This window comes from Cyprinodon tularosa, unplaced genomic scaffold (genome assembly GCF_016077235.1).
Source record: "Cyprinodon tularosa strain WSP-4 unplaced genomic scaffold, ASM1607723v1 ctg30, whole genome shotgun sequence".
Lineage (NCBI taxonomy): Eukaryota > Metazoa > Chordata > Actinopteri > Cyprinodontiformes > Cyprinodontidae > Cyprinodon > Cyprinodon tularosa.
In genome coordinates, this window is record NW_024039008.1 from 2,337,972 (window position 1) to 2,410,060 (window position 72,089).

The window sequence follows — 72,089 nt, forward strand, 5'->3', positions numbered from 1 at the left end:
GCTGCAACCTTCTTGGAGCCAGTACACAAGCCACTGCCCCTGTAGTAACCATGACAACGACTTTACAAGTGGGGAGGCGGATGGGTACGCCTTAACAAACATGTGATTGGTCAAATGAACAGCCTTCCCTTTTTCTAATTTGCCAGATTTCTTGTCATTTAAAAAAGTCGCTTTCTGATTGGCTGGATTCTTTATCCTTGCCCCGCCCTCCCCGAGTAATCTCTTTCAGCACTGAAAACAACGAGAAGGCTTTATGCAGAGAAGAAGTGTTCAGGCTGGCTTGTTTTTTAGGGGAAAAAGCTTCGCCAGGCTTTGATTTATTCTTTGATACTTTTGTTGAACTGCTGCTTGTACGCTAACTATGCAGCTTTAAGGGATGTAGGGGCCGTTTTCAGCCGCCGGGTTACGATGGAGGAACCTGCCACAAGGCAAGTGTTACCGTTACTTATTAGAAGTTGTGACTTATGCGCATAAACCGTGTTTTTTTCCACTACCAGAATAAATGGAATATAAAGCATGCGCTGCTGCTCGATGAGTAGTTGACAATAATATATTTAACGAATCAAACGTCCCTCTTTACAGAGAGTTGGAGCTGACTCTGTCAGACGGTGCGTCAGACGACGACATGCCCGCGACGCTGCCGACAGACTGCGGCCACAGCGGGAGCATCCGCAAGGTGAGACCTGGTGCCAGCCACCTGTCCAGGTTTATCACAACAAACTATACATGAATCTAAACTTATTATAGTAAATAGGTATATAGCAAGGGTGTAACTTTGTGATGAAAGTTGGTAGGGGGGCTGATGGACCTACAGTTACTCCACCTGAACACTTTCAGTTTCAGTCATTTCCAAAAATGAGCTCAAACATATATTTATTTAATGCTTTCCTATTGTTGAGAACATAAGAGAACTATACAGGTGCTGGTCATAAAATTAGAATATCATGAAAAAGTAGATTGATTTCAGTAATTCCATTTAAAAAGTGAAACTTGTATATTATATTCATACATTACATACAAACTCATATATTTCAGATGTTTATTTGGTTTAATTTTGATGATTACAAATGACAACAAATGAAAATCTCAAATTCATCATGTCAGAAAATTAGAATATTACTGAAGACCAATAAAAACAAAGGATTTATAGAAATGTTGGCCAACTGAAAAGTATGAACATGAAAAGTATGAGCATGTACAGCACTCAGTATTTAGTTGGGCCTCCTTTGGCCTGTATTACTGCAGCAATGCGGCGTGGCATGGAGTCGATCAGTCTGTGGCACTGCTCAGGTGTTATGATAGCCCAGGTTGCTCTAATAGTGGCTTTTAGCTCTTCTGAATTGTTGGGTCTGGTGTATTGCATCTTCTTCTTCACAATACCCCATAGATTTTCTATGGGGTTAAGGTCAGGAGAGTTTGCTGGCCAATTAAGAACAGGGATACCATGGTCCTTCAACCAGGTACTGGTAGCTTTGGCACTGTGTGCAGGTGCCAAGTCCTGTTGGAAAATGAAATCTGCATCTCCAAAAAGTTGGTCAGCTGCAGGAAGCATGAAGTGCTCTAAAACTTCCTGGTATGTGGCTGCGTTGACCCTGGACCTCAGAAAACACAATGGACCAACACCAGCAGATGACATGGCACCCCAAACCATCACTGACTGTGGAAACTTTACACTGGACTTCAAGCAACGTGGATGAAGTGCCTCTCTTCTTTTCCTCCAGACTCTGGGACCTTGATTTCCAAAGGAAATGCAAAATTTACTTTCATCAGAGAACATGACTTTGGACCACTCACCAGCAGTCCAGTCCTGTTTCTCTTTAGCCCAGGCAAGACGCTTCTGACGCTGTCTGTGGTTCAAGAGTGGCTTGACACAAGGAATGCGACAGCAGAAACCCATGTCTTTCATACGTCTGTGTGTGGTGGTTCTTGAAGCACTCACTCCAGCTGCAGTCCACTCTTTGTGAATCTCCCCCACATTTTTGAATGGGTTTTGTTTCACAATCCTCTCCAGGGTGCGGTTATCTCTCTTGCTTGTACACTTTTTTCGACCACATCTTTTCCTTCCCTTCGCCTCTCTATTAATGTGCTTGGACACTGAGCTCTGTGAACAGCCAGCCTCTTTAGCGATGACCTTTTGTGTCTTGCCCTCCTTGTGCAAGGTGTCGATGGTCGTCTTTTGGACAACTGTCAAGTCAGCAGTCTTCCCCATGATTGTGTAGCCTATAGAACTAGACTGAAAGACCATTTAAAGGCTTTTGCAGGTGGTTTGAGTTAATTAGCTGATTAGAGTGTGGCACCAGGGGCCATCAATTTTGAACCTTTTCACAATATTCTAATTTTCTGATATGATGAATTTGAGATTTTCATTTGTTGTCATTTGTAATCATCAAAATTAAACCAAATAAACATCTGAAATATATGAGTTTGTATGTAATGTATGAATATAATATACAAGTTTCACTTTTTAAATGGAATTACTGAAATCAATCTACTTTTTCATGATATTCTAATTTTATGACCAGCACCTGTAATACACTAATATTTATATTTATAGATGGAGAGATATCTTTTATTGCATTATAGGGCCCAAAAACATTAATGTATAAACAAATAATGAATAACAGCCGATTCGGATGCCAAAATCGATATATCGTGCATCCCTAGAAGTACAATTCCATCCATCAAGAAAAATATGGATATGCTTCATTTTAAATATATAATAGCATTTTTTTTCTTGTAAACTTGGAGATATATTATATTGCATGTTTCATATTCCAGTAAATCTGTTTCACCTTTAAATCTTCAGCTGTCTCTACTTCTCTCTGTGCTCTGTTTAAAAAGATTTATTAACCTATTTACAAATATAATGATGCCAAAAACAAAAATTGATATGTAGAAGCTGTGCAGTCTGATTCTATCTGTACAATAAGAAAACGTGTTAATTTTATACTGTAACTGGGAGTCATGGTCCTCTGAGAAGCCCAGCTTTACAAACTATGTTTTCTCAAGCTTCTTGCATTATAATGCTAACTTGTATAAGCTTACAATATGTCGCCATTTTTAGCTGAAAAAGCTCTGTATGTCTAATGAACAGATTTTTCAGTAGTATGATCTCTAATTTTTTTAACCAGCCCGTCTCCTAACTTTTACCTTAACATCGAAGTAGCTGCTGGTTAATATTCACTGAGTGCTGCTGTGTGTCTCTCCTCCCACCACGTAGCTACTTTGTACGCAGTGAAATGCGACTGTAAATCAAATGACTTAAAGCGACAGATCCGATGATGTTACACAGAGATGCAAAACATGGGAGCAGTGGGAGGGAGGAAAAAAAAAAACACAGACTCAAAATGCTCTGAACACAGACAGCTGCACCAACCTCTGTTACCTTTGGCTAAAGTAAATGAGCGGAAAGGGGGAAAAAAGTGGAAATTATTGGTGGGGACAGTCCACACCAGTCCTTCAGAAAGTTACACATGTGGTCTAGATTCATTGAACAACTTGGTGTAATTTAAGTCCATCTCTGCTAGTTTCAATTAATCTGGCTTACAACTAATTATAACACATACTTCTCTAGATGAAGTTCTTAAAATATGAACCAAATAGGATCTTTATTGCAGATATATTATGTTTAACCTGATCATATGTAAAATAGCTGACTTGACAGTTGTTTAGCATACAGTCACTTTCCTCCTCTCCATGCAGAGTAGGACATAGAAAGTCACTGGTTGTGTGCTGTAAGGAAGCATGCTAAGGGAAAGTTGAGTGGAGGAAAAAACAGTTATCCAAGATGCAAAAACAGCAGCTAACATATCCAGGACATGGGCTGCAACTGCTATTTTATACGTGTTAAGATGCTTTAGGATCAGAGACATGGAGAGAAAGAAGTGGACTGCTGCTCAGTGGTCCAATGTCCTCTTTGAAATAAAGGTACATTTTAAGTTTCCTCTGGAGCCCCGAGAAGCTAGAAGAAGAGAGGAAAGACAGAATCAATGCAACTCAAAGACCAGTGTGAAGTTTCTGCTATTTGGGGAAGGAACCATTACAGCTGCTGCTGTTTGTTTGATATGTTTTTTTAAGCCCCACATCAGCACAGTCCTCTACTGCTGCAGATTTTTTGAGAACATCTAATAATCTGTGATGATTTAAAAAAGAGAAGTTCAGGGATTATTCAACAAGTCTACTCTCCACTCAATCTGTCCTAATACCGACCCTACAAGCCTTTACCTTAAGAAATACATTTGAGATGATAGGCTGTGGAAACTACCAACAGGATGAGGATTTAGGAAAACATCTCATCAGTTTGCTGATGCTGGGTTCTGACCTGAGCAGGTCGTTTTTGGTGAGGTGCTTCTCTATAAACACGACAGGTCTTCTGGTTTAAATTGATTCTGGACAGCCAGAACCAAACATGGAGAAGATGCTTTTAGTTCTTATGCTGCACTAGTTTGGAAGAAACGCCTAGAAAATAGTGAAAATGCTAAATTGCTTAAATACTTTTTTATTTAGATTGGCTTTCATCCGTGTTATATTAAGATCATTAGTTATCAGTCCAACTTTCATTTTTTTTTTTATCATTCTGTTTATGTAATCATCTCGTTTTAATTATTCATCCTATTTTCTGTAATTATCAGTGTTACCTTTATTCCAATTCAATGTACATTTTCTGTTTTCACAGTTCCAGCACTTTGAATTATCTTGCTACTAAAAAAAAGTGTTATGTGAATAAACTTGTGAAGATATGCTATTTTGCTGTCCCTGATCTAAGGTGATTTTAGTTGCTATTACTAAACCTCCTTCTTGACATGTAGAAATACTGAGGAAATTCTACTTTAAAATTGTTTGCAGATCATCATAACTCTGAAATCAAAGCTGTAAAACCACATTCTGTGATTCTCTGCTGAATGTAAAAATAAAAGATTTAGCCTCCTCTGGTTTAATGTTTTCTCTGTAGGGATGCGATCCATTCGCTCAGACTCAGCGCAGTAAACTGCAACATCGAAGAGCTCGAATCAACCAGCAGATTAACAAGGAGATGCGGATGAGAGCAGGAGCGGAGAATCTTTTTAGGTAAGAAGCAGGAACTTATTTCACCAACGCCTTCCTGTTTGTCTATGCTCTTCACAGGGGTGGAAATTAAACATTTTCTTCAGCCAAAAATTACTACCAATAGTGCTTCGATGATTAAAAATGCCCTTTTTTAACTCATAATGTATTAAGTGAGCAACACCAATCACATATATAAACGTATGTTTTTAGATGCTTCTGAAAATGTTCTTAAATGTGTTGAGGCCAGAACACACCAAATCCGATTTTGCATCGAATCGTGTCATAGAGGTCGTGGCATTTAGCGCTCATTGAAAATCAATGGGGATGAGCACACCTAACAAGATTTTCTGCAAGAGGGCTTGAGTATCTCCAACTGAGATAGACCACATGTCTATTTTAGTCAGATTACGCAGAAATTCAGCAGCAGTTTCATTGGTCTGACAGGAAGAAAGACATGGTTACAAAGGCTACGCATCGCAGCCTGAAGTGACCCAAATCAGATTTTTTGGCCCGTGTCTAACCTGTATCTGATCTTCTCACGGCTTTCTGAACAACACAGATCCAATTTCTTTTCTTTCAATGCAATCCAGGCCACTTGCCTATGTGGTCCTGGATCCGATACAAATCTGATCTTTTTAAGTCCAAACTGTGTCTGAACGGCCAGGTCGCATTCATCTGACCTGAACGCCATTAATACCCGACAAAGGCCAATATTCTGGGTCTTGCTATGAAGAAGCGGTAAGAAAAACAACAACCATGGCAGACGACGATGCAGAGAGCAGTATTTAATCTTGAAATCTGAAAAGATTGTGTTTTTATGGTTGGGATAAATCGCAAGATGCACTCCAGCACTACAATCCATGTTTATTTCCGTAAACACAAAGCATGCTGGAATGTGACGTCATTGCGTCCTCTACTGCGCATGAGGGACACTTGTGTTGTATGACTGCAGCTCACATAGGAGATCACATACAAGTCGCATATATTTGGAAATGTTAACGGCAACGCAAAAAAATCGCCAAACATACTGTACGGAATCATCTCTGAGCACACCATTTCACTTTTTTGTCACCAGTTCACTGCAGTTCTTCCATCAGTTTACACTTTCTTTCACGTTTACCCATCATTGTTACCCAACGCCCAGCTTTCCACATGTTTGCCTGCTGTGTGTAAAAGTAGCTAGCGGCAACAGCCATGATTGACATAGCTCATTGTCTAATATGCATCACTAGGGCTGGATAAAAAAATCCACATAATCGATTTTGAATCGATTCCTTCACATTTTCGCAAAATCAATGTCTAGTGAATAAGATTGATTAGTTTTATAGTGACGTGCGTGACGTTCACATTCAAATGAGCACTCAAAATACTTTAAGCCAGACAGCTGCAAATGTAGCTAATAGGTTGATTGAAGACATTAACAAATGGAGGCTGACCAGCAAACACTGTGTAGTTGTTACAGACAACGCTGCAAATATGCTTTGTGCAGTGAAGATAATGCAGCTCATGCATGTCTGCTGTGTCCCCGCTGTGTAAAGTCTGTTTGCTCGAGTGAGGCTTTTTCGCTTTTCACAAACAAGTTTGCACTTTTGAGACAGTTTTGTTCACATCTCAAATTTAAACTGTCCGATTTACAAGTTTGCACTTTGTGTTTAATATGACACGATACATGAGCATTTTGAAACACAGTTGAACCACTTTCATTATGGTAAAAACAGATCGAATCGAAATTAATCGATTTAGAACGGTATGAATCAAAATCGAATCGATTCAGACTTTGGTGAAAATACCCAGCCCTATGCATCACGTGTAGCCTTATCCCGGAGGGCTTACCGTACAAACAGGAGAAGCAGTGCAAGTGAAATTAGACACTGCCGTCGGACAACATGCGGTGAATTATAAATGTTTTAAATCAGGTTGGGTCCGGATTAGCCAGAAGGTTGGTCCGGATCCAGACCGCGGTCGGCTAATCCGTGAATTCTGATCTAGCGGATCATCTGATCATTTAGCGAGACCATCAAACTTTAGTGTAGCTAAACTCACATGGAGCGTTTATATTTCACTGACGAATACAATTTCAGTGCACTTGATTGACTAATGATTGTAGCTGATAGAGGATGTCAAGTTTCACAGAATCTCCATATTTTAAAATAAATAAACTAATGATGAGCGCAGGCCCACATTTTATTAGTGTTTCGCTTTTCTGCCAAACTGACAACTATTTTGCTAGAATTCCCTTACTAACACTTTCTAATAGGGATTTCGGACAGTTTTTTATAAAAAAACTGTCCGAACCGTTCGGTTCGATTCGCGTTTGTCGCGTTCGGTTCATGCGCTGCTTCTTTTTCTAATAGGCGAAGCGTGTACACTCCAGAGCAGAAGGTGGCGGTACTGCGACCAAAGCCAACCAGCAGTAGTAAACAAGAAGAAGAAGCTAAGCAGCGTAGCCGGGTGTCGCAGAAAAAAATCAGTTGTTGTGGAGAATTGTGTGGGTATGGCGAGTGGGAAAGAACAGGAGTTGGAAGACGCACCAGCAGCACTTTATAGGTCTGCTGTATGGGACCACTTTGCATTTAGAGTGACCTGCGATGACGGCGGAAAGAAAGTTGTGGATAAAAGAGCAACAGTGTGCAAGCATTGTGCAACATGTTTTGTTTATGCTAACAGCAACACGACCAACATGTCAGGCTAACAATCAACATATACCAAACCGAACCAAAAACCGTGACCACGAAACCGTTAACCGAACCAAACCATGGATTTGGTGAACCGTTCAACCCCTACTTTCTAAGAACCAGATTAATTCTGTGAAAAGGAGCCTAGATTTGAACAACCTACCCAAAGATGATTTTAACAGATCAACTTGTTCAACAGAAGCCCAGTTGAATGGAACTCAGGCAAATATGGCTACCCTGGCTCAGCTGTAGTATGTATGCCAGGCCCTTTGGGGGTGCTGTTACACTGCTACCAAATTGCACAAAAAATGTAAAAAAAAAACAAAAAAAAAACAGAGACATTGCCACGATATCACCCTTTAAGAAGGAAGGAACTCACGTCTACAGATGAAAACACAGAAGCAATTATTTGATTTTTTGTTTTCCAGTTTAAGAAATTATTGTTTATAATCTACCAAAATGATAATTTCTGGCGGTTGGATGCACCACCTGAAGCTTGAAATACCTTTGTGGATAGATTCAAGCTGTTTTTTGTGTGGACTGGGAAAAAATAGGAAAATCCAAACAGTTGTTCAAAGCTCCCAGTGACGTTTCGACCGCAAGATCTTCCTAAGGCAACTATATCTGTGTGGACTGGGCCTGAGAATCATTATTATTGCATAGCTTAAAGATTTTACACTAAATGAGAATTTTTTTTAGGTAACATGAAACATTTACACCTGTGATCTCACCCTGTCAGTTTTACCAAGCCAAAACAAACTCCTAGTCTTCTTCTTTAACATTTTACAAGGTTGAAGCGTACAAAGTTTGAAACTCTGTCCATTCCTTTTTACACCATTAATCTAGATTGTCCATAGTCCTGGGTTCTCTCTTATACTCTCCTCTCTTTAGCTCATTCTACAGACATTGTTTTTTTTGTTTTTTAGATTTAGATCTGAGTAAGCAGCATGAATGAAATAGGGCAGACTTTGGGCGAAATGTTTTGTACAATTTCCTGTTTAAAGACTTGCAAAATTTCAATTTGCAGCAAATGCCACCTTTTTTTATCCAACATTTCTTATTTGAGTTTATGATGCACGAAACTCTAATCAGATGTATAAAAAGATGCATTAATGGCAGTCATTTAAAAACAACAATTAGTGTCATTTTACTATATTATTATGAACTATTTCAGCTATCTCGTGGATCTGTCTGTTTGCTAAAGAAGCTGTTAGGATTATTTTTCTGATTGTAGAAGGTGCTTTGTTAATCTGTTGATCTTTTACATTTAGGTCACCAGTCGCTCTTGCTACCACACACTATCTCTACCTGCTATTGTGCTTCTCTTTATGTTCACTGTGCATCAATTTGCATGTTAATTTCTCTATAGGACCTTGGTTGTCTCCCTTTTGTATCCTTCTCTTCTGCTGAGTTTGTTATATTTATTCTATTTAAAATGCATTGCTTGGCAGAGACAACATAAAAAAACTAGTACAAAAAACTGCTAAGGTTTGTACCACTCAAACAACAGTTTATATTGTAGATGTGTTGCTAAATAAAAAGGAGGCTTTTTAAGAGTCTTTGTAACTGTTCATAAAATGTCTCTGAATATCTTTACTTGAACGTTTTTTTAACCAAAAGAATATTCTTCTTGAAAGTAATCATTTCGGCAGACCTTTTTTATAGTCTTTTTGAGAAAAGCTTTAGTGTAGAATAGTCTCTGTGCAATGGTTGCTTAATATACACACGTAGGAGGCTGAGCTTGCTCCCTTTTCTCATGAGGATGGAAATTCAGAAGCAATGCTCAACTCTCTGCTCCCTGATTCATTTTGTGTCTTAATCTGATAGGATCTAGAAGAAAGTGTCCCCAATTTAAAACTAATTTGCTTTTCTTTGAACTTTTCCTCTGGACTGAATAGTTTTTAGATATATGGGCTGCTCTTCACATGATAAAATGTTATTTTTTGAAAACATTTTTATATTGGTCGTGGTTGTATTTAGAATGTACTTTTCATAATGATAACATGTTTTTGGTAAGTTTGATCTTAAACAGCCCACAGTTAAAGAGATGGGGAGCATTGTCTTTCTCTACATCACTGAAAATTGAACAATAAAGCTTTAGCTACTAATGAACAAACATTTGTAGCATTTTTAGATGAAGCCAACGTCTTTCTGGTGAAAAGACAATATATTGGTAGCAGAGGTGATGTCACACTATTTGCAAGAGAGTGATGTCATTTCCAGTAAAAACTGGTATTTCAACACACAGACAGCCTTATTTTAGAGGTATTTAAAACTACTTTTCCTACTTTGCCTATCTTATTTTGTCAATAAGCAAGTTAAAAAGTTACATGACTGACTGTGAACATAATAACTTTGTAAAGCGAAAAGATCCTGTTATAGCTCAGAGAATTTCAGCTAATATTTCCAAAATTGGAAAGAATAAAACCAAGTGCTGTGCTACACTTAGCCTTCTGAATTTTAAACTATTTTGCAGATTAAACTTTGCATTTCATTGATACCATCAATCGTTTTCAACTTTGGATGAATTTTACATGATGGAAATTCCACAGCAGCTAAAGCTTACATATGTGTTGTTTCCATTTATGTAAACAACTAAGCCCCAGCCAGGGTCAGCAGTTGTTTCCAGAGGATTCTGGCTGTTTTGCAAAACTGTGATGACTCAGTCCGGTGCAGATAATTAAAAGAAAAGCACTCCCGCGCCTTCTTTTTGGACGCTTGGTCACAGAGACAAAGAGGACCCCCACACAGCCCGTCAGCCTGTAATCAGCCGGCTTTGTGTCCGCCTCCCGTCCTGTTCCCATGCAAAGATTCCCAGCAAGTTTCACTGAGCTCATCCCCCCACTCATTTGTCTGTCAGCCTCCCCCTTCTTAGTTTGTTAGTGTAGTCCACATACGCACACACACAGGGAACTAGCAGCTTTTAGTTTTACTTTGCTCACTTGCTTGCTCATCGGGGCGCTGGTCTGTGGGGGGTGTTCGGATGTTCAGTGTTCATGACGTTCCACACACAGAGACGGGGGTTAACCATTTAGGTCGGTTTCAGGTTTCTTCTGAAAACTTTAGGATCTTTGTCTCTTAGGTTAGTCAGTGTTCTTTTTTGTCTTTGCCTGATGTGCGTGCAAATGGGTGTGAAGGAAGGGGATATTTAGGAGCTCATTTAAAGCTGACTAATCAGATTGCCTCTGGCCTAAGAGTAGATATAGTTGTATCCTTGTTCGCATGTTTAGACTTGGGAAGGGAGTGACTAATAAAGACACTGGCAAAGGATAAGAGCTCTAACTGCTTGATTTAACCCTATTTTCCTGTTCAAATCTAAGCTACAAATATGTTCATAAAAAATGTTTAAAATTCAGTTTTGGTCGGAATTTTGTTAATTAGTATGCATTGACCCTATTACAAACCATTACTGTAAAGCTGCACATTTGCATTTATAGGATGGGGGAGATTTTACCTTTATTTTAAGAACAAACCATACAAATTGATTAGAGTCAATTATACTGGACAGTGTTTATAATAGAATGAAAAATATATATTTATGGGCCGAAAAATGCAATGAAATAATTGGAAAATCCATCCAAATTTAGAGAAGCAATTAACCTAACAGAAATGTTTTTGGACTTGGGGGGGGGGGGGGGGGGGGGGGCGTAGTACCTGGAGAGAACCCACTCATGCTTAGGGAGAACATGCAGAATGACCACAAGCTGGGATTTGAACCCGTAACCTTCTTGCTCCAAAGCAGCAGTGCTACCCACTGTGCAGCCCAATTGGAAGATCATTGTATAAAAAAATATGCATAAAATGAAAAAAAATATAAAGAGCTGCAAATACTATTCATTTATACTCTCTGTTCTTGCAGAATAATTGGAGTTGGTTGTCTTTTAAACCAGAACTAAAATATGTAGAGAGAAGGGAGGAGCTATTTTGGTCGATGCATTATAAAACTAAAACTTAACAGGAAAAAAAAAGGTTTTTAAGATGTAAATAACACATTGTTTTATTGTTTTTGTGTTTTTTCTCAATATTTATAAACACTGAGATCAGCCTTAGACCAAAAGCAGAAAGAAAATAAGACTTCTATTCATTTATCCCAAATTATATGATTATCACAACAGGTAGATCATATCACAACACCTGTTTTCTTAATATCATGCAGAATCATATTTTGTTTTGTTTCTATATAACAAAAAAGGGTGTAAATATTTTCATCAGAAATTACTCAATTTATTGCAACATCCATGAAGGGAAAATGGATGAGAAAAGGTTAATTGATTAAAACCAAATAATAAATGTCTTAAATTAGTTTCATCCATCCATCTTGTCAGGAGACATTTACTGTCTACACATAAAATGAGAAAGAAATAACCTCTGTTGCGCACTTAGTATTTCCCTTATATTTACAGAAGTTAGAAAATGTCTTTCTTTCTTTTTTTTTCTCCTGACGGATTACACAGAGAAGCTAATGAAGTCAGGCACCGCTGACAATAAAAGTCCCTGAGATCAAAAAGTTGGGAAATTTTAAATCTTTAGCTTCTTACACATGGATTCATTATCCATAAACTGCATATTTCTAATATTATAAACTCCTAATGTATCAACCAAAACAATTCTGTGTTTTTTTTTGTTATGGTTAATTATTAGCAGCAGCTTTAAGTTTATTCTAATTCCAGTTTATCCTACCATTAAACCAATGAGATTTGGAGGGGATATACAGGTGCTGGTCATAAAATTAGAATATCATGAAAAAGTAGATTGATTTCAGTAATTCCATTTAAAAAGTGAAACTTGTATATTATATTCATACATTACATACAAACTCATATATTTCAGATGTTTATTTGGTTTAATTTTGATGATTACAAATGACAACAAATGAAAATCTCAAATTCATCATATCAGAAAATTAGAATATTGTGAAAAGGTTCAAAATTGATGGCCCCTGGTGCCACACTCTAATCAGCTAATTAACTCAAACCACCTGCAAAAGCCTTTAAATGGTCTTTCAGTCTAGTTCTATAGGCTACACAATCATGGGGAAGACTGCTGACTTGACAGTTGTCCAAAAGACGACCATCGACACCTTGCACAAGGAGGGCAAGACACAAAAGGTCATCGCTAAAGAGGCTGGCTGTTCACAGAGCTCAGTGTCCAAGCACATTAATAGAGAGGCGAAGGGAAGGAAAAGATGTGGTCGAAAAAAGTGTACAAGCAAGAGAGATAACCGCACCCTGGAGAGGATTGTGAAACAAAACCCCTTCAAAAATGTGGGGGAGATTCACAAAGAGTGGACTGCAGCTGGAGTGAGTGCTTCAAGAACCACCACACACAGACGTATGAAAGACATGGGTTTCTGCTGTCGCATTCCTTGTGTCAAGCCACTCTTGAACCACAGACAGCGTCAGAAGCGTCTTGCCTGGGCTAAAGAGAAACAGGACTGGACTGCTGGTGAGTGGTCCAAAGTCATGTTCTCTGATGAAAGTAAATTTTGCATTTCCTTTGGAAATCAAGGTCCCAGAGTCTGGAGGAAAAGAAGAGAGGCACTTCATCCACGTTGCTTGAAGTCCAGTGTAAAGTTTCCACAGTCAGTGATGGTTTGGGGTGCCATGTCATCTGCTGGTGTTGGTCCATTGTGTTTTCTGAGGTCCAGGGTCAACGCAGCCACATACCAGGAAGTTTTAGAGCACTTCATGCTTCCTGCAGCTGACCAACTTTTTGGAGATGCAGATTTCATTTTCCAACAGGACTTGGCACCTGCACACAGTGCCAAAGCTACCAGTACCTGGTTGAAGGACCATGGTATCCCTGTTCTTAATTGGCCAGCAAACTCTCCTGACCTTAACCCCATAGAAAATCTATGGGGTATTGTGAAGAAGAAGATGCAATACACCAGACCCAACAATTCAGAAGAGCTAAAAGCCACTATTAGAGCAACCTGGGCTATCATAACACCTGAGCAGTGCCACAGACTGATCGACTCCATGCCACGCCGCATTGCTGCAGTAATACAGGCCAAAGGAGGCCCAACTAAATACTGAGTGCTGTACATGCTCATACTTTTCATGTTCATACTTTTCAGTTGGCCAACATTTCTATAAATCCTTTGTTTTTATTGGTCTTCAGTAATATTCTAATTTTCTGATATGATGAATTTGAGATTTTCATTTGTTGTCATTTGTAATCATCAAAATTAAACCAAATAAACATCTGAAATATATGAGTTTGTATGTAATGTATGAATATAATATACAAGTTTCACTTTTTAAATGGAATTACTGAAATCAATCTACTTTTTCATGATATTCTAATTTTATGACCAGCACCTGTAATTGGAAGGGTTTTTTCAAACCATTTCTCTGCCAAACCAAATGATTTCCCAGAAGTTGTGGAGCAGCAGCATGAGTTGGCTTTGCTCTGGGTCAAGTATGTGTTTAGAGAACGGGTGAGGCTTGAATAGACTAAAAGGACAGAGTAGAAAGTGGAGCTCAGAGCTGAATTCTGTGTTAAAGCCTGCGGTGAATAAGAACATTTTTACCATTTAAAAATAATTTCTTTAGGCCTCCAAGCTTTGTTGTAATTGTTGGGTGGAGCAAAAATTAATAGATAATTTCCCTGTAGTCTGAAATGTAACTACATTTATAACATATTGTTTGTTTTTTTTACCCTTTGCTCATCTGAATAAATAGATCAAGTGCAAAATATAGGTTCACCCAAGTCTGAGCTTCAGAAAGTTGATAAAATCTTCTCAGCATTTTAATATGGTGAATCAATATATGGCGCAAGAGTGGCTACGGAGGCAAGGGTTGTCCTGTAAGCATTGGGTTGTGGGTTCAAGCTCCAGCTCCTTGCTGCTGGTGGTAAGAGGGCCTGATAGCGTCAGTAAGGGCCCCAAAGCACAGCCTTAAAGGGGAACACCAGTTTTTTTACATTATTAGATCATACGTTATTACATCATGTTCTACTCACCCATGTAAGTTTTGTTTCATTTGGAGCTGTTCCGAAGATATTCGGTTTTGTAATACATGTAACGTCTTCCTATGGGCAACGACTTGAAGGCACAAACTAAACTGTTCATAATTGATCATTTATGATACGCCAGCATTCATAACATGTAGGCGAATCACTGTCCCCCGGTTATATTTTTTATATTTATATTTTTTAAAACCAAAGCGGAGTGTGTATGACGTCATCCGCGCGCCGGACTGGAGTTATGACAGGCAGCCCGGGCCACAGGCGGCTACGCGCTACCCCTTATATTCATTCGGCTAGCTAATCTGAATCCTTCAATTCCATTGCGATAGCAAGATCATCTGTGGTTGTAGCACTAGACATCTTCCAAGCATGTGAGCAAAACTAGCAGTAGTTCAGCGGACAGGATGAATGATGGTAGCCGGCGCGCGGGTGACGTCATACACACTCTGCTTTGTTTAAAAAAATATATGAATATAAAAAATATAACCGAGGATGTCTGGGGGACAGTGATTTGCCTACATGTTATGAATGCTGGCGTACCATAAATAATAAATTATGAACAGTTTAGTTTGTGCCTTCAAGTCATTGCCCATAGGGAGACATTACTTTGATATAACCTAACCGAATATCTTCAGAACAGCTCCAAATGACACAAAACCCATATGGAGGAATAGAACATGATGTAGCTACAGCTGCCACGGCAGCTGACATTCACATCAGTATCAGTATCAGTAAGCGGATGATTAAATATATTCTAAGGCGCTTTAGAGTCTTTGGACTTAATAAAGCACACAAATACAGACCATCTAGCATTTTACCATTAAGTAGATTTCTAGATTTAGTTTTATCAATCTTTAAAAGAAACATAAATTAAACATAGACTAAGAAAAAAAGTCAAAACAATGATGCCATATTTACCTGGAGTCTAAAACAACACCAAGGTGTGCATAATTATTATGCAGCTTCTATTTTCATAAGAAGGAAAAATGTTGACAATTCAGCCTTTTTAAGATTTGACTTGTATATTTATTATTTATTTATTTTATTTTTTTGTAGGGCAACAACTAACAACAAGGTAAAGGAGACTGTGGCTCTGGAGCTCAGCTTTGTCAATTCCAACCTGCAACTGCTCAAAGAAGAGCTGGAAGAGCTTAACAGCAACATGGAGATCTACCAGACAGACAGGTATTCACACAGACACGATCGAGTTTATTCAGAGTTTCTCACATGCATTCTAGGCCAGACTCATTAAACTAATTATAATTGGCGAAAATAAGTGGCTGTTATATTTCTGTGGTCATGCTCTAATTAGATTGTTTATCCTCTGTCCAGCTATGGTTGAGATTTATTTTTTTTTTGCTTTAACACTAGACTAACACTAACAATAAGTCTAACACAGGTGTATTTTAAGTGTAATTTATGGATTACATTCAGCTGGTTGTAATTGTGGCAGTTTCCCCCCCTCCACTGTCCTAGGTAGGAGGAACGATAAATGTCCCCCCCCCCCGTTTGTGTCTTTAATGAGCCAGTCACATGCGTGCATGCTATGTTTTAGTGTCATAGTTAATGGAAGGGGCTGCCTGGGTTGTTGAGCGGGCTGCAAAGCTTAATAATTGTTTTTAAGTTTGTTAGCAGGATCAATCGGACACACACACACCCCCTACTGGGAATTAGGATGAGCAGATGGCATGCGGACTTGTCCTGTGTTTGAAACCTGCTTAGTGAACATTAGTGCTTACGTATGACTAAGACCAACAACGTGTATTTATGTCCGCCTCCAGTGATGCCATCAGTGTTCCCATGATCCCCCTTGGACTGAAAGAAACCAAGGAAGTGGATTTTACTGTTCCTATCCAGGTGAGGGCATTATTATTATTATTATATTAGTAACTGTTTTGCGTAGAATAAACCTAACTTGATACCAGATAAATTAAAATTTTTCTTTAAAAAATACTTAAAAGCACTCCTCTGATCTTTTACATATACAGTCCCTTTGAAACCAATCAGACTAATTTGTCTTTCTCAATTTCTACTATGACAAATTGAGAGTAGAGCATGACAGATTTAAATAGAATATGATTATTTTCCCTGAAAATGAATAAAGAAACATAAACTTATGCAGCATTGTTTTTATTTAGCTTTCAAATTTAGTACAATTGATTTTATCACGAATTAAAGCTGGAAGAGTAGCTATCTTCTGATCAATTGACAAAGCAGTTTACATTTGTATTCAAAGTAAATACCATTCAAGAATACATTTATTCAAGTAATTCAGTTAAAATATTAAAATAACCCTGTATAATACTATAAAAAAGGCTGTCATATGTGGACACACTGTATATATCCCATGCACCCATTTCTTCCTTTGCACATTCTTCTCCTTTGACTATTTGTGCTGATGTAACAAGTACATTCCTCCAATGTGAGATCAATAAAGTCAATCAATCAATCAAAATCTAATTCATAAGATTGATTACCCATGGAATAATGTTTTTTTTAGTTATTATATCTTACAGCCAATTAGAAAAGAAGATTTAGTTTCTCAGAAAACTGAGAAACTTGCATGAAGATCATAAAAGAAATGTGCGGCACAGAATCAACTCCTGCTTGTGAGAATATATGAAACTATTTGCACCAGAAACAATAGATTTTTCTTGTATTTCTCCCCTTTTGTAGGATTTCATCTGTGAGCACTATGGAGAAGACAGCAGTCAGTACGACAAGGAGATCAAAGAGCTTATTGATCTCAGACAGGTTCATTAAAATACAAGCAAACTTTATTATTGAATATGCTTTTATGAAAATGATAAAACAGAATATCTCCTTCAATAAAGGAAACCTTTACAGAATATTTCTCAAAGTTTGAGCTTTCTGTTTTTGTCTTTCTGTTTGTCAGGCGATGCGTACACCCAGTCGTAACCAGGCTGGACTAGAGCTACTAATGGAGTACTACAATCAGCTGTACTATTTGGACCAGCGCTTCTTCTCTGCACACAAGAACCTGGGTGTTTACTTTCACTGGTACAATATTTGCACTTTGTTTAAAATAATTGCTTTTTTTAATTTTTTTAACCTACTTTTAGAAAAGATAATGTACCGTTTATATGGTGCTTTACAAAGTAGCAACAATATTCACACATTTCACATTTTTTTTAAGTTACAAACAAACTAAAACAAACAAAAGACTTTTTAGACCAAAAAAGTATAGCATAATGAGAAAGTGAAAGTGTGAAGAGATGTTGTTTTTCTTGTTTTTTTCCTAAACAAGGGAATTTCAAGTATGCCTCCAACAGAGCTGGCCTACAGCATTATATTTCTTTGTATTGAACTCTTCTATTATAACTCCAGTCTCTGCGCCAATAAAAGAAAAGGTTATTTGTTAACATCAGCTCCTTACTGGGCCAGAGCAAACTACATATTTTGTGGAGACCTCGGGGCACAGCTCAAAATACTGAGTTATATTCCTTTTTTTTGTATTGAACCTTGAGAAAAGGTCAGATTAGCATCAGAACTCACTTTCTGTGTTCTGAGTTTAAGCAAGTTGCTGCTCTGCTCACAACTAAATTCACAAACAATATTTTTCTCTGAATACATAATCTAGTTCCTGTCTTTTTAAACCAAAAAAATTATTTAAAAAAAATCACAAGAGATAGTTTATACGAGCAAAGAGGGAGATTGTGAGATTATGAAGACCTTGAATAATCTGCCCTGTTTTACTATATTACTAATTATTTGTATAAATAGTTTATTTGTTTGTTTATTTTTGTTTATTTATTATTGGGATCCCCATTAGCTGTGCTTTACACCCAGCTACTCTTCCTGGGGTCCACATCATTAAAATATAGTATACAATGTAAATTCATGAACATGTTTGACAGATGACAAATATCATATACATATCAATAAGACTGAACATTCATAGAAAAGGGGAAAGTTACAATTTAATTTTTTTTTACATTTTATGAATAAGTTACAATAAATTAGAATATGAAACTATTTCATTTATAGATAAGTTGCTCCTAAAAGCTTCTTAAGTTGCATTTTAAAAGCAAATTTATGTAAAATTTTTATGAGAATTAATGGCAGTGAGTTCCATTCTTTCATTGCTCTATAAGTAAAGGTGTATTTGAGAAAATTAGTTTTCGCCCTAGAAATTACAAATCGTCCTTCAGCTGCATGTCTCGTGGCATAACCATGAGAGTCCAAATTCTTCTTAAACTGAACAAACAGAAACAAAGGACTCTGGAGTTTTAAGATTTTCCACGTAATACAGTAATACAGTAGTAGTAATAGTAATTAAAACAGTAATACAGTTCCAGTCATGATCCTATCTTGGGCGCTTATTTTAGACTCTTGATCATTTATATTTTAATCCATGTAAGTTGCTGGTTACCATAAAAAGGTAAAATTGCTTCCTTCTTACTCAACCCTCAGGTACGACTCTTTGACGGGGGTCCCATCGTCTCAGCGCGCGCTGGCTTTTGAGAAGGGAAGCGTGCTGTTCAACATCGGAGCTCTTTACACACAGATCGGCGCGCGGCAGGACCGGTCTGCTGCAGACGGCATCAACAAGGCCATAGATGCCTTTCAGCGAGCTGCAGGTGCTAAAAAACATTCATTTACCAGATTTTACTGAATTCTTAAACATTAATTTACCAGATTTTACTGAATTCTTTTGTGGACTCAAAAAAAAAAATACAAATCTAACTAAAAGCCCGGTTTCCACTGTTATTTCCAATCTTTAAAAACTGTGTCAGGTGTCTGCCATCCAAACAACAGGCATCTATGTTGTTCAATATTCCCTCAAACCATACATCTTCGTATTAAAGTGTATTTAAATTATAAACAAACAGTGATTGTACTTAATAAATCTATAACTATTATTATAAATTATTCATTTTCCTAATTTCTAAACCACACAGGTAATTTTGTTTACATTTTATAAATTTGTTTTATGTAGGACTGTCCAACATTAGTTATTGTGTCATTAATGCATAATTTATAATCTTATAGTCATGGTCATTTAAGAGGAGGTTTTGCTGTGTTTTCTTTTGTTTTTTTAGTTGTGTAGCTGAAACAAACGTTTCAGTATGAATAATGTTTGCCTTATCATAGTAGAACCAAATTATGAATAAGATTGTAATCTGATTATTGTTTTTCCACTGCTCTAAAGGTTTACTTCAGTGATTCACAGCCTATGACACTGCTTCTGTTATCTTTTTAGGTGCATTTAATTACCTAAAAGAGAACTTCTCGAATGCTCCAAGTCTGGACATGAGCGCTCCGTCTCTCAGCATGCTGGTCCGTCTGATGGTTGCTCAGGTGCAGGAGTGTGTGTTTGAACGCACAACAATCACCACACAGGACACTAAGTTTACCTCCCAACTCCAGCTGGCACAAGAGGCTGCACAGGTGACTTAACTGTTTGTTTTTTTGTATCCTGGATAAAGCTGGAGATTTACCAAACGGCCTTTTGATGTTTTTATAAGTTTGTTCTGCTTTTTTTTTCTTTTTCGAAGGGTTTAAAGACACTTAAACTCGTTTGCATACATTTAGATACAAAATTTAATTTTAAATACAACAGATCTACAATAAAAGATCATAGTTCTGAATTTCACATAAAAGGATGCATCAAGCTTAAAAGCTCTATGTATATCATAGTGAACACACTGTTGGTAGATGAAAGGTTGGATTTCCCAGTCCTTGACCTGCTAATCACCTGTCCGAGTTGGTCAAGAGAAATTTGGCTAATTTCAGTTATTGGGATATTGACACTAATAAAAACACCTCACCTTATAGTGTCCTTTAGCATTATTAAGCTAGCATTTTAATTGGTGCTATAAAAGCCCCGTGTTCTAACAAGGTCAGTGAAGCAGTTTTAGTGCTAATATTAAATATTATTCATTTATTGACAAGCATTCTCCCCAACCTTCTGGATGATTCTGGTTTGATTTATTTATTTATTTTTTCTGTTGGGTTTTATTGTTAGGAGTGGAAAGATACTCAATGATTCCTCTCTATTTCAACGGTCCTTAAAGATTTTTTTTTTTTGCTCACAATACCTTTTAGAATTTGTTACATTTGACTTTTACACCTCTAATCTGTATGTAAATATCTTACTTTGTTTTTAACTTTCCATAAGTTTATGTCTCTAAAGTTTGTTTTTTAACTTGTATTCCTACAATACATTAATCTTGTAAAAGTATAAAATAGATAAAGATCTTCCAGTAGAAACAGGGAGATTAATTAGTTATTAAATAATAGACTAAAGTTATTTAATTTGGATAAATTAAATGAGGTAATTTGTTTGTCTCCTTTGTGAGTGTTATTGTTTTATAACCAACACGAGTCTTTGTCCACGAATTGTGCAGGTGTCGGATGTTTACTCACTAGTGCATCAGACGATGACGCAGCCTGTGATGAAGGACTATGTGCCGTTTTCATGGGCCGCCATGGTTCAGGTCAAATCTGAACATTTCCGTGCTCTCTCGCACTATTATGCTGCTGCTGCACTCTGCGACCACACATGTAAGGGAAATATTTCTTCTAAGATTTTAGGTGTAGTTTTTTAATTTGTTGACTTATTGTGTATCTGACCAGCTGTCTGTCCGTCAGTCTGTCTGTAAAACTACCTATCAATGTCTTTTTTGTGTCTTTTCTCAATAAATCCAAGCATTTATTTTATTGTATTGTTAAATCGTTGCTTTCAAGTTTTTATTTTTAATAAAACTCTTGACCTAGATGTTTGTTGGGGAATAAAAAGAATCAGATAAACAAGTCATCAATATAGAGAAATACTTAAAAGCCTTTGATTTAGTTTAGATCAGTCCATCCTTAGTTTTTATATTTTAACAGCAGCTTAGAAATCTTGAAATGTTTTACTTTTTTCTTTTTCTTAAACCACTTAAGTAAGATTTCTAACTTAGCTTGATATTTCCTGTAGCATCTTCTGATGGGGATGAGTGTGAAAAGGAGGTTGATAAAGCTTTCCTCAAGTTGTATGTCAACATTTCTTCGGGGCAAACTCTCAGCCAGATTCTGGAGGATCCTGAAAAAAGGAGAAAGCTTGGTGAGTTCACCTGTTTCAGTGGTAACTACATCACTGTCAATGTGGACATAGTGCAGACTTTTAATGTGCTTCCTTAAAACCTTTAAGGCAAAGCCCACCTTCGGAGTGCCGTTATGAGGCATGAGGAGGCCATGCGTGTCCACAGTCTGTGTAAGGTCCTGAGGAAGATGGACATCCTACAAGATGTGCTGTGTCAAATGCACAAGCTGTCCTTGGAGAAATATTTAGAGCTGGATCGAGAAGATGACTTTGATGAAACAGCAGAGGCCCCAGAGATACAAGGTGAGATCCCACTAACAACTTAAGCATAGTGGATTCTGATCCATTCATGATTAACTGACTGTAGCTTCCTGTGTTGGCAGCTCATACTCAGCAGAAACCAGACATCACTCCACCAGGCTTCTTTACCGTCCAAGTTACTGACATCTTTCAAAGACTGGTGAGGAAAACCCAGAAAAGCCTTTCAAGGGAAGAGACAAATAAAAGGGACTGCTTTTCGAGTCTTTTCAACGTTATCTCATGGAGGAGTATAACTGGTCTCCATGCTTTCTTTGATTTATTACCAATGAAAAGTAACAATATCAGTGTTTAGTAACACGTTGGTTTCAGTTTAATAGTTATTTAAGTGTTAAATGGTTTTTAATTATCCATACTTGCAAGTAATGTCTTCTTGTTGAGCGTTGCCATGGAGAGCTTTGATACACAGCTGTTATTGACTTTCCAGCCTATAGACATACTGGGTAGAATATCTCTGTGTAAGAATCTGGTTAATCCTTTTCAATATTTTTATTAAAGGTATAGTGGAGGATTTTCGCAAATTCTTGAAAAGATCTGCCCTCTCCAATAAAAAAAAAAAATGCATATGCACAACCCTGTACCTGCTTCTGAGAGAGAACACCTATTAAACGTGTGCGATAGCGTGCACCAACCCTTTTCTCCTCATGCACGCTCTGTTTAAAACTTGCTGTTTGCATCACTCATACAAGATTACTTTCCAAAAGAAGATTTGCAATTTTTCCACTATGTCAGACTCTACACCCCTGAAAAAACGGGACGAGCACTTAGGATGGCGTTTCGTAAACATATCACGAGAATGACTGACAATTAAAATGACCACTTATTTTGTTGATCCACCTGCAAAAAGAACATCCTTCACTATTCCTTTAAATAAGCATTACGGAGGTTTCTAATTATACTGCCTCCTGTGGCCAAAACACAGAACGGCAAATGACTATTGTAAAGATATTTATTCATTTAAAAACATACAAAATGTCTCTTTAATGAGTACAAAGATATCAATCAAGACAAGTGTACAAAATGTTACATAGACATACTGTACCCTGGTATAGTAAAAGCTGTCATCAATAACATGAGAAACATCAAACGTTAAACTCCTTATGAAAACTCAGCAATGCTTCAAAACTAATGGAGGAGAAAACACAGAACCCGTTCATGGAGGATCAAAAAACGCCAGCAACTACTCTGATAGTGTTCAATCCGAGCTGCTGCTGGTTGCATTCTACTCCTGACACAACTGTCTGCTTTCTTTGTACGGTGTGCCTGAAATTACGAGGGAATAAATAGAGAAGCATTTTTCTTTTAAAGCAAAACATCTCAAATAGAATGTGTTTGATCCAAACGAACCAAGTTAGAAGTTATTGAACATGTTTTAATGGTTTTTTTTTTAGCCTGAAAACAACAAAGGTGGTGGAAGCATCATGCTCTGGGCTTTCTTTTCAGATTGAACTGGGTTTTTTTCCATGCAGGATGAAATTATGAATAGAAAAAAATATCAGTCAATCTAGACCCCAGAACTGGTGAAAAATGAAAGTTTAGGAATGGCCCAGTTGGAGTTCTGGCCTAAATTTGACCAATAGAGTGATTGGGCTGCAAGAATAGGAGCATGGACTCCATATATACTCAGTCTACGTTCGAGGCAGAGTGGATACATTTTTGTAAGTCAAGATGCGACATGATGCGGCAAAGTATTCTTTTAGGGATATGTACTCTTTAAACCAGTTTTATTTTTACTGATTATTTTATTTTAAATCATTTCTTAGTTTTGCAACCAACCCTCTACATGATAAATGTCACATTAACATAAACATTTTGAGTTGACATTGCATATTAAAAACCTGATCTTTTCAATGACATTTACATCTCTATATAATAATAGCAGAACCATTTGCTGTGTTGCAGGGCCCCTTGTCAGTGTTCTGTGCAAGAGCCCGCTGGGGCCCCACACGTGTGATCTGCCTGCAGAGGAGAGAAGGTGGGATGGGTCTCACACTCAGAGGGGACTCCCCTGTCCTGGTTGCTGGAGTGGTTCCTGGAGGCTGTGCAGAGGTGAGGCTGACTGGAGGAGGGATCTAAGCATCAGGGAAGAACTAAACAAACAATTAATCCTCTGAAAACGATTCAGATGTAAGAAAAGTTTGTGTCTGTTTTTCTGTTTATGCCAGATGTTCAAATAATGTAGCACTCCAGATGATTTGATTGGATGGTACCTTGATTGAGATTAAAGGACAAGAAACAAAAAAAATCTTACTGAACGCAACAACAAACAGCGAGTTTGACTTTATGAAAAGAGTAGACCTTGTTATGAAAAGTAAAGTCTACTAAGTAAGAAGTTAGGTTGAGAAATACTGGAAAAATAAACCTGCAGATATCAGTTTAAGAGAGTTATGTTTTATTTTTAACATTAAAAAATCCCAAAATCTTTTTCAAGACATTCTTTTTTTCTATATCATTTTTTCTATAGTTTATCATCCCACATGTGCAGTCATTATAAGACAGTTATTAATGCATTAGCATTACTTAAACATTCATTTGTATCTTCTAGAAACTACTAATTTTTATCATTGTAAAATTTGCATTAATTTCATTCCTAAAAACTGCTTGTTTGCAGCATTTGTCTCACAAGTACTTTTCAGAAATATTCAGGCTATTAGGAGGATATTGATCCTCTTTTGCTTTCACAGAGGATGAAGATCTTAGCCACCAAGACCAGAGAGCCCAAACCTGGCATAAGCCAGACTGATACATGTCGTTCAATTTTAACTCACAATGTCCATGTGGAAATGCTCAGGAGGAAAGTGTTTGCAAAAGGGAGGGGCATTCACAACAGTTCTTTGTGTTGATTGGATAAATCACAGAGTGACACTTGCCTCCCATGTCAAGCTTTTAGCCAATCAGAGAAGCAGTAACAGCTGAGATTGTATCACATCCTTTAATCCTATCACATCTTTCCAAATCCGGTTGGCCCAACCTCAAAGACACAAATCGCATCTTTTTAATTGTTTTTCAAAAATAGAGCTTATTCCAGCTAAAACCAGAGCAGCCATCTTTGTTTTACTTCAGCCTGTACTTCAGATTTGTGAATTCACAAATCTCGCCAGAATTCATGTTGCTTGCAAAGTAAAGAGAACCCAAGATCAGTGCTAAAGCCATTATTACAGTAAAAAAAATTGTGAGGGAAAATGTGGGTTAATAATAATTCAGAGTTATCACAATATCTTAAAACAATAGCGCTCTCATTGTTTCCTAATGTTGGTAAGCACTGATACCTTAAAGACTAACAACCTCTTCAAATTCAGTGTGTTCCATAAAAAAGTAAACTCTGCTGTCATCTGCTGATGTCGGTGCCCCTCTGCCAGAATACAGACGTGTCTCAACATGTCGCAGAATATCCAGTTTTCTTTATAATCACTTCTTGTTGTGCTTCCTCTGACTCATTTGTAAATATCTTAATAATACTATTACTTAAGTTGAATTCTCTTCCGACAATAAACTTCCACACCAAAGAGTGTTCTTTTTATAAAGTGATAAGTCCTAAGGGGTGATTGGAAAATCTTCTAATTATTGAGTCTTCATACTGGTTGTTCATTGATCAAAGCAAATAAAGCTGAAAAACCAGACAGTTTTTTTGTGCGTCTTCATTAAAACAAAGTACCTCTTTTTGAAGGAACAAATGTTCTCATTTTTACCCATTTTTCGTTTGCTGTTCAGGAGGCAGGACTACGAGAGGGAGACTATATTGTAGCAGTGGATGGACAAGACTGTAAGTGGGCCAAACATGGCGAGGTAGTCCACATGCTGAAGAGCTGCAACGACAGAGAAGTACAAATCAGTGTGGTGACGCTACACTCGCATGACATCCAGGTAAATGGGATGTTTTTATTTGTTTGGATAGGCAGCAAATGCAGAGCTGAGAGAAGTGCAAGAAATTGTTTTTTGTCCTCGCAGGTAGAGAGAAAAGCCGTCATGCTGTCCCACTGCAGCGACAAAGAAAACTCTCGCCAACGGCTGCTAGGCGGGGCCAAGGGACAGAGCTCCGCCTCTTTGTTGAACTGGAACAGGAAAAAAAAGAGGGAGGGCAGCGGTGTCACCAAGAAACTAGGAAGCACTTTTAGTTTGTCATTTGGAAACATCCGTGACGCCGAGGCCATGTACTGAGACGGGACTGTGGAGGAATAACTCAGGGACCCACAGCAGCAGAGAAGGTACAGTGAGGAGCAACATTTGGAGCTGAGCTAGGAAACCTCAGCTGGAAAGGCACATTTCTACGGCGAAATGGACTACTGGATTATTTAAAAGTCAAAATGTGAGTTTGTTTGGCTAATATTGCCTGTGGAAACACAAAAATCTAGTTAAAAACAAACTGTGATGTAAGCATGTATGACAGTCTGCTTTAAAGATGGTGTGGCTTTGTATAAGAAATATATTTACAAAAAAATGTTTTGTATCAACACACAAAATACTATTATTTTTCTATACAGTAAATTAACTGTAACTTAAAAATACAAATTAAAAATAATAATAGGACCAGAGGACAAAAATAGCACTATAAAAAAGTTGCTAGTCTGAGGATTTTTTTAACAGCAGCGGTTATTGTTCAAACCTCCTTCTTGAGGTTATGTTGTTTGATTTCTACAATATGCTGAAACAGCTGAACACATCACAGATATAGTTTCTGAGCTCTATGAATATTTTCCCAAACTCTGAAGGCAGCTTTTTAAACATGGTGGTGGTTCAACATAGGGTTCTTCCAAACATTATAAGAATCTGTAGTTTTCCTCAAGCAAGAAGCAGAAATAGTTATTTTCCAGGTTTCCACTATATTCAGAAATAAACAAGATAAGCGGCTCAGCTGGGAAGTTTTTAGTGGAACACAAATGGATCACATTTCTACCTTTTTTAAGCTTATTTTTGTTTTCTTTTTATTTCCTTTGTCTCCTCGGCATCAGTTTCTTGGATGCAGGACTTGGAATGGGACATTTATTAAATGAGGGAAAACAGTCCTGTTTATAGGTACCTGTCTTTTTTTTGGTACTAAGTTTGAGATTCAGAAAAAGCAGCAATCTTTAATGTCTTATTACAAGCAAAGAGTGCTGTGAGTAAAAAAGTGTAAATATTGGGAAGGAAACAATCTGTCACATTTTGACAGGAATAAAATCAACATAAGCTTACCGTAATCTGTTTAACTAGACAGCTCTCTATGACATGGGAATTATGAATCATAGCCTTACTTTGTTAGGTCATAGGTGTAGGGGTGGCGCTTTAACACATACTGTCCATTAATGCTGGACAGCTAATCAGTGAAGCACTAAAAAAACAAAAAAAAACAATCTACCAGTTTTTTGGTGATTTCACCCTGAGGAGGCATTTCCATTTGCCTCCCGACACACCTAACCCCCCTGATGAGGCCCATTCTGCAGAAAGACATTGTCTATTATATAAACTATGTGAAATATTTAATTGGACCAGCCTGTTTTAAAACAGTTTGGAACAAGAGCGAGTGAGATACTCACTGGCCTGGAGTTTAAATGAAAGATTTTTAATAGAATTTGTAGGAAATCTACAGACTGATTAGAATTCAGAGGAAATGACATGAATCCTTAGAGATCTACCAAACTAGCATTCTGGTGCAGAAACATAAAAGTACCGTTTGGTACTATTCTGAATGACCTCTTGATTTGAGACAATAATTCTGTTATCATTCAGCTAAACCTTGCAATTTCTGCTCCTCTTGACCAACGGCAAAATGGCATTATCCCTGCCATTGCTCCCAGCAATATAGCTTACATTACATGAGCGAGGTTTTATTCTTTGAGATTTAAATGCATCAAATTGATACAGCTGTCAGTCAGACAGTAGCTGCAGGTGTGGAAAAGATATTGTTGTAGCTAAAGGCAGAGGTGGGTACTAATTAGCAACACCTAGTTGCATTTACTCAAGTAACTTTTCGACAGAAATATAGTTTCACTGCAGCATACTTTTTACTTATGAGTAATATCTTGATCAAAACACTACTCTTACTTTGGTAAAATATTTGGCTATTCCATCCATCATTAGTAACCTAACCAACAAGCTTGTTTTAAGTGCTCTAGACTCGACTGCTTTTTAAAATTTTTTAAACAAGCTTACTTGAACCCATCATGACATTAGGAGGTCAAGCTAATAGACAGCAACTAGTGAATATTATCAATGGAGGTTCTGGTTTCATTGGATTTATGTTAAAAAGAAACAGACTGGGCACTGATCATGTTTCATGGTAATGGCCTTAGTGTAATGGGAAAAAACCCATTTTCATGTAAAAAAAAAAATCATAGAAAATTATTTGTTCCAAAGCATTGAATGTGCTCTGTTCTATTTTCCGTATATAAGCAAATGAGTTTCAGCTGAGGCTTCTTCCTGTCATATGTCAATGTGGCCCTGGAGGATTTGGTGAAAGTGGCTTTAGTGTAAAGTGCTTTCAATGGCCAGAATTAAGACTGAAAGCACAAAGTGGTCTGTTCACTAGTTTTTAGATTCATTTGCCACAATCAAGCTTTAATTTGACCAATTTAACCAACAGTATACAGACATGTTCACACAGCTTAATGGATGAAATGGATGGTTGTGCTTAAGGATTGATGTCTAATTGCTTAAACGTTTAGACTGAAATTGGGTTGTTCTTTTATAAACAGATGGATAAAACATGGTAAACGACTCTGTGAAATATACAAAGTGTAAATCAGCAAATTATTTTTAGTACGTATGCTTCAGCCACCAGTTGGTCCTGCTCTACAGTATAATACACCTTTAGCATTTGGCTTAATGAAAATGAACAGTGGCCATCCCATGGATGGAATATTTGAATGAAATGTTAAAAACCATACAGCCTTGCAGTTCACTGTGAAGGAAGGTGAAAATGTACCCTAAAATATATACATAACAGTAATAATATGAATAAACTCTTGGTTATTACTGCCTCACGTCCAATCTATTGGGTTTCCATGACAATGTTCTAGAACCAGAGATGTCTTTTAGTGCTTATGACTTTAGGCCTGAATCTCATCTCTGTTCCTGTAATAATGCGGTTTAGTTTATGTTTCTAGAAAATAAGCACTTGAACTTTTTGTATTTTGTTTTTTTTTATTGTTGTAGTTTAGACCTCTTTAATGCACTGTGAGAAATATTATGTTGGATGTAGCTTTATTATGACCTGGCGCAGAGGCGGTGTTAAAAAAGGGAGGGGTGATGATGTTACTCTGTCTAAAATATTTTGTATGTTTGTCTGAGTTGTGCCACGGTTTTTATATATTGCACCTGTTTTAGTTTCTTTAGTTGGAGATGTTAATAGGAAAAAGTCAAATGTGGCTTTAATAAAAGAAAACCTAAAAACAGGTTCACATTATAACCTCTTTCCAGAAAAATCTTCTGTCATGTGTTTAACTTTAGTGTTTGTCACATACTGAGGGACTAATTAGATAAACCTTATGGACATGGTTTTAAGTTAGAATTTTTTTAAAACAGAAATTTACCCAGGAAGTTTTTTTAACAGCCTCTTGTTTGAAAAACATTTTTTTTTAAACATTTTTGTGTGAAACGTTGAGATCATTTCAAAGATGGTTTTCTTTTTGGTTTTAGACATCTGTTTTTTCATTAGTTTGTAATTTTGATAACTGAAGCCATTTGAATTCATCTTTGTTTTCCTGGTTGCCCCTATAATTAGGGGTTTGCACTGTTTATGTACAAATGCAATAAAATCGTTAAAAAATAGACCGGTTATTGTGCAGTTTTCTATTTTTGAGAGGTTTGATTTGGAAGCAAAAGGTTAACCGTGTCCATGTAGTTATTTAGTGTGTCCTGAGGACAAAGTAGGGACAATCTACTTCTACTTTTAAGTTGGGTGTTCCCCCCTTTTGGCTCAGATGTTTGTTGCATGAACCAGAGTAAAGTTAATCCAACTCTTTACTTTCAGCAGATATTTGTGTTTCTGTCATGGAGAATCCTTGCATGTCACCCTACATCATCTCCATATAATCAGAATTCAAGCAACCCTTCTAGAACTTTCCATGTCTTAGATTTTTTAATTAACATTTTCATTCAGCAATCATGTATTCCACCGGGGGTGGGTGAATAAAGCACACCCACATGCCTTACAGTTGGTGTTAAATGCTTTTCATTGAATGATCTACGGTAGTTAATGCCAAAGGTTTCTCTGACCCGTTGCAGTTTTAACATTGCAATCAGAAAGACTCGCACGAAGAGAAAAGACAATTAGGAGAAATTTATTGATACAATTACTTTGTCTTTGGCGCTCAGACCTAGGCAGGAAGCATAGTGCTTAGTTTTGTTAGATGGGCATGAACAGAAGCAAAGAATAGGGCTGTTTCCTCCCCAGGCCTGAAACTGATCAGTCTGTAGACTGCTGGTTAGCGAGACGGTATGCCGAGTTTTTTGGGAGATCCAGTGGACTGCGTGAGCTGATACTAGAGCTTCACTCAGGGACCTGGAACATAGAAGTCCAGTTTGGATAACACAGGTTGAGAGAACCTGTCCATAATGAGCAAGCAGAAGTGACAGTGGAGAGGAAAAACTCCCCGTTGGGAAGAAACCTCTGGTAGGACGAAGCTCAACATGGCGGTCTTCTACCATACCGGTTAAGACAGGGAACGCAGTAAGAGTCCGGAAGTAATGACACTGAAGTTTTAGCTACAATGATTGAGGTGGCTTGAAACAGGGTCATCTGAATGAAGTCAGCGCATCCGCCACCTGTGCACAGAGCACACAAGTGCGGATCGGAGGCCTTTTAAGATGAACTATGGATGCCGATTGGCTTTCGTGGAGGTGTGGCTCAATGCTGATTGGCTGTGTCACAGGTGGATGTAGGAGAGAAATCAGTTTCCACCTAGGCTCCATTTATCCAAAGAACCAGATTCCAGAAGTGCTGCTCATCGTCAATGCTCTCTATGGCAAAATTCAGGCTAGTAAAGGTTTCCTTCTAGAATATCTGTTTGAGAGTTAAACTTCGTTTTGTTTTTTTCCAACACTGGAGGTAATCACTTTCATCTAGACTTGTATAGCTTCCATTTCTTCTTTTGTTTTTTAGGCTTCGTTTAGCATCTTGCTGCCTGCTCCAGGTATAACCGTAGACCATCAGACTCTTTTAGATTAGATTGTTGTCATCCTCTTAGAGACCCTTTTTTGTTTTTGAGATCTGGGGTCTGTGCGTAATTTATAGATTCTACAGAGAGCAATAAGCTGTGACCCCACCCACCCACCCACCATAGATATATCCCTTCAAGGAACCAAATTTCTAAAAAACATTAAGCTTCCATTAATTATTCTTCTAATATAATAAAAATAACATGTTCTCAATGGTTTGAAGAATGAAAGTTCAGATTTTATTTACAATGATCTTAATCCAATAAAACTTCTTTAAAGGTTTGTTGAAGACAAAAATGTCTCAATCTAATAAGAATAGACTGTTAGGAGCTTACCTTTTCTCATTAAACATCAAATGAAGAATTTCTTTACTGGCTTTGGTATCAAAGTCTCTAGGGCCCAGTCAGAAACACAGAGGGAAATGTGCCTGGATTGCTTCCTCCACATTATTCCCTACATCTTTTAATGACTGCTTCTTTTATTTAACCTCAGAAGTACTCAGGAAAAAGGAAAGCTCAGTCTGAGAAAGTTTAGTCATTTTCAGTTCATCCTTAAGAGCTCCCAGGGACTCCTGTAGACCCCAGCCCACTCTGCTCCAGCACTGCTATCACATGTGTGTGTTTAAAGTCCTTAGGGTTGTGGTTCAAGGTCTCCACCAATTGGTACGTGTCCTGCCTCTGAGGTCCGTAGAACAGCTGAAGCTGATTGGCTAAACACTGAGCCTGGTGGACAGTCTGGAAAGAAAAAAGAGATTCTTTAAATATCTGATGTCAATTGGAGTTTAGAGTAAATCAGACAAAAACCACAGGCTTACGATGAACTTGGGATCCATCTCTGCCGTCATGAGAACGATGCCTTTCTCCTGCTTTAGGTCAGGGTAGTGGTAGAGGATCAGCTGACTGGGGGAGTTCTCGCCGAGCGTCTGGGTGCAGACAGAGGAGAACATCATCAGCTGCTGTGAATGCTGCTTTCATATAGTTAGCAGGTAGAGTTTAGATCAGGGGTAAACAATTAAAAATCAGCAGGGTCATAATACAGAAAATCAATAACCAGTAAAGGACCGGAGATATTTTAAATTATAATCTGTTACTTTAAACTGAATTGAACACTAAAATAAAATGCAGGTTTTTATGCATGCAAGTTTTTCTAAAAATAGAAAATTTTTCCATTTTAAAATCTAAATTCTTTTTGAAGTAGAGAACATCAATATTTCAGTTTGGTATATAAACAATTTCCTGACTTGCTTTTTTTTTTATTACACACCTGAACTGACTGTTTCTTTTTTCTTTTTTATGGCTTAATGAAAGAAGTGGATTTTCAGCTGCCCTGCAAGGCTTTAAACCTGGGTTTGAATGGCTACAAAGCCATTCTCAAGCACATATCAAGGTGTTCATTTTGAGCCTGGATCGATATATATTTTTGATTATGTTCTCTGCTCTTTTTGTCATCTTCTTCTCCTTCTTTCCCATCGCCCGGCTTGCCACAGGTTTGCCTGCTGTGTCTAAAAGTAGCAGCAGCAGCAACCCAGACTGACAGCTCATTGGCTAATTTGTGTCACGTGCAGCCTGGTGCCAGACTCTCCAGAGGTCTTTACCATCCAAGAAGTGGCGAAAGTAAAGTTTGACACTGTCGTCAGAGAACAGGCAGTAATTTATAAATGTTTTAAATCAGGTTGGGTCCGGATCTGGACCACGGTCCGCTAATCCATGACCTGTGGTTTAGATGTTTAAGTAGAAAATATTTACATATTAAATAAGTCATCTCTGCTTAACCGAGTCATGGGAACCATCAACTTTGAAAGGCTGGAAAATAAATAAAGCTACGACATAAAATCCCTAAGACAGAAAATTACGTCTATGATATAAGATCAACTCCACCCTCTTGGATGATTCCAACAATTTAATCTTCAGATTATCCGCATACTAACCTGACTCCGCCAGATGGATTTGCTGGATTTGCTCCGCATATCCATCTGGAAACCTTCCGTTGAAGTAATTTTGGGAAGGGGCGAAAATACTGGTTAGCTGATTGGCCTACGTTGGTGATAGACGGGCCAAATAAACCAATCAGATCAACGAAGCATATGACGTAACAGAGCGACGAGGAAAACACAACCACAAGCCAGGCTATTCTTAACCTGACTCTACCAGATGGATTTGCTGAGCCTCCAGAGCAGTGTTTTGCTCTTCTTTCAGTGAAGAAATACTCTGTAATTCCGATAAAACTTGCTCGATAGCCACGCTAACGCTACTTTCATCGGATGAAGCCGCCATGTTCTTTAGACTGAACTGTCGAGCTTCTCGTTGCGTCACATCTCAACCCGCCTCAAAGCCAACGCTGATTGGACGTTCGTTTGGTGAACTGCTCCAAATTTTCTTTAACGGAAAGTAGCCAGACTGATCTGCGAGTGAAACCTTGAAAGCTTGCGAGATCAGGATGGTCTCACCAGGCTATCCGCATACATGCATTAAACAATATCTCTCAATTATTTTTAATTTGTTTCACTGTATTCTTTATGTGCGATCCTGCTTGTTATGATGAAATAATCCAGATAAAAACCTCAATTTGGATTTTAAGGGTTTAAAATCATCAGGCTGGGGATCCAGCAAGTAATAAAGCTCATTTTAGCAACTATTTAAATAAAAAAAGTGACAATATTACACTAAAATGACACGTGCTGTCACATGCTGGGGGGCTCAGTCTGTTCCTTTTATTCGTGGCAAATAAATCAAATCATGGATTGGGTTAAATAAAGAGTTTCACCTTCTATACCTTAATAGAACAACATTGTTTAAATAATTTTTAATAATAATTTACAATACTAAACAAAAAATATCAGAAGCATTTTTCTGATGGCTTCTTTATCAATCCATGCCAAAATACTTAATTAGAAGCAGATGTGTCAGCTATGCAGAACTCATGCACTACTTTCCAACTTAATTTCCTGTCCAGTTTAAATATCCAGGCTGTTTTTTAGGGTCATTTTGTTGCCTTTACCATTGAAAGACCTGTTCCAGGTGTGCAGGTGGGACAGTGGTTAGCATGCACAACCCATGTACTGAGACCTTAGTCTTCAAAGCGGCTGACCCAGGTCAGAATCCGACCTGTGGTCTTTTCCCGCATGTCTCTACCCCTCGCTCATACCCCCTACTGTCGAAAAAACGAGGCACTAGTGCTGTAAAAACTCAAAAAAGACATATTCCTTCTGAGATAAATGCACCTCCCCAGAATATCACCATCAGTAAACCTTCTACTTTTCAGCCATCTTTAGGTGTTTAATTAGCACATTAAATAAAACATCCCCACCTACGCCAAGGATTCATTAAAACGAGATAAGGTGTTCTCCAGGATTTAGCTGGTTTAGAGAGGCAAGGTGTATGGAGTGTCTCCCCGTTAAAAGACACAGAAACAGATGTCTGGTTTTGTGGTGGATTTACTTTGGTTCTTCTGACATGTTCAACCAGCCAGTCCAGTAGCTATACAGATATAAAGGATAAATGTTAGAAGAAAACGGGAGATAACGAGCTGCATGATGCAGTATCAGAAGGAAAAAAAAATCCTTTCACGCATGGTTATAAATAAAAGTGCTCCATTAGCTCCATTAGTAAAAAAATAAAATAGGACCTCTCAATTTCAGAATTATAAAGTATTTAATAAAGAATCATATTTTCCATACAGTACATTAAAGTGCATAAAAAACAAGGCAAAATACAGCAAGTATGTAAGCAAATGTTTCTCAACTTTTTTGCTGAAAGCGGAGCTGTGGAGAGCCGCTTTGCTATTTTATTTAATGTTTTGATGGGGGAGGGTGAGAGGAAATGACGGAGCAGGAGGGGTTGTGTCGCCCAGATTTGCGTCCCCCGGTGTGCATTTCCCCCCCAAGCCCGACGTACGTTCTTCTCCCACACAAAAACAGAATTTCATGTCAAATGTAGAAACTCCGCGTTTACACTAGATTCTGCGTTAATTTGCCAATTCCGCGATTCCGTCCGCGATTCTAGGGCCCTATCTAAAAGTAAAACAAGAACTACAACAGATCAATAACTAAACATGTGTAGCTATGTTTATCATTTCGCAGGCCGTTTAAAGAAAAGAAATGCTGACCAAATACAACAAAAGCTTTTCTAATTAAGTATTTTTTTTTTAAATCACAGAACCTCATCTGTCAGGAGTTTGTTCATCATATAAGTCGATTAGGACAGAAAGTACAAAGATGGAGGGGTTTACCTGGATGTTTATAAGTGAGGTGAAGTGCAGCTCGTGTCCAGACCACTGACCCACAAAGAACTCGTATCCCTCCTTCTGAGGCAGAGCGTAAACGAACTGAGGAGAACCCACAGACAGAGGTCAGTATGGAAAACCATGAAAAACATTTACTAAAAAAAGATCTGGGATTCTTTTTTTTTTCCTGTAGTTTACACACGCAAGTGTTTCTGCATGGTTAAACCGAACCGATGTTTAGTTTCAGCTGGGACCTTACCATGGGGCAGGACTTGGATCTGCTGAAAATCACCTCATAGATCTGAGACTGCAAACAGAACACAAGACTGACATTTAGATCAGCTCTTCATCTACAGACACCCATTAAAAGGACAACATTTGGATACATGCTGTTATAGGAATAGAATTAGCAGTAATGAGCTCACCGGGATGGCAGCGCTGATCGTGTCTTTGGTTGAATAGTACTGCATCCATAGCTGGAAAAAATACATGAAGAGGTTCAGTTTATACCAACTGTGCTGTTTAAAAAACAAAAGAGGCGCTAAAGAGGATGGATACCGTCTAAACTGACATTAAAATGATCCTTTCAGCTACTTAACAAAATTTGACAGTGAATTTCAGAAATACTGAGATTCCCTGAGAGCTAAGGGAAGACTACACAGAAGTTGACTTGGATTATTACACTTTACTGAAATGTGCTGACCTTATAAATAGGTAAAACACTACACAGGCTACACAGGTAGACTATTGGTTTTGATTCCCTCCTCATAATCTGAGTTGGAAGTTGTTTTTTTACCAGATAGCTTACAGACCAGACTCACCTGTGCAATCTCCTCGCCTGTCTTGTCCTTGATCATCTCCAGATCCAGGATGGAACCTAAAGTCTAAAGAAGCATCCCATTATTTTCATGAATGCAAACATAATCCTCATGCTGAAAGATTTTGATTGCTTTCTTTGATAAAAAAAAAAATGATTTCAGATTATGAATTATTTGGAATCTTAAAAAATCTCAATTCAATTCAATATTTTTCAGCCTTTCAATCAGCGAATCCACTGAGCAAAAACAAATAAATAAAATTCCTACATTTTCATCCTCTGCTCAGCCTCCTAACAAGGCTCACCTTGTTCTTTGTAAAAGCTCCAGATGCTCCATCACCTGCAGCCTTCTTATCACTGCTCTCAAACTAAAATAGAAAAAAAGAGGGTCACTCCCGTCTGTCATTTAAACACCCAATACCTGAAGATGCAGCTGAGCTGAAACCCCACCTCCTGCTCCATGACCCGGATAAACTCCGCTTGCTTCGAGTGTCCGACGGCATCCTTCTTCGTTTCATGCCGCTTCTCCAGCCGCTGCTTGTACTCCTGTGGTTTCTCGCTAAAAAGAAACAGAATTCTTATAACCACTCATTCTTCAACCCCTCCTTTGCGTAATACTTCTCATATGTTGCTGCAAACAATAAATATTTATTTTCCAATGGTTTCCACCCCAACAGGAATGTCTAAAGTCAGTGCTGAAGGGCAGCTATCCTGCAGGGTTATGTTAGCCTGCTTTAACACACCTTTTTTATGTTTGCAGATCAGAAAAATAAGATCTGCCTTGAACATTTCCAACAGGCCATTAAAGTAGTCCCCCCCCCCCCCCCCCCCCCCCCCCCCATACATAGCAGATTATGTAGCGCAGTTGTGGGCGCTGCTAGCTGACCTGCGGAGCTTCTTGATCTTGTCCTGGTACTTGTTGTAAAACGGATTCTCTTCCAGGTCCGGTTCCTTGTGGACGGAGAAGGCCCGAAACTGTTGTTGGACCAAGCCGGGGATCAGCGTCCTGGTTCCCACAGCTCTGACCGCTAGCATGCCCCGATAAAGACAGGACATCTGGAACAACGCCGCTGACATTTTTCCATCGCCGGCGAGCAACATCTATAATGTTCCGACCAGGTATGTGGTGCATTGTGTATTGGTTCCTACTAATGCGTTTTATTTTCTTCTTGTTTGGCAAACATTTCCAAAAAAAGTTAATAAACTATATACTGGACTTTGTTTCCAAGTTTGAAGATGTTTCGCTTCCCATCCAGGAAGCTTTTTAAACTTAAAATGTCAGAAATAGCGTTGAGTTTAAAGCTTGGACCAAAAACAAAACGTTGTTTTAGCTTAGAAAACATGCAAATTGAACCGTATATATATATATATATATATATATATATATATATATATATATATATATATATATATATATATATATATATATATATATATATATATATATATATATATATATATGTGTATATATATATATATATATAAATGTATATATGTTTTTGTATATAGTAATAACAAAATTATAAAAATGCATGAGTGGCTGTGCTTTGCAACATGCATACATCCTTTCAGAACACTCTATTACTCTAAATCCCACTAAGAATATTTAAATACACTGAAACATTTGTTTGTTTTTAGCAAAAAAGAACAAAACTGTCAAAATGTGTTTAATTTATTGAACTAATTTTGACAGTTACATTGATTATGTGCCTACTCAACACGTCACTGAGCGAAGCTGTCCACCGCCCCAAGATGGCGCCACGAAATCACGTCAGCGCCCATAGGCGAAAGCGGTCGATGCGGGGTCTACTCTTATATTATGTATATATGGCTGTAACCTATATGTAACCTTTGAAGACGATGAAGTGTTATGATCCAACATTGATTTTGAGTCAATTGATCAAATTACCTATAAGCTATTGAGCAAACATGCAAATATTTCTATATAAAATTAATTTTAAAAATATTAAAAATTTTAAGAAATAAAAATAAAAAGCGTAACTTTTGAAGATAACGCAGTGCTATGATCCAACTTGATTTTTTGAAATTTTGGGGCAATAAAGGGATTTTCTATTCTATTCTATTCTATTCTATTCTAATATAATTACTATCTATTATTAACAATATCTTAATCTTTTACATTCCAAGGGCTGCTGTTCTTCCCTCCATCTCCAACCCTGTAACAATGTTTTCCCAGCTGACTTCTTTGAGTCCCAAAAACTTTTCGGCTCTTTTTGCAGTGATTCTGATTTTCCCAGTATTAAGCTTGGCTTGGTCTGTGCAGTTGCTGACATAGTCTATGAATAGAATAAGTGAAATTATCTTCTCTTCTCTTTCTTCTTTATTTTGCATTTGTACCTGATTCTGTGCTTAATTAGATTCTCCAGTCCTTTGTCCTTTAACTCTCTTCACTGCTTCTGCATAGCTTATTTATTTTTTTTTTTTTTTAACATGTTGTATTTCCACTGCTTTGATTCTCACCTCACACCCTCCATAGTTGACTCTGTTGGCCTCCACAGCTGCAGCATCTTTCTTCAGCTTCTTCCCTACATTCCTCGATTTTGTGTTCTTCTCCCCATTTTGAACATCTTTGCCTCCCCCTACAAACTGCTGCCATGTGTCCGTAGCACTGACACCTGTAGCACTTGAGTGGAGGTGGAATGAACGGCCGGACTGAAAAACTCATGAAACCTATTTTGACTGTTACTAGTAGAACTGACTCTGAGAACTCTACCAGCACGGACCTGCTTGCCACCCTTTCCCCTTTATGTGTTTATACAGTCTCTGTATCTTGGTAACCTGACCTCCAAAAATGGGATTTTCTAATAGATTCAAATTCTTGTTAATTGATATTCCTGTTTTACTCCTTTCACTGTTTTATTCTCTCCTACGACTTGTATCTCTATGACCTCTCTTCTCCCTAAGTGTTCTACATCCAAAGCTTTGATTTTTTTTTTTTTTGCTCTTCATTACTGTAAATGACCAGCATGTTTCCATCCCTCCATTCCTTCAGTAATTTGACATTTCCAATTTTCTTATTTATTTCCCTGGGAATCCAAATCGGGCTCAAATGACTGTTAATCTTCAGCACTGAATCTAAATATTATTTTCGCACAACTCTTTCTTCATCTGAACTGCTTTCTTCTAATTCCTGTTTATTTCCCTGATTCTCAAACCCGTATTTCTTCACTTTTACTTCCTCTCTCTCTCTTTACCATTTGTAACTGTTGTCCATCCTTCCTCATCATCATCATCTACCTGACCTGCCATTTTGTTTAAGCCACCAACCCTGAAAGGCAAAAAACAATTTTTTACAAATGCCTCGTCAAACGCCAACTTTCCGACAATTCTCCTCCAAGTGTTCTTCTTCTTTATGTTTAACAGCAGCTTGCATCTATTATTGTTCATTTTTTCTTATGTTTTTAGTCTATGCAATTAAACAGTTTGAAAATGACTATTATAAAAATAGATACACAAATGATACATATATTTATTTGTCTTTCTGTCTATCTGTTGATCTATGCTTATGAATACACATACTGAAAACAATGATTGAGGTTGCCAAACTTTACTTTTACAACAAATAGATCATTGAAATTGTGTGATATAAAAATCACTGGTGGTTTTTATATGGATGTAGAAATAACAGAATGACTAATTTTTGGTGTCTCATGCTTCAGGCTTTGTGTCCTCTAGTCTCTAATGGTTAGCAGTATAGGAAGTCAATTGAATCAGCTTTTATTCAGGTATAGCATTATAGAAAACAAAGTATCTTTAACTTGGAAGCTTTAAAATAATGTTTACATTTTTTATTGTCAAAACAAGAGTTATATCTGTAACCCAATACTTTGTTAGTCCCTCAGAACAAAATCTAACAAAATCTATATTGAAAATCATATTTCTGAATTTTTTCCACTACATTTTTTAAAATAAAAACAATTGAAAATGTAAAAGAAGGCTCTCTGTTTACATCTTCAAGCTTTCTCTCCCAGAATTCTTTCCTGAGAAGAGATCACTCTGAAAAAAAACCCTTAAATAACACTTAATGGTGTATATGTACTAAATGTTTATGAGACAACAAATTTCACAAAAAGTCTTATCTTACCAGAGAAATGGCTCAAGTTACAAACTAGCACTTACCAACAGGCTTGCTTCTTCAGAAAATCAAACCAGGAAAACAGTTAAGGAAGCATTTTATGTCCAGGGTCACATCCTGCCCCATAATCACATCATTACTTCATACACATTTTATTTGTAAAATAGGAGACATAACTGGCTCCAGCCACATTGAGGTAACAATGTTTTGAATCAAGGACAATTCAAATGCACACTGACAGAGTTCCCTGTTAAGAATAATCCACTCTGTCTGTATGCTTCCAAATATTGTCCTAATTAGAAAAAAATACTTGTGAAAACAGAAGCCTTAACAGGTAAAAGAGAGGTATTATTAGGGTTTAATAAATAACAAAACATTTTTTCCAGCATTTTATGTTCATTACACTGTCAGAAGTACAGAGCAACGAAATGAACGTTCTGCATTTAACCAATCCACTTGGGGGGCAGTTGGCTGCCATTGTGCAGCACCCCGGGAGCTGTGTGGGGTTAAGGGTCTTGCTCAGGGACCCAGAGTGGCAGTCTGTGGGAGCTGGGCTTGAACTCAGAACCGCTGGATTCTAAGCTCAATGCCTTAACCAGTAGGTCGCCTCTCTCCTTAGGAAAGAACCCCAAAGATAAGCACTTATGACTTCAGCAAACATCAGCGATTCCTTTTGAGGTTTTTGTTCCTTTTTATGCTACTGATGCCAAAGGATGCAACACTCAGTACAGATTATAACCTTTTTTTCTAGTATTAAACAGTTTAAATAAACGTGCAATAAATCAGAGAAAGTATTAAATGAAAAGTATGTAAAAAGTTGGAGACTGACTTTAGAGCCTGTGTGGATTCTGCTGTGACACACTTTAACCTGTAGAGGTCATCAGGGACTTTGTTTTCCTCAAACCTTGAACATCTGTTAGTTAAAACTATCTCTACTCATCATTGCAGTTAAAAAATAACCTGCTGCAGCTCTCCTGTTTTCCTTTCAGCGTATAAAACAGACACTCATCTCTCTTTGTGTGCTTGTTCACATGTGCAATAAATTTGATGTATGTTTTCCTGATGATGGTCTGAGTGCTTCAATGTTTACTCTCCACATTAATTTCTTCCGTTCTTTCTGATCGATAAACAAAGCAGCATATTATTGGGTGTATCTGTAGCACTGAAGATGACAACAGTGTTTTTGTGTCAGAATCTCAGTGCTGCAGTACTTATTTATTTAATCTTCACCTTGTTTAGGCTAAACACTCATTAGTTTGACCATGAACAGCTGTTGTGTCTGATGGGATTTCCTAAAAATATATTTTTTGTAGAAAAGGAAAACGTCCTTTGCAGTTACAAAGGTTCTTGGGGATAAGGAAAGAGAAGAAGTTAAAAAAATATGTTTTTAAGATGTTCTCTCCAGTTTCAGTTATGTATACTGCGGTAATTAGATTACTTCTTTGAAAATCAATTTTAAGTAAGAAGATCAATTCCCACAGTCCTCAAGCTTTTACAGGCGGAAATACTGCACCTGTCTTCATTGAGCAGCTCAGTGTGTTTGAAGTATAAAATTAAATCTCCATCTTTCAAAGATGCCTTTACATAAGGATGACAATGGTAGATACCAATGACTGTGAATTGCAGCATCAGCACCAACAAACTAACAGTAGGATAAAATAAAAATAGTTTCTCAAAAGAGAAGCTCAGACTTAAAGCTTCAAGATTTGTCTTTGGTCTTATTTAGTTTGAACATTTGCATATTTACACAAACCCTTCATTTTTGACTCTCAGATCTGTCAGATTGACTTTTGGTTCTGAACCTCTTACAATGTGCTGGTGAAGATTCTCAGTCATTTTAGTCATTCCAAAAAAGTAAAAAAAAAAACAATAGGACCAGAATGTTCACATTATGAACAAAGAAGACAGGTTGTTTGAAAGCGGTGTGAAGAAAGCCATTTATGTTATGAAAGAAAAACCAACCTTAAAGGTGGATGCCGGTTTTGTCTGGGGGACTGACGTACCATAAAGAATAAGTTATGAACAGTTTAGTTTGTGCCTTCAACTCGTTGTCCATAGGAAGACGTTACTTGGATATAACCTAACAGAATATCTTCAGAACAGCTCCAAATGACACAAAACTCATATGGGTGAGTAGAACATGATGTAATAACGTAAAATCAAGGGCCCTTTAAACAGAGGGGGTGGACTTGGCTTTCAGTCCTCAAAGACCTACAACACAGCTATAGAGTTGATTCCTTCCTGCTATCATTTCAACCCCCCACCCCCATACAGGGGACAAAACATCTTGCCTGGTCGCCTAAGCCAACAATTACCCCCTAACGACCCCCTTTCAGAGGCATACACCAGTATCGGTTAACCCATTCCAAAGGGGCGGACCCGTTCTTCTGGTTCAATTTGCATGTTTTGTAAGCCACAAAAAGTTTTTGGGCTACTATATAAAGCTTGGAACTAAACACTAATTCTGACATTTTGAATTGAAAAAGCTTCCTGGACATGGAAACCGAGTCCAGTTGATTATTTTTTTACTTTTTTGGAACCTTTTACAATCTATGGCTTTTTCATCTATGTGTGTGTTTAAGCAGAAAACGTCTTATAGTACTCCTCGTGTTATACACTCTTACAAGGTTACTAGGGCGTTTGAAACAGAGGCAGTCCCGCACCATCACAAGTCCTTCTCCAAACATAACTATGGATTCCTTTTTTCTATAAATATCGTGTTTGAAAGCACATCCTCTTTAAGTTTAATAGCTGAACACCTAGTTATTAAAAGCACAAATTTCCAGTTTGAGTCCCAGTCCAGTTGATCAAATGCCCCATATATGATAGTAAGGCACCTTTTAGTCTGACATACCAATCAAACAAGTCATGACAATGTAGTAAGAATCTAGTGGTTGTTTTCATGGATGAAATTTTGATTTCAGAAGTGGGGGGGGGGGGGGGGGGGGGGGTGCAAGTATTTTTTTTAATATAACTAACTTCACTGTGTTCGACTATCGAATCACAGACCCAATTCAGTGGCGCATCAGAGTGACAGCGATTAAAGCCAATCAAACAAGAAAAGATGGTGGGTCAGTCAGGAGGTTGTGGGCGGTCTAAACTCAGGAAAGCGGGCTTCAGTTTGTGCTGTGGTTTTCCGCTTGGTCCTAGTGCTCAACGGATGTCTCTGTGTAGTGTAACATGGTTTTTGGACTGCAAAAAAGTGCAGGGGACCAAAACAGACCTTTGAAAAAAGTGCAGGGGACAATACTGGAGTCCTTGCCCAGTCATGTTTGTCATATTTTAAGTTGTCATTGCCGTCCTGAGTGTTAATATGAGCTTGTTTAGCCAATTGAATATTTTCTGATAAACATTCCCTTATTTGTAATAATCAAGGTATAGCTGCTCTGCCTGACAGGCATGTTCTCTTTGCATTTTGAAAAGGGGCTAAAAGAGACGAGCAAACTCCTTTTTATATTTATTTATCACTCCATTTAAAGGCTGTGCTGCTAGACTTTAAGCCCTTTCTGAAATCTCTGCTGTCATTCCTCTGTTTTCACTGATCCAGTGTCCCTCCTCCCTTACCTCTTTGTTATGGTGGTGAGGGTGGGGGAGACGTGGGGGGGCTCTGTGGAGGATGTATATTTCATGCACAGCTCTGGAGGCTTTTACCATTAATTATAGAGAAACACTAAGCTCTCCATTTGCAGGACAGATGTTATTTTTTACTTAAGGAGAGAAAGGGGACTGTTCCATAATTTAGAGGTAAATCCCGCTCTGCAGAGAACAAATAAATAAATGAATAAATAAATAAAGCAAAAGCAAAAACCACAAACATTTGGTACAGTGCAGCTGTGTGCTCAGATGTGTAACATAGCAGCCGAAATACAGATTTTTCCTCCACCGCCTTCAGCCTCTAAGTGCCTTTTGTGCAAAAAATATGGAACAGCTGCTTCATGCTTTCATTTTTTATTCAGTTCGCTAAAGTATTTCCCTAAATCACACACTATGTAGCTTTAGAACAATAGGCATGTAAAACTGGCACAGAAAAAGCAACATGCACAGATCAGACTTACAGCAACATAAAGAGTAACTGACAACATTTTTTTTTTGTTTCAAATAAAAAAACAAAAAAACATCAAACAACCCTCTCACCTATTACATGCATTTAATCCACATACTCTTATAGTACCTTAATCTCCCTAATCATCAAACATAAACTCTGGTTGAGCAAAAGTGAAATCTATATTTTACATATTTTGTGACATTTGGCATAAAGTGATGTGTATATGTTGCTTGATGGAAATGTACAAATGTTAGAAGTTTTATAGACAAGCACTCACTAAATCTGAAAATAAAATGAACTCTATTTTATTTTTTCAAAATGTATTTGACCAACAATAAGATATAAAATAGTTTTACATTGCATAATCACACACAGAAGAAAATAAAAGCTATATTAGATATAAAATAAAGACGATAATTAAAAATATTAAAATATACTACATAAAATGTTACAGAATAGGATAGACAACCATTTAGTTACATTTGAAGGATTTATTTATATTTATTTAGACTTCCCTAATAAATAAACAAGGATATTTGGAAAATATCAGATTTTAAAAGTGATAGGACCTAAACATTTCTTAAAACAAACCACTGACTGTAAGTTTATTAAACTAAAGTGTATAACTCATCTAAAATCAAAAGTATATTTTATAATTCTCTGCTTTGATCCATTTCTATTCATTGCCTGTGTTCGCTCTGATCTTTTATTATTAAAAAAATAAATAATAATAAATAATTATTTATTTTTATTATGTTATTATTCTTGCAAAGTTAGTTTCTATTTTAAACTGATTTATTGTTATATTTGCCTTTATGTATCTACTACTTTTAATTCAGTTTAAATTCTGTCTGCTTCAAAATATATGTGCTTGTTGTTAAAACAGAACCAACTAAATGTTAAAGAAAACCACCAACTAGAAAACCGGACCTTTCTGTATGCATCATAGAGTTTATTGGGATTAGCTCAGCTGAAGTTGTGCAATTGTTCGTTACTCCTCAAACAAGTCATGATTTTAAACAGATGTGAATAATTTATGTCAGTGTCTTTAAAACTTGAAAAACCTAATGGGAAATTATTTGATTGGACAACTTTTGAATAAAGTATGTTTCTGAAGGTAAGTGGATTAGCAGAAACAGGAATCCAGCGTGCAAAGCCAAGCAGTGAACTCTGCTGAATCCATCTTATTTGTTTCAGAAGATTATCTATAGTTACTTGTCTTTCTGCCAAGGCTAAAAAACGGCAGAGAGGCTTCGGTGTGCCTTATTATTTATACAGTAAACTCAATCAAAAGCACATCAATTTACATAAAACTCTTGATCATTTGGTGCAGCATTCAGAGCCATTTAAAGGAAAATGATCTGATATCTGGCAGACTGATTGTTGCTACTCATTTTAAAGCTAAATATATCATTGATCCCATTTATAATCCCTTTTCTTTACCATTGAAAGTCTTTGAAACCTGATAGAATTTAGTCAAAAACTGATAAATTGTTACTTGGTACAACCGTCGGTGCTTCCATTTTCTGCTTCTCCTTTTTTGACAGCATCTCTGGAATTTCCCATCTGAGGGATAAACACTTTGATTTATTTAAGAAGCAAAAAGTAAACCCTGGAGCCCTGAATGGGACTTCTTTGCTTCTGGATGGGGGAAAAAAAATCATCCTCATGTCAGTTGGGGATCTGGGATCTTTTGGGCTGAGAGTATAATGTGGTGTGGGGTTAATTTCAAGCCTTGGGGTTTTCTAGGGTCTTGGGACCACTCAGTCTCCATCCCTCTAGCAAACTAAAATCGCACCCCTGGGCCACTGGATGACCCCCATCCACACCTCCGATAAACAGACGCACACATATACATCCACTCCCCCCCAAAACACTCAAGGAAAGGGTCACACTTGGCAAAGGAATCCCATGGTTTTAGAGAGGGATCCCATTAAAAGTGCATGAGTGTGTCTGTCTAGGAATCAAGACAGCCGCTCTGGCGTGGAGCTGATATCTGTGTGTGTTTGGGTGTGTGTGTTTTATTTATTCATGTATACATTTATTAAAGCTTCTCGTGGCAGGCATCACTCACTTTTAGTGTTACGAGCCAATGAAAGAAACCCTGTGCTTGTTCCATATACACTCCAGCTCATGAGTCTTTATCCGGTCAATAACAGGGACCTTCAACCTCTGAAACATCCTGAAAAGGAAACACTCTGCACCTAAAGCTGGAAAGAAACTGAGCAAAAGCAGGAGAAACCTGAGATTGTTCAATGGAATCTTAAGCACCTTATTTTATGTTATGTTTATTTTCAGAATAGATTCTCCAGATGTGTTTAGATTCAAGTTTATTTATGGGTCAGATTTGAGACTTAAGACTAGGTATAAAAATTGATGTGGAAAAATGAAGGAAACTTAAAAAAAAATCTGAAAAAGAGAGGAAAACAAAAAATTTGGTGCCCTTTTAAATAAACGTCTGACATTTTATAGGGTTAGAATTGAAATCCTTGGAGATGAAAATACTAAAAATTGAGAATTGTTTCATATTATTAGATTAAACAATATATATTTAATTAAAAATAAACAAGATGTGATTATTATGCACTTATATTACTACTGGCATTCTCATTTTCCAAAAATATTTTAGTGACAGACAAAAAAAGAAAGTTATCATCAGACAAGTTAAACTTAAAATCTTTTTTATTTACCTCACAGAAAAAAAATTAAAATAAAAAACAAACAAAAACATCAAAATAACTCAAAAGAAGGATATGCATACTTACATCAAGTAAGTGTAGAAGTGTTGTGCTTGCCGGAAGAATCGTGTCGTGTCCATGGCTCCACAGCTGCTAAGTGCAGAGTGGGGGTCTCAGACCAGCAGGCGGCGCTGCGCGCTTACAGAGCCAGCGCGGCTCCGGGGCCACAGGGAGGCCACAGACAGACAGCTGGTCCTGGTGGGGATGAAAGGTTTGAAAAAGGTTTAATTTACGTTTTCAAACAGTTTAACTGCTGGAAATTAGCATTTCTAATAGAAATGTTTTATCCCTATTCAATCCAACTCAGATTGTCTGCTATATTTCTTATATAGGGCATAACTATTTATTACACATGAAAGAAGTAATGTCCAAAAATTGTAATGGTTGCATGTTGCCTTGAAAGTACTGTCCTCTTTTCCCCTAAGTGACCTTTCGTCCAATGCTGGCACGTTTCAATCAGGATGACGCTCTTATACCAGATTCAGAGTCACTGTTTCTCCTCCTCTTTCTTCTCCATCTTACAATTCTGAAGTTGTGGATTGGATTCTGTTTTGTTCTAATAGTAGCTACATGTGATTTAATATGCTCAACCCTAAATTACCACAAACCTGTGCCTTGGAGTATTGGTGTGTGTGTTTTCATGACTGCAGTTGGGGGAATGTGGCTCATGTGTAAACAAGGTTGGGTGCTCAATGTGATATGAAAAGCAGGAAAGGTTCAGTCCGATTTAGGATTTACAGTCCCACAGTGTTTATACTTGCATGTAATTATCTGAGCAGACCAGTGATGACGTTGCACTTTTAAGCATTTGGAAATTACAAAGGAGGATAAACCAGACTCCCTTGTTGGTGCCTTGGCTGAGTTAATTTGAATTGTTCCCATGATGTTATGAGAGGAAGCAGAATGTGTATAGTTTTGTTCTGAAATGCATTTGCATATATATTGTTAATTGAAATGCTGTGAATGAGCTCAGATACACTATTTAGGTATATTTTCGAACTTCAACATAAAAAAAAAAAGAGAAATATATATATATATATATATATATATATATATATATATATATATATATATATATATATATATATATATATATATAGGGTCTGACAGTATATTCACGGAGCCAAATCAGGTTGCAACATAAAACACACATCCTAAAGCTGAAAGGTTTCCTTTTACTCAGCAGCCTTCCAGCTACCAAAGAGGCGAATTATTTCATATAAAATCTTTAAGATTTTAAACAAAATAGAGAGAATTTGAAATTTGATTTAATTTAAAATCTGAAAAGACTTAAAGGTTGGGACAAAAATCTGATAGAAATGGTTGGTAAGTCAGTTCAGGATCATGTCACAAAATCTTGGAACAACTAAATGTTCCCTAGAAACAAATCTTTTAAAAACATAACACTGCACATTTCTACTCTTATATATTATTTTAAACATTATTTTTTTTTTTCATTGTGTTTGCTTTGCTGTCAATTCATTGAATATCCCTTTTGATTGACATATTTTGTTTGTCATAATTTTCCATCTTGTTCTTCTCTAGTCTACCATGCCTTTATCTACTGCGCCTTGTCTTATTTTGCTTTGAACTCTTTTCACTGTTTTTAAAATAATTCCAAACTGTTGTTTTTTTTGTGCTTATTTTATCACTTTCTTTCATCTTTTCTGTTATCACTTCTCTCCATTTTGAAAACAGCTTTCCGCTTCCCTCCTTGCTTAACATGCCTCGGTCCCCTTCTTCTTAAACCTGGCCACGCTCCAAGGATGGAGGGGTAGGTGGGAGGTGGGGGGAAGCATCCGGAGCGAGCTCGGTGACGCTGACAGCTGTCACTTCGTTTGGTGCTAATGCACACAGGCTAACCTGAAATGAGCAGCGACAGACCCGAAGGTTGGACCCACATCCTCCTCCTCCTGCTCTTTTTTTGGGGAGTGGTACCAGCAGGGTGTGAGGCAAGGCGAGGTGCAAGCTGCTGACTTGGGATAGATAAGACAGAGGATATAAGACAGGTCATCAGGGTCATGGTGCTGTTAGAAGTGACAGCGGGACTCTGAAAGTGATCCGACGCTAACAAAGAGGCCAGCGACTGTGGAGGAAAAAGGAGCAGAGCCATCGCTTGCAGAACTAAACTAGAATTATCAGGAGAAAATATTTTTAGCAAATTCTGAATAAACTTTTTTTTTTTTTAAACATTTCGAAAACAGCTCTTTCATATGAACCTTGTGTGATAAGATTGAACTTTTCTGATTTGACGTTTACTGAAGTTTTTTTCGAAATATTAAAATAAATAAGGGGATTAAGTTTGATTTAAAAAATAGATTTTAATCGTACCAGAGACAAAGAAAGGCATCACACATGTTTTTTTTTTTTTTGTACACAAACAAAACAGTGGAAACATTGAGTTGTGTCCTATTTGTTGTTCATTACATAATACAAACATAATAAAAAAAACCTGACATGACAGTGTTTTAAACAGCAGGTTGGGCCTGCCTATCATTTGGGATGTTGCCATGGAAATGCTTCCTGATGAACAAAACATGTGAGTTAATTTGGTAATGTTTCCAAGTATGAAGAAATTTAACCTCCGGCCACATCCACTGTTTCATGTTGGTGTTACATGTTTAATGTAAATTGCTTTTCCTCCTCTTTCTTAAACCATTCTATTCTCATTTTTTCTTAAGGTCTCCACATTTGAGACTGGCACTTTAGTGGGCCATTCATTTGTGTGGCCGTTTAGTTTCTTCAATACAGGGCTCTAGACATTCCTTGCAACACCGGACTCTATTGAACCCCACCAACCTTATGTTGGCATGATTTATTGGATATCTTATAATTATTTATTTTTTTAGCCATAATATGCCACAAAATACAAAGCTTGAAAAAAAAAATCCATCTAAGTTTCTCTGATATGACTGAGACATGTAAAGATGGTCTGGATCTGAATATCATAAAACCAGTAAGGACACTTGAAGGCATTATGGAGGATTTTCGTGTATTTTTGAAAAGACTTTTCCACTCCACAAAAAATGCACATGCACAACCCTGTACCCACTCCCGAGAGGGAACATCTATTAAACGTGTGCGAGAGCATGCACAAGCCGATTTCTCCCCGTGCACGTTCTGTATAGATAGCTCATACAAGCGTACTGTGTATGAACGTTTGCCCTAACCCTTAAATCCCTCAGTCACCATATAGAGTGGGAGCTATATAGTGCACTTGAGAGGTTTAGATCTTAACATGTGCCGTTTTAAGGCTGCCTGCGCTCCCTATAATCAGAGTTGCTAACTATGCTTTAACCTGTTGTTAGAGAATAAAAGAGACATGACACTCTGATGTAGCCTTTAATCTAGGGGGGTACTTTAACAACAGTCCAGTAAGGAGTATAGATAGGTATGAAGTGTTGTTTTCTGTGTTTAACCTGTAAGTTTTTGTTGACGAATATGTTATGTTCCATTTGCTGAGATGTACATTGTAGGCCTCCAATACATTTCAGCCTTTAGGCTTCTAACTCTTTCATTATGTAGCAGATTGTCCAGAAAATGTAGCTACAGTAGGTGGATCAAGTATTTGGTATAGTACCAATTTTGCAGGTTGTTCCACTTGCAAAGCATCTAGAAATCTTTCATTTTCATTTCAATTAATCTTCAACTGCAAATGACAAACACTAAAATAGAAATTCCAGAGAATCATGTTGGATTTGTAAGTAATTCATTTGTCTTCCACATCAATGTCTGTTGGCCTTTAGCGCTGATATTCAAAGAGACATTATCTGACCAGTGAATAAACACTTTGGCAAAAGAAATTTACATTTTAGGTTGCATTCATTTTGAGGTACCCGTAACTTAATTTGGTGCTTTGGAGCATGCATCTAATGACACATAAAATCATGACAGAGGAATCCGGGGTACTTGCCAAGGTGCCATTTTCTACTTTTGCAGAAAAATTCCTGAGGTCTACCGCTGGATGTTGAAAGACTTCTTCAAATAGTAATTTTATTTAAAACTGGTGCTTGGATTGTATGCTGCAGTGCAAAACTGGTGCAAGTGAAAGTCCAAACCAGTTTCTCAGTGTCCCTATACCACTTTGATTTTAATGTTGGTCAGTTAGTTTTCTGAGAAAGTAAACCTTTCAAATGAGTGGATTTAGATCCTACTGAGATCTCCAGATTTGGGAAAACAAGAATGGATATAAAATCCACTTTGGCTGATTTTCTTACCTTTTGACTCTTTCAGGGTTTTAAGCTTCATGTTATGAACTTCTGCATTTGACAAAGGAAAATGTAACAGAAGGATTTCTAGGAAAAAAGTTAGGTGAGGAAAGAAAAGATAGACAGATAATAAAGTGACATTTGTGTCTAAAAGGGACTTGGCTCATTATATCAGCTTGTATCTTTTCTCCTGTTTCTCTCTGGATGTCAGACGCATGCTTGCTTTAATGCTCTGTGTGTGTGTGTGTGTGGGAGTGTGTGTTCTCGTGGTGCATGCTGATTCAGCTCGTTATGTGAAGCAGCCGTAGACAGAATGAGTTTAAATCTCAGCATCGCTTCCAGCGTTCACAGTGCTTAATCTAGTGTTTGCTCTCTGGATCACTCTGGTTGTGTTATAATGCTCAGGTACACACACTCACCATAAAGGAGGGCAACCAAGATAACCCAGTAGGAACAGGGGAATGTCATTCATGTCAAAACTTTCAGACATTTTGGAAAACCTTTTAAAGCTTCTGTTCAGTTTAATTTCACATGGTCAATGATGAGGTAGCAGTTGAAGTAGGTCCATTTTGTGCTTAAAATGTGTGCAGAGAATTAGGAGTTTTGGAAAAGGGGGGAAAAAAGCGGCTTTTGAAAAGTTAATTATTTACTGGTCAGTTTTTTATTTAGAGTCTTCAAAACAAGCCTCCATAATTATCTAATATATGTTTGGCAGAGGTTATTATAATGTCAGCTATAAAATAATAGAAATAAGCTAAGCTGATTTGTTTAACCAAAAGTTTTTATAGTTATATATTCAGTTTACCAATCTGATAATGAGGCAAATAATAGGTCAGTGCTTTTACAACTTGGTGTCCGAGATCCCCAATCCTGCATGTTTCATGTATCTTTCCTTTCACAGACCTGCATTAAAAGATTGGAGAGAATTGGCAGAGCACCAATTAACTGCCCTGGTGCTTTGAGCAGAGTACAGAGCCCCGAACCTTAGTGCAGCTCAATGCAAAGAGTTTGGAACAAAACACAAATACCCACACAGCCTGTAGAAACAGGTTTATCAGGGCATCAGAAAGACCAGCGAACAAAATTTAGAAAAAAATTACTACTGTATATCTGGATTCCCTAAACAAGAAACAGAGACCATAGTTTGGGATTGCAGTCTTGATTGAAGGAGCTCTTCCACTTGCTGGAACTTCTAAAACTGTTCTCTAGAACAGAGGATTTTGAGCCAACAAAGCATTTTGCAGCTGACAAAAAACAACAAGCTACAAAACTTCCCCACTATCTCAATGCCAATGAAATGAACCCAGTTCAAAGCGTGGCACAAATCATGCCTTGAAAGGGCTGTTTCACATTAGACAGGTTAACCTTGTTTCCTCTTCCTCTGGAGTGCTTGATTATTTGGACTTTTGTGCCCTCACCCATTCAGATTTTGCATTGCATGCTTGCATATTGTCGTCACAGGGCATAAGTGTTGTTACTAATGATGTAATGTCTGGAATTGATTAATAAATGAGGACTGAATAGTCAAAGTTAAAAGCTAAATGGCGTTAATATTATAAAAGTTACACCTGCTTCACCTCCATGATGTTTAATTAACAGGACTTCTCCTCTTCAATCTTAGATTCATTCAAAAGGGTTTGATGATCTGTCAAAATTAATTTATCCATCTCTTCAATGTCTTATGTTTATTAGTGGTTAATTTCTAAGGAATCCCTGTGGGAGGCGCCTCAAAAACGTTCAGTGGAAGGTGTTCAAATGCTCTTCACCTTTCTCATGTTTACAATGCTAATCCTTCAGACTCAGTTGAAATTCATTGCAATTTGGGGAGAGGGTTTTGAAAAATTTGACAAAAAAGTGGGTATTAGTGAGTGAATAAAAATGTCATTGAGGTTTTACAGGGTACTAATATTCATTGAAGGATTATCCTGAAGTAAAAACTAACGGTTTTCAATCAACCTCCTCTAAGTAATTTGAGTTCAGGGTCTGTTAAGTCTGAGCTGGTGTAATAATATGGATAATCTTCCTGTAAAAGCAGGCTTACAGAAAGTTAGTCAGGCAATACTCTTTGGCAGTGCCCGGTTGGATCTAAAGTCTAATTTATTAATGAACTAATGCCCACTGAAGGTCCACTCAGACACACATAGTTACCCAGCAGAGCTCTAAAAGACAAAGCTGTAACCCTCAGCTATGTCACTGCAAATTACCCTCTTTAATATGTTTTAATAGCCAAGCTGCTGGTATTCTGTATTTTCTCATTTATCTCATCTTAAAAGATGTTGAAAGATCCCCACTCTGGGTTTAGGAATGGAATCCAAGTATTTAGATTTTTAGGGGAGACAGAAGAATGGAGCTGCAGATGAATCAAAAGATTGGGGGTTTGATTGGAAAACTAAAGCTCTTACATCGAAAATGAGCCTCTTTCCACCATAACAAAGCCCTGATCTTAGAAGTCAAATTTAAATCGGAGACTAATCACATTTAGGTCAGACATGAGCAGCTGTGATGGGATTAGTCTCACTTTTTAAACAGGTATCTCATGATGAAGATGATGATGGGCGGTGCTGTAAGTGCTTGTATTTACAAACACTTATGAGATATCTATCTTCAGGACTTCTACTGGGATGGACCTGTCTATGATTCTTATTAATGTTAAAATTTAATTCTGGCCAGTGCATGTTTGCCTCATGTAAAGGCCTTTGATTCTGCTAGGAAAACAGTTTTTATACTGTACAAACCCAGTCCAAAAAGAGTGCATTATTTTTTGTTTTCTATTTCGCTCTGTTCAGATAACCAATGTTGTTTCTGGTTGGTAAAATTTATAATTTTTTTTGCAGAATTATGCTTAAATTGACTTAGTCTTAGGTGGCCATGCAGATTAAAATGTATGATTTGGTGTCAAAGTGCCTTTCCAGTAGCTGTATAAAAGAAGCTGCTGGAACATTTTCTCATTCCTCCTGAATGAACTAGTTTAACCAAGGCTGCCTTGGAACAGCACTGAGATCAGAGATGTGTGATGTTTACTCTAAAGCATTTATTTTGCTTTGAATTTTTGACCATTTGATTGACCCATTGTACCCGATATTTACCATCACAGCTATTGCCATGAGTTTTTACCAGAAAATGTTCTTTATTCATGATGCATCTGTTTGATGAGGTGCACCAGACCCACAATAGAACGCCCTCTCAACTTGATGTAACAACTGTGTTAATTCACAGTTCCTCACAGGCTTGCAGGCTTCCTCCTTCCCCCCGAATGTAAAACTAATCACACTTCTATTTTAGTTTCATAAGACCATTGAATAGATATTAATGTATTTCTCCCTGGGAGTATGGCAAAGCGTAATCTGACTTTTACATGTTGCTTTTGGAGTCATGGCCTCTTCTTAACTGAGTGGCCTTTCAGTCCATGTGTGTCACAGTTTGTTCCAGCATCTTTATGTTGTCTTTTGCTTATCCTCTATTATTCCTGAATTGTACCACTGCTAGACACTCCCACGGTGGCGGTCTCTATATCAGGGCCATTTTATGTCAGTACTTTGGAAAGACAACTGGCCCTGGAGGAAGCTCTGATTGACCATTAAGTGCCGAGAAGATTGCTTTATTTACAAGCAGCCATGTTCGTTGTAGACAAATGTGTTGACAAACACATCTCACCTTCTCCTCCTCCTTCTCTCGCCTCATAAAGCCGACTGTGCCCTCTGAGAGGGGCCACAAGTCCAGTGTGAAATGCACGCAAACATTTAAATATTTCAGACAGTACTCCCCCCTGCAGACCGAGGGCCTGTCCAACACACACTTGGAGAGAGGGGACAGTGGCGACAGCTTCATAAATAGTCTATGAAGAATGGGTTGCCCCTCCTCATCACAACCGTCAAAGGCCTGCAATGATTTATTGATTTCTTTATTTGTCACATGAAAAAAAGGAGAACTTACTCCTGCAATCTCTGTCTCTCAGCTCTTGTTCTCATGCGTCTTCTCCCCCTCATCTCCGTTTAGAGAAGGGAAAAACAAGGACAAATTGGCACTTGACAAAATGAACAAGAGCGGATTCTTAGTGTGGTGTAAAAATCTGATACTGTGATTGTTTTTAAAGATTTTCTCACTCTATTTCTCTAATGCTTATTATATTTGGCGTTGTAGCAGTTTTTGTCATGTGCTTCCCTGCTTGTTTCCTTTTCTCTGTTTACTTCTTTTAGTACTATACTATACTAATACTGCGGCTGAGAGCTATGTCTCTACAGGGACAACTGGTTAACTCATTTTCTAATGTCCATTTATCTATCTTCTAAAAGGAAAGTAATGTAAAAGCACTGGGGGAAAAAAACTCTTATAGAGAACAGTAAAGAACATGGCATTATGGAACATTATCATGTTTTACTGTGCTTTCTGTTGTTTAACTTTGTGCCCTTTTGTATATTTTTGCCCAGGAAACCTTTTCCATTGAACTGTTACCCATGTCTTTTGTTTGTGCATTGGCTTGCGTAAGATTGAGACCATTTTAGCCACATTTTCTTCCATAAAATAGTGAAAAAATTTTGAATAATTAATGAGCTGTTTATTACATTTGGAAAGGATTATTGATATATGCTTGGCTAAATCTTTTTCTTTTTTTTTTTCGGTTGCAGTTTTGGTTATTAAAATCATCAATAGAGTCTACTTATAAAATTTGTCCAAAAATAGTTCCAGGGTTGCTCTCTGTGTGAATGGCAGGCCAGGCTGTAACTGACACCTCTGTGTGTCGGCATGTCGCAGCTGTGGATTGGTCACAGGCCTGTAGGCTCCACCCCACATTTCATCTGTATGACAAATGATTTTTGATAAGTTAGAAATATGCAGCGCTTTTACGTTTCTTGTTTATTAAATAGAATCATTATATTTGATTTTATTCTGTACTGAAAGGGAGGACTATATATATATATATATATATATATATATATATATATATATATATATATATATATATATGTCAACCTATGTCTGCCATAAGTGTTTTTTTTTTTTTTTTTTTTACCTTAAATGTTTCATTTCAGTTGTTTTTTTTTCTATACAAGCTTCAATTTCAATTTCAGATGATTATGTTAAAAACTCAACAAAATCTTAAAACTGTCATATTTAGAGAAGAACGGCTCTGAATCAGGGCAACCAGTGAGATGGTCAGTTTAGGTTAAAGAAGAGCTTTATTGTGTAGGGAACAGAAAATGGTGCCTGGCAGGATAATCCTGGGTTCTGCTTGGGAGAAAGATTAGGGTAATGGTGAATAAATGTTCAGAAAAGATGGGAAGGTGGAGAATGCTGAACTCACGGGATTCGAAGTTTGTCTTTGGCTTGGGAGGATGGTGTCCTGGGTTCAGGTGCAAACTGAGACTCTTTCTGGTGCTGTTGTGTAGGAGGTTGGACAGGCAGGCGGTCTACTGGAGGTGGGCTGTGGCAGACTGGTGACCTGAGAGATCCAAATGACGAGGAAGGTCCGGGCTTGGAGGTTCAGTTGGCTTGGATGGTTGAACTTGAAGGGAAAATACAAAGACGTGGAATTAGAAATATCATGGAGCAAAGTGGGTTGGTCATATACCACGCTAGTAGCGAGAAAGAACTGACACCCTCCTCCTGGTCCCAGCTCCTTAAGGAGGCTCCTAATTAACCGAGATGAACCGCACCTGCTTATTATGCCCTGCAGAGAAGAGAGAGAGAGAGAGACCTGTAGTATGACAAAAACTTAAGGTATATTAACAGACTTTATAAGTTAGACCTTTAGTTTGCTTATATTTTGAATGTTGTTTTAAAGTTTTAGTTAAATTTAGTTGTTCTGTCATGATTACTAACATTTACTATTAATTATTTAATTTTGCAAACAACAGATTGTTACATTTCATCTGAAGTATTATTACTGTTTTTCCAGAATATTTAATAAAGATACATCTACTTGCTGCTCTTTTATAATGCCTCTTCAGAAATAATCCTACAGAAAGAAAAGTTTAATAGAAATTAGACAAATTAATTTTACTCATGAGTCTAGAATATTCTTTGCTTTCGAACAGAGTTTAACATATACATTGAGAACTACATTTTAATTTAATGGCTTTATATTCCCTTTTTCTCTTTCCTGTTTGTTCTGAATTCAACAATGATTTGCAATCATTAAAATGTCCTTACTGCTATTTTATCTTCTATTTATTTTAACTTAACTGCCTTTTAAGGACAATTTAATCAGTTCTCTATGAGTGAGGCTGAATGGAGCAGAGTCCCAAAGAATAAAAAGGTGCGAAGCTTGGAAAACATTGAGACATCATCAGATGTCTTCATTTCCTTCCCTCTCTGGTTAAGAGAGGGAAGGAAAGTGCTAACCAGTCTGTCTTTTCATCGTCAGCTCTGCTCATCCAGTGTTCTGGGACCACCCCACCCTCAGTTAGCCTGTCCCCTGTTTTCAGAGCCTCTCTGAGCGCTGGCAGCCTGTCGATGAAAAGCATTGGTTGGCGTCCGGCGCAGTCGATGACCCTGACAGTGTGCAGTTATCGTTCTAATTAAGATGCCACACTTGAGTTAAACCGCAGCATTAGGATTTGATGGGGAATTGATCAGGGTGTCAGAGGCGGAGTGAGACGGAGAAAGACGTGTGTGGGTGGGGGGGTTGTAGAAGAGGAAAAGATGGTTGGACGTTAAAGAGCTGAAGGGAATTCAGGGGAGGAGCAGAAAAAGGAAACAAGTCGTCAAAACCTCTGAGGTTTTCATCACCAGTCCAGTTTGAGAATCCTAGAAAATCCTAGAAAAGGAGAAGTCAAGATGCTTAATCACAACATATTAAGAAATCAAAATAAAGGGGTCCCAATGATGAAACATCTCTTTTTTTAATCTTATAAAAAAGCTTAATAAAATCCACAATTAGGACATACATTTTTAGACTGAATTATAAAACATAATCTCTGCCAAAAAAGGCTACTCTTAATGTATATTTAGCTTCCACTCACAACTTAAATCCACTTCTTCATTAATAAATGTCGTGGCTTTTTTATTTCTAGGGTGGTTTTCTTTAGGAATCCACAGCTTATATTTTAATTTGGAAAATCTATTACCGGTATAAGTGGTTGGCATAGCAGAACACCTTTAGTCAATTTCTCACTTTGAGTTGGAGTTTGCTGTGAGTTTGGGTTCTGTTTAAATTTTATTTTTGAGTTTTCATCGGCTTTATTTCCATTTTGTGTTATTGTAGTTGTTTTTGGTTGTATTTTAGTTCTTATGTATTTGTTGTTTAGCCTTTGTTGACTCTTGTGTGAGTTCAATTCAATTCAGTTGATTTATATAGATCCAATTCACAACACATGTTAATGTATTTCTCAATTCAACCAGATCATACAGTCAAATTGATTCAAAGTTTTTACTCTAAGGAAAACCAGTTGATTACATCGACTCATTGACTCGAATGCAATCCCTCACACTAAGCATGCTTGTAGCGACAGTGGAGAGGAAAAACTCCCTTTTAACAGGAAGAAACCTCCAGCAGAACCAGGCTCAGTGTGCCGAGGCCGACTGGGGTCAGTCTCCTTCCCCTTGTTTCTTCCATCCACACCTGTCCCTCATCTGCTGATTAGCCCAGTCTTTGTTCAGTCTCCCATTTATACTCCTCTTCTTCAGTTACTCTTTGCTGGCCTCAAACATAGAGAACTGTTTTTTTCCCCCTCCATTTTTTCCAACAGTCTTCTGCCCCTTTCACTCTTTTGGCTTACTCTTCTATCAGTCTTCATATTTGTATCTGCTCTGATTCACTTCCTTTTCTGCTTCACCTCTATGTCAGCTATACACTGCTGTTTTGTGATACTACGTGACGTTGGTCAAAAAGAAAATGCGTCCCAAGATAACGTATGTTTGAACAAACTTTGTGTAAGCAAAGAAAATAAACAATGGGCTGCTGACTTGTGTTTTTTAAGGAAGGGGTGTCACAGATTTTGGTGTGCCAGTATGCTGTCTTATTCATCAAACAGTAAAGCCTGGGACATATTCCCAAGGAATAGTTTTTGCCAGGAACGGGTTGTCCAGAAAATGGACTGTCCCCCGGAAAATAGGAATGTCTGGTCACCCCAGTTTATTTACAGTCTAGTCGCTCATTGCATTACTATGTGATTGCAGCTATAGGTGAAGTGTGTTGCTGTGTCTTACTTATCATGGTGGCTGACTAGTTAAGGCAGCCAATGTGCTGCGGTTCACATTAAGAGTTGCAACAGCTTACTGACATTTTCTAGCCCAAACACAACGTAAAACCTGCCCACTTCACTGCAGTACGCTGCTGCATTCACAATAATGCGCAAATAATATGACTGACAGGAGACAGTATTAATGAAGTAGTATTCTGATAAAATTTTCCCATTAAAGTTATTGAGAAATCCAGACTATTCTACAGCAATTATTTTAACGCAGAACACTGCTAGCTGTGGCTAGGTCTAAAGTTGGAAGGTTGGTTGTTCTGCAAGAACCACTTGGTTATATTTGGTTGTAACAACATTAAAATGATGTAAAAGTGTTTCTGATATGATCCACAGATAAGATTCACAAAATAATAAGTTTTAAAATTAGCTTCTGAAATCATGCTGTTTCTTTTCCACTTTCTTATTTTCTGTCATTTAAATTGTGCTTTGGGGTTAGATGAGCAAGGATTCAGATTAAGTTCAGCATATTAAATTTTGAATTGTATCTTTGACTTTGGAGCAATCCCTTGCTGCAAAGTCAATGACACAATGCAAATGACTGTCCTCTGTTGCTACAAGCTCATTCAAAGAGGGTGAATGCTGTAAGTCAATGACTCCATGTAAACTGTTTGGTTTCCTTTTTTGGCAACAAAAAGAAATGTGCCTCAAAATTTGGCGTAATTTGGTGATATATATAAAAACAAACTGAAATAATCATAATTAACTTTAAATGTGGTGAAATTATTGCAACTGATTTTTTAGTATAAGGGGTCACTTGTATTTCCCTTAGTGTGTCATACACATTTCATATGAGCCAACAAGCCGAAAAGAAAATCTGAACCAAAGTCAATGTAAATATTAGAGACTGATTAATTAAAATCAGTTTTGACCAATATTTCTATAAAGGTTTACTGTCAATGACTAACACACCATCATTCTCACTGTGATGGAGTGTCTTATACATATGTAGAAGTAGAGGGGCCCTGGGGCAAAGGTTAAGATAATTGAGATTCCGCTTGATCGATGGCTTAGTATCCGTATTGATAGGTGCTGAGTGTGTGCCTCATTCTGTGTCTTCTTCCCAAATTAGCCCAACACTATTACAGCTTTTTTATTGCTTCTGTTCCCATTCAAACAAAAATCTGCCAACATAAAAAGATGAGCTGAACTGTTTGCAAACAGATGCAGTGCTGCAGGAGTGGGCCGCTTCACATCTAACCCTTGAACTTCTACCAGCTCAGTAACAGCTGTGGTCCAGAGCATCCAAATGTGCAGCAGATAAATATGAATGAGCAGCAAATAGACTTCATGCATTGAAGTGGGTGCGGCCATGCATATCGACCCAGCTCACTGCACAGATTCTCATGCATTTTAGACACAAACAGCTCTGCACGCACATTACAGGGTTTGACTCGGTTTGGTCTAAAGTTTTGTTGCCCATGTGTTTATTTTGCAGCAAAGACCAGGCAGGAGAAAGCAAGCCTTCTGGCAAAAAAGAAAAATGTGGTTGTAGTTTTAAGATAATCATAAGTATTGTCCTATAATTATTGCATAAATAATAAATTGCATTTAAGATAAACAGCAAGTTGAATACAGTTGTAACATTGAAAAAAGGCTTAAAAACATAACTTAAGGAAAAACAGTGCAACAATTTTCTGAAGTCAGTAAAAAGAAAAAAAATAAAGCCTATCTGAAAATGCTGTTTTATTTAATGTATTATTATTATTATTATTATTATTTACTCATTTGGTACCAAATAAAATGAAATTATACAGCAGTAGAGAAAATTGAAATAAGTAAATAAAGACAACCAAAAAAAGTGCTGAAAAGAACCGTTGAGCTAATAAGAATTTTTTTCAAAGCATGCAGTAACTCTGCTGTGTGATGTTACAAAGCATACCTATTCACTTTAAATACACTTTAAAGCCTAAATTTAAAGTTTGCAAAATGGCTAAAACATTCTAATAAATTTTGCAGGAGGTAATATTTAAAGGAAATCATATAAGTACCCAGGAAGCGTAAAGCAGACATCACAAAAGAGGAGCCTGATTCCCGCTGGAATTGTTAACAATCAGGCATTAAGTGACCTATAAGCAGTTCATTTTAAAGCAGTTTACTTCAACCATATCCTTAACCACAACGATTGAAGGATCCTAATGATGGCCTAGTGGTTATAGAGCAGGGCGGTTGTGTCTTGAAAAGGCTGCTAGATCCCTGGTTAAAAACATTAAATGTCAGTATGCTCCTTGGGCGTCGCCAAATGAGTTAAATGCTGAGAACAAATTTAACTGGAAGTTGTATCGTAATTGCTTTATAAATAAAGGTGATTATAATGATTATTATTATTTTAATCATTATTAACAAACTTATTCACAAAGGCATTACTGGAAACCTCTTTTAACCATAATCCACTGTTTGTGTCTTTTTCTAATAATTATGATGATACTATTTCTATAAGTCAATTATATTTCTTGACAACTCTATCAATTTCGTCTGTGCAAGCATTGGCTGCTGAACCCACAGTTGGGAATGAATCCAGGATCCTCTGAAGCATAGCCGCGGGAAGTGGGGGTGCTGCAGCACCCCCTAGGAGCGAGGTTGAGATTTAAAGCAAATGTGTAAAAAAAATTTGCACATTAGTTAGTAGTTTATACGTTTCTTATGGATATATTGGGAAATGTTTTTGAATTTCATTTTACTATTATGTGTATATGGATTTTAATTACATTATTTTGAAGCCTAATCAACACAAGTTCACGGAATTTACGTTGTTATGGCAACATAATGCAAGCTAGTGGTTGCTGAGTAAAGACGTATCCTGCACGCAGCAGCAGACTAGTAAATTTACATGGTCTAATGAGAGAAAAGAGGAGGAAATATGACACTGAAACACATTTCCGATTTGTCCGCTCATGAGAGATTTTATCTCCCCTACCCGTGAGCGTACATAAACATTTGGACACCTGTAACCAGGCAGGGCACCCTGCCTGTAGCTCAAAGTAAGAGCATAGTGCTGTCTCGCACTTTCATATCTATTGGTACAGTTTAACATAACCATAGTATTTTAAAGATTTATATTGATCTTGTGTTCTTTGTGTAAAGGAGAACAGAACAGTTTATTAACATTTAAATAGTATAATACCATAATTATTTCCTTGTGGTTTGTGTAAAAAGATTTTGGAGCTAATAGAGTCACGTGTGACATAAACACGCCGACTCAGGTTCATGCCAGCTGACCAAATCTATGTTGTTATAGTGGTATTGTCAAGTTGAATTAATAGCACATTTATTCACCTGAGAACTGAAGATGTCTGTGTGTTGCAGACCCTGGTTGTGTGCACTGAAGTGTATATGACAGTCAAGTAGTGAATCTCAATCTATTCATTTATTCATTTTTATTGTATTTTAAATAGGCCTATACAATGGCGTAAACGAATAAACAGTAGGCCCGTAAGCAACATTATCTGGGTGGACCCCATATGAAGTACAACACACCAATCCACCTAGTATCATGGTGGTATAAGAGAAATTTTTCTCACCATTACATCTGCAAAGAGACGTCCTCCTAGTCCACAATTGCGTAAGGTGCCTACAAGGTGTTCATGACGGGGCCCCTAAAAGGTGAAGGGCCCCGAAGCCACAGCAGTCTCTGCTTACCGATAGTTACGCCATTGGACCTATAGAGTCATAGGTCTTTTGTCAAAAAACAATTTCACAGCAACCCCCTGTTCAAAATGACTTCCAGCGGCCCTGCTCTGAAGTGGTATTATCTTAAATATTAAAATGTATCTTTCCTTGTGAACTTAAAAGAAAATTATATTTTGGGGTTAAATCAAATTATGGTCAGAATAAAAAAAATCCCTTTTACCAGCTTTGAATATAGGGCTTTGGTTTCAGTATTAGTAGGGAGGTCCTATTGTTGAGGCTCTATGTTTCTCAGTCCTTCGTCCGCTCACTAACCCTCTTCATGTGGGCGTAGTCTTGTTTTCGTGTCAGATCTGGTCAATCAGAGGTCTTTTTCTGAGCAGCAGTTAGCAGCAGGCAGCACTCAGAATCTGACTTCATGTCATGTGTCATTCATGCTTCCTGTCAGAGTTGGTGAGGAGTTAAATCCTCAGGTGCTTCTTGTCATTGCGTCCTTTTTCCAGAGGCCTTATGAGGACAGACAGCCCAGTCTTGAAGTTGATTGACAGCTTCAGGAATCTTTCTTCTACTGAAAAATGTGTTAACTAACCCTTTCATCTTTTTGTTATTATTTCATAATCTCAGAAAAAATCAACAGATGAAAACAAATTTGATTGAACTTGTTATGGGCCAAGAATGATGAATTGACAGCGTGACCCCCATCTTGTCTTACAAGGCTGTTATGACAGAACTAAAAGCTGAAAATGTTCTGTGTAACATTTAAGAACCTCAAGGCTATTCCATTCATTGATTACCACTGACGGAGATCATTTACATAAGTATGGGAATGTTCAAGGTTAGTTCATGCCAAAATGATTTTCCGAGACCGTTTCAGGTAATCTTCACAAATAATGCATTTCCATAGAATCAAGGTCCGTGTGTGGCCCCTCTCTGAGCTCTCCTTCCCTGCTTCTGACGACCGAGAAGAGCTATCGACTAACCATCAAATCTTCTATCTGCACGGCAGGCCATTTCTCCTTGTCTCAGCACTCCTCACCTCCTCCATTATAGCTCATAATCTCATCCGTACAGGCAAATGACCCTCTGAGACATAAGGAGTGAGAGGCAGAAAGACAGAGCAAAATATGTGCAAAGCATGGCTTTAATACCACAAAAATGCCAAATACCCAAACGGTCTGCTAGAAAATGGAACTGGATAAATTATCTTAAGCTTTACTTTTAATAAAAGTACATTTGAAAAGTTAGAATAAATTTAGATGTTTTAAATCAGAACTTACTTTAAAAGTGGGAATTGTTCAGTTCTTTTTTATGGCCCAGCCTTCTATATCTTAGCTGGGGGGTGTTGGTGGTCAGAGCAGTGCGCTTGTGCTCTGAGAAGGTTGTAAGTGAAATGGTAAATGGCATGTACTTATATAGCACCTTTATTCAAGTCAGGAGACTTGACCAAAGCGCTTTACACTACATTCATTCACCCATTCACACACACACTGATGGTGGCAAGCTACATTGTAGCCACAGCTGCCCTGGGGCTCACTGACAGAAGTGGGGCTGCCATACACTGGCGCCACCGGGCCCTCTGACCACCATCAGTAGACAATGCAGGTTAAGTGTCTTGCCCAAGGACACAACGACACTGAAAGTCGGAGTCGAGGCTTGAACCGTCAATCCTTTGATTTCAGGGCAAACTCCTACATCCAACGCCACTGTCGCCACCCGGTTCGATCCCCACAGTCTCCACTCTGGGTCTCTGAGCAAGACTCTTAACCCCACTCTGCTCCCTGGGGGCTGCACGGTGGCAACCCACTGCTCCCCAGGGGGATGGGTTAAATGCAGAAAATTCTCCATTGTGAGATCAATAAACTTCTATTTCTATACCTTTACTTTATGAAAAAAATGCCACACAAATATTCCAAAATAGAAATCTTTGTAAAGGATCTGCTTTTATGAGAAAGGTTGGGTTTGAGTGATTTATGCCTTATTAAGAGAAGCAACAAAGCTGTTGTGTACAAAAGGCAAATTCACAAATTTTACTGAATTTGCTTATTTAAAAACAAAAGAACACTGCAAATTATTTTCTAGTAGCTTCATTGTGGTGTAGATACAGAAAAAAAACATAAATCTTCATGGTAAGGTTAAAAACTAATAACATTTTGTCTTTCACAGCTTAGACAATATTCATGCTGCTCACATGTTGATATGTCAAAAAAGTTGACTGATTATTCAGTGTTCAAATGCTCATCGTCTCAGTTTGTCATTTAAACCATCTTTCCACTACAAATAGACAAAGAGCTTTCATATAAAAATATCTACATAAGGCTAGCTTTTGAGCATTGGTGCCGACTTGAAAGAGCAAACAATATCAGAGGCCATGCAGAGGTTGCTGCTTTTCTTTTGAATTGGTAACCTTTGGTTAGCTTTGACATTATGGGGAAACTGGCTGACAAAAACACTATGCATAAGGGAAAGTTCTAGTCCACCACTTACTGACTGGGAGGACCCTTAGCTATCCCTTTCAATATATCAATGTCCTCTGGACTGATATATTTAAGGAACATTAAAAGGTCATAGCTTCTTACATTATTGGGTTAATATAATTATGACAAAAATGATGTAAAGGCAATTAGGGCCACAGTTATACATAATGCAGTAAATATATTGAAATCTCACCATCCATGACACAAATAAATGTCTCTCATTTCTTTGCTAAATATTAAAATAGTTCACTTAAGGCCAGGTGGAAAGTATTGTGGTAACATCCTACTAAAGCTGAGCTCTCTAGTATCATGTAATCTGATGGAGAATATGACCCAATCATACCCAGAATTCAACCGTGGAAGAAAAGTCTTCAATGGACAGCTTCATGAAGCATAAAATCTTGGATGAAAACATTAGTCTCTCCACCATAACACTGAAGAGGGGTTACAGATGGATTTTCCAGCTTCAACTGACTGGGATAAATAAAAGAACAAACAAAAGATTAGGTGGACCAATGCCCAGACAATGATCTCAAGAAATATGGAATGTAAAATTCTAAAATATTTGGCACATATAAAAGGTCCACTTCTTAAGGGTTTACCTCCCCACAATTACATTTTTTTTTTATCAGGTTCTATTTTACCCTCTGTACCACATCTGTTCAAGAAAGACACCAACTTCAACCAAAGTTCACATTTTGTTTTTAAAAGGAAATCCGTACTTTTATTGTACCTAGAGTATGTTTTAGGCCTGCATGTAATTACCGGTACTGAATATAATTTTACCTTTTTAAGAAAAATTATACTTTTTGACTGTATGATTTTTGGGGACATTTTAGCACCATGAAAAGACAATAAGAAAAGTTAATCTCATATGTACTTAAAGTTATAACATTGTCCGGTTTTGCAATAACTGAACCACATACTGTATGTGATGGTATTTGCTGCTGGACTTAGAGTTCTCTTATATGCATTGGATGTCCAGTAAGAATTTTGTTGAAGTTGTTAATTTTTAACAGATTGTTTTTGAGTCTCTATCACCCCAAACCTCTGTGGTAAACATTGTACCTGCTTCTGTGGATGGGTAACTGCTGCTGCTACCTCCCCATCTTACTGCTCACCATTGATTGCTAGTGACAGTGATGTCTCTACTGCTCTGCCTGTGTTGTCCTGGCTACTGTCCACCCTGCATCTTTCTTGGCCCGCCAGCATCAGCACCTGCTGGTTACCGTGACAACTACATCCGGAGCCATTATTGCTCCGGCCTGTCTGCTTTGTCTTAGGAGCCATAATTCCTGCCAAACGAGGCTTATGATCCCTTTGCTCCTGTGCCCTTTATGGGTGCTTGGGGAGACAATGGGTGACTCCCTCCCCAATAACTGTATTTCCCCTCAACCCCCCACCATGTCTCTTTTTTTTCATTACACACATATATACACGACTTGAAAGTGGCCCCTTACCCCTCGAAGACACCCCTCTTCTCAGTTGCTCAGTGATGGATGGAGAGGCAGAGGGATTAACCTTGGCTTTATGGGGACTCCACTGCTGCCTGAGGTCCCTGTTTGCCTGTCTGACTTTTGATCGTACTCTTCCTCCTTCTGTGTGTGGGATCGTCTCACCAAACGTCCCATGAACAGAGCAAATGATGCATACTGAGAATTAGTTTCAAATGGGAAGCGATTTGTTTCTCCTTGACTGGGGACAGTTATTCAAATACAAAGGGCACCTGCCAGGCTTAAAAAATGAACAGAATTAAAGATTATCAAACCAATTAAATATAGAAATAACATATACATGTATAAGTGACAGGTGCAGAAATACTGTATAATACAGTGCATTACAAAAAAAGTGTAAAAAAAATAAAACTTCATGCATTATCAAATGATGATTGCATGTGTCTAAATCTGATCTCTCAATGCTTTGCTGGGGTGCTGGTGGAGTATGCAGGTCCACACTGGTAGCATGAAGTCTCAGTACCATATGTATGGTGCTGAGGAGTCTGTGAGAACTGGAAGCCTCAAAAGCAGCATTTCAAAGAGCATCCTTAGTTTTCTCTCCTGCATGTGCCACATCATCCTTTCCTCTTCCATGGACATCTGATGAAGAATCTCTTTCCATGCAGCTTCAGCAATGTCCATCTCCCTGAGATCCCTCATTGCTTTAGATATAATGGAGGATGTCTGGTCCAGTCTTGACCCTGTCCTTTTCCTTGCTGGACAATGAAAGTCAATTAGTGAAAAATTGTTAATAGAGATATTGGATATACATATTTAGCAGGATGTATTTATTGGTTTAAACTTAATGTTTATTATTATTATTATTTTTAGTATTATTATTAGTATTATTGTAAAGCACTCTATGATGCATTATCTGTATTAGAAGTGCTATTAAATATAGTCTGATTTAAATTGGTGTAAAAATGGTGGGACAGACTGACAGAACGATCACCCAGGCATTTGAGATAGATTGTGCAATCTGTTACTATATGTGAAATTAGTATAAATATTCGTTTTGGCTTAATTCTATATTGTGAACAATTTAAAGGCACATTTTCAGTAAACAGAGAAAGCACGAAAAAACCTGTTACTTGTCTGCTGCCTGGAGGCATCAGGTCTTTCTTCCTCCAGTCCAACAAAGCTTTCTTCCTCATCTGTTTCCAGACTCTCTGTTTCAGGTGTCTTTGTCATCTCCGCTTCACAAAGGTCACGGTTCTCGTCTTTTGCTGGGCAAGACCAATATGGGAATGGTGGAGAGACATAGGCCTGGCCGTGGAGATAAATAGCCTAACAATATTTGCCAGAGCCATGTTTCCATGGCCAGTCCAGTTGACCCATTTCACTTCTGCTGTTGTCTTGATTGGCAAGGGACTTCTGTTTCTTGAACAGTGCCTGAAACCTGGTGCTGAATCTCCTCCTCTCCAGGGATAATGAAAAGCTCACAAATCTCACCAGTACTACACCATGTTTATCGACTGCAAGCAGAGTGGTTTTGGCTTCTTATATCAGACGCAACTGGCTCATCTTAGGAAAGGACTTACAGGTGTTGCACTCAACAACATCATGTAAATTCGCAGGTTGACTCGAGTTTGGTGTTCCCACTGCATGCCAATCAGAGAGGAGCCATATATTCCTGCTTCAGGAATATCACCTATTCCTGCTTCTATATAAGCTTAGTTTAGTTCTGCTTGTTTCTGACCTGTTTCTGCCCCCACACTTCTGAGTTTGTGGCCGCCCCTGTTCTGCTCTGTTTGCCCGTCCTGTTTCCGGACTGTTACCTGGATTCCGTCTGTCATCAATCTTGGATCTGTCTTCTGACCCCGGCTTGCATTTATCGATCTGGATCCACCTGTTCCTCTGCATGCTCTGGCTGGTCAATGCTCCACTTCTCTCCTGAATCTCGGGAATCGGCTCTGCAACAAACTCAGAGAAACCCCTCCTCTGGACTTCATCCCTTCTTCTGGGCTCAGACTGAACGCATGCCTTATTAAATAAACGCTTGTTTCTCAAACTGATCCGTGTGCTTTAAATCTGGGTCCAAGGTTTTGAGTGCTAATCACTACTCTTCTTTGAACAAGCTATACTATTTTCTGAAAATACAGCATTTTACCACTAATAATTATTTCAAGCCATTGAATGACGGTATCATGAGGTATTTCCTTTTGCATTTTGGGAAATTCACCTCAAATTATAGGTGGGAAGATCAATTTGCTGCTCTGTTTATCCATCCACATCTAACAAGTTAATTAGCGAGTAGCAGTTTTATTTACTTTGTAAATAGATGTAAAGTATTTCGGCAATATTTTACAATAATATAACTTTGGACATACATATTTTACCAGTGAATTTATGAAGACTTAAATTGGACCTTAATTACGTAATTACAATAGATATCACTGTGTAAGACTGCTATTTTTTGCTTTGTACTAGACATGGTGAAATTATTTTTCCTCTACTCAGCATAAATCATTTCAAACAAGAGATATTTAGTAAAAACTTGATAGGAACTTTCTTTGTGAAGTTGCTGGGTGACAAAAGGAAGCTCTATTCAGCTCTGAATGTTCAGCCTCAAGGGCCATGTCATATGTGAGGGAATCATGGCTATGTGGAGGGAAGACATGGTTTATACCTTGTTTTCTACCTTCTACATATTCAATCTCTCTGCACTCTTAAATTCTTGCAGAGGTTAGATATTTTTCCTAAAACATGTTTTTTTTTTATCTTTTCAATGGTACATTGTGAACATCTGCTGCTTTTTGTTATGTTAATGTATGAGTTACTCAACTTGAGTTTTACAGTACAGTGTCTAAAGACACACTAATATTTTTTAGGAGATTCCTTGGTATAACGCAGAGCAAGGAACCAAGGCTGGATGGTTAAAGTCTTGCCAAAAAAAAAAAACTGTCAAAGCCACAAGCAAGACGTTGACAACTGTCAATCTGCATGTGTCAACTCTGCTGAGAAGACTGATGGCCTTTGAGTGGGACTTCGTTTAAAATGGTGAGATTATTCAATACCATCACACACAGAGACACCGACTTGTCTCATTCCTTTAATTCTCTCTTTTAATCTCACTGTATTTCTCTTTCGTTTACAGAGTCTGAACCCCTGCTAGTGAAGTTGTTTGTCTTTAATCTGAGCCTAACCAACTGTCTGAGTGCTACTTGCTGACATGTTTTGACTCTGAGGAATTACACACATTACAATATATAGTATATATACCATGCATTACAATAAATGGAATATTACAAGAAGATTCAAAAGGTTAATACAATGGATATGTTCTTTTTTTTTTTTTTTAAGGAAGAAGGTACTGTTTGAATATCTGAACATTCTAATTTAAACATTCCTGTTAAAATAAATACGGCAAACTGCATCAAGAAGTTGTGTTTTTTTTCCAATTGCTATAATATGCTGATCTCTAAAAACAGATTTTTTTTGTAGAATTAGAAAATGTATTGTGAAAGTAATCTTAAAAACATTAAATGGTGTATTTTTCTGTTACAGTGACATAATAGGAACCATGCTGCCAGTTCTTTATTGCTATTTTACAGTAAAACACTTTACAGTTTACATGCAGTAGGTTATCACAAAACTGAGACTGCTTTTTTTGTTTAAATATTTACATAATGACCGACTATAGTTTCTTTTTATCTGTTTTTACTCTTGACACATGTTTTTGGTTCTCATCATGACTGAATACAGCTTATTCAGTATCAGTCATATCATTAGTCCAGTTACTGTAGTGAATTCCTCTATCCACAGCCATCAACAATTGCATACATGCATATAAAACCCACTAGCTCAATGTGTCAGACAGAGCCCCTGACCCCACTCTTAACCCTTGTGACAGGCCTCTGGCCAATACAACCACAAACTGGCCAATCACTCACCCACAGCAATTTTCAGGTGGTAATATTGAAGTGGAAGCAGAGAAAGAGGGGAGAATGACAGGACAGTGAGAGTGAGAGAGGCTGGGTGATGGAGGTTAATAGCCAGTCTCTCTTTAGTGTCCATGCAGGGGCCAGACAGTCTGTTAGTGCTTTAGAGCAGGTCAATCGCACATGTCCCTTTGTATTAGAGCTCACAGGAGAAAAACGGCAGGATAAGATGGGTGAGGGGAGCAAAGGATGTTAGAACAAATGGAAACAGTGTATCAAATTCAGTTTGTGTTGTATTCAAGACCATTCCTAGGTTTGATAGCACTTTTAAAGATTTCCCTCTCACCTGAGAGACACAATCTTTGTGTCTGGCGGACAGAATATGTTTTAGACTCAGTCAAGACGGTAGCTGTTGGGATAGTATTCTACTAACTATGTTTCTTGGAATGTATATGCTTGAATTTTTTTGCAATAACCTGTATCCACCTAGTGCCACCTAGTTATTGCACAGGGTGTTTATATAGATGGATATTTATATATATAAAAATATCCATTTATATAAACACCCTGTGCAATAACCCTGTATAATAATCCTGCTATTAAAAAAAAAGCTGTCATATGTAGACACACTGTACATATTGTATTGTATTGTTTAAGTTGATGTAACATGTACTTTTCTATTTTCAATATAAAGCCTTCAATCACTCATCTGTAAATTTACCATCAGCAAGGTTAAAGTCACTAAGAAATTATAAATATTTCAACATGCAACATTTTTATTGTTGTTTCTGACATGTTAATACTTGATTTATTATTTACTTTTATCCGTTACCACACAATTTGGATATAAATTGTAATCTCATACTCTCATATTTTTGCTATAGTTTTTTTTAGAAAAAAAACTACTTTAAAAATGTGAGAGGAAAGTAAAGCTGTTATAAATCAAAACAATCAAAACAACAACAACAAAAACAGGGACAAATTTCACTGGTTCCCAAACAAGACCCACTCCAGCCCTTGGCTGTGATTGGAAATCCTATCAATAAATATCATGAACAGGACTGGTGACAGAGAGCAGCCCTGCCAGACTCCAACATGCAGTG

At 37.6% G+C, this 72,089-nt stretch overlaps 2 protein-coding genes across 3 annotated transcripts; one reads left to right on the top strand and one right to left on the bottom strand.

The window, feature by feature from the left end:
- The first annotated feature begins 237 nt into the window (after nt 1-237).
- Nucleotides 238-26,619, top strand: rhpn1 (rhophilin, Rho GTPase binding protein 1). 2 transcript variants are annotated; one of them, XM_038291755.1, is made up of 16 exons: nt 238-428; nt 583-676; nt 4,952-5,067; nt 15,747-15,875; nt 16,472-16,547; nt 17,367-17,444; nt 17,587-17,711; nt 19,125-19,291; nt 19,915-20,102; nt 21,062-21,248; nt 21,634-21,759; nt 21,847-22,041; nt 22,122-22,198; nt 23,959-24,105; nt 25,768-25,920; nt 26,005-26,619. In XM_038291755.1, the coding sequence occupies exons 1-16, from the start codon at nt 409-411 to the stop codon at nt 26,212-26,214; spliced, it is 2,088 nt and encodes a 695-aa protein (XP_038147683.1). In that variant the 5' UTR covers nt 238-408; the 3' UTR covers nt 26,215-26,619. The 2 variants fall into 2 exon arrangements, with proteins under 2 accessions (XP_038147683.1, XP_038147684.1); XM_038291756.1 differs by having other exon boundaries at nt 21,062-21,218; nt 26,005-26,618.
- A 4,835-nt stretch (nt 26,620-31,454) lies between these two features.
- Nucleotides 31,455-37,345, bottom strand: atpaf1 (ATP synthase mitochondrial F1 complex assembly factor 1). The gene is made up of 9 exons (XM_038291562.1): nt 37,116-37,345; nt 36,680-36,788; nt 36,535-36,597; nt 36,234-36,296; nt 35,838-35,888; nt 35,672-35,719; nt 35,419-35,514; nt 32,006-32,113; nt 31,455-31,925 (listed from the first exon to the last, which is right to left on the bottom strand). Exons 1-9 carry the CDS (start codon nt 37,328-37,330, stop codon nt 31,743-31,745), a joined length of 936 nt encoding a protein of 311 aa, XP_038147490.1. The 5' UTR covers nt 37,331-37,345; the 3' UTR covers nt 31,455-31,742.
- Between the last annotated feature and the right edge of the window lie 34,744 nt (nt 37,346-72,089).

What these genes read in the sequence shown, in the direction of transcription:
- rhpn1 (XM_038291755.1), top strand. Translation starts at nt 409, where the DNA reads ATGGAGGAACCTGCCACAAG. An exon ending in AGCTTATTGATCTCAGACAG is followed by an intron (nt 17,445 to 17,586) that starts GTTCATTAAAAT and finishes TCTGTTTGTCAG; the next exon opens with GCGATGCGTACACCCAGTCG. An exon ending in AGAGGCCCCAGAGATACAAG is followed by an intron (nt 22,042 to 22,121) that starts GTGAGATCCCAC and finishes CTGTGTTGGCAG; the next exon opens with CTCATACTCAGCAGAAACCA.
- atpaf1 (XM_038291562.1), bottom strand. Translation starts at nt 37,330, where the DNA reads ATGTTGCTCGCCGGCGATGGAAAAATGTCAGCGGCGTTGTTCCAGATG. An exon ending in AAGATCAAGAAGCTCCGCAG is followed by an intron (nt 36,789 to 37,115) that starts GTCAGCTAGCAG and finishes GTTTCTTTTTAG; the next exon opens with CGAGAAACCACAGGAGTACA. An exon ending in GAGCTTTTACAAAGAACAAG is followed by an intron (nt 36,297 to 36,534) that starts GTGAGCCTTGTT and finishes ATGCTTCTTTAG; the next exon opens with ACTTTAGGTTCCATCCTGGA.